The 72,089-nt window shown below is 41.3% G+C and overlaps 1 protein-coding gene and 1 long non-coding RNA gene across 2 annotated transcripts; both read left to right on the plus strand.

The window, feature by feature from the left end:
* The first annotated feature begins 28,047 nt into the window (after nucleotides 1-28,047).
* On the plus strand, nucleotides 28,048-28,936 carry LOC130721019 (uncharacterized). Its single transcript, XR_009013327.1, has 3 exons — nucleotides 28,048-28,253; nucleotides 28,707-28,787; nucleotides 28,889-28,936. It is a non-coding gene; the product is annotated as an uncharacterized LOC130721019 (long non-coding RNA).
* A 17,853-nt stretch (nucleotides 28,937-46,789) lies between these two features.
* On the plus strand, nucleotides 46,790-51,464 carry LOC130719324 (uncharacterized). The gene is made up of 6 exons (XM_057569946.1): nucleotides 46,790-46,881; nucleotides 48,631-49,145; nucleotides 49,990-50,103; nucleotides 50,185-50,267; nucleotides 50,394-50,813; nucleotides 51,324-51,464. The coding sequence occupies exons 1-6, from the start codon at nucleotides 46,790-46,792 to the stop codon at nucleotides 51,462-51,464; spliced, it is 1,365 nt and encodes a 454-aa protein (XP_057425929.1).
* Nucleotides 51,465-72,089: the final 20,625 nt, after the last annotated feature.

Below are 72,089 nucleotides of genomic sequence, written 5' to 3' on the forward strand. Positions count from 1 at the left end.
AAATTCATTGAGTTTACTATTAGCTTTTTAGAAGCAAATCTCTTGTAAACAATTCTTTGATAAACAGTTTGTTTAGTTCCTTTAGGAGATCAAGGTTGATCGGATCCTAGAGAAGACTAAGAGAGTGAATCTTAGTGTGAGCTAAGTCAGTGTAATTGTTAGTCACTTGTAGGTTTCAAGTGCAGTTGTAACTCTTACGTGATTAGTGGATTGCCTTCATTCTAAGAAGGAAGAAATCACCTTAACGGGTGGACTGGAGTAGCTTGAGTGATTTATCAAGTGAACCAGGATAAAATCCTTGTGTGCTTTTCTATCTCTTATCTTTAGCACTTAAGTTCTCGAAAGATTTGTCAAAATCTTTAAGGTGGAAGTTTTATACTGAAAACGTTATTCAAACCCCCCCCTTTCTACCGTTTTTCATACCTTCACTTGCTTGTGTGCTCAGTGCACTAAATTAACATCTCATCCTAGGATTTGTAGATCTATATGTTTCCCATGAATGGACTCTATACTCTTCTCTTTTCAATAGATGCATGAAGTAGGTCGTTGGGTCTTTCTCTTGGAACTAGCTGTGATTACTTTGTTCCCCTATTTTTTGTGAAGTATTCCTTGTTGAGAGCACTTGTTTGGGAGCATTTCTTGCGCTTGAGGGCAAGCGAGTGTTATTTACGCTTGAGGGCGAGTTGTCGTTGAGTATAGTGGTGTGATGACCCTATTTTAGTAGTGTTTTAAGGGTCATTTCATTGTTGGTTTTAAGTCTTTTTGTTGAGTCTTATGTAGTGTTTCATGCATTCTCATGCATATTTATCTTTCTATGAGTCTTTATTTTGTTTTGGTAATTTTGTAGTTTTATAGGGACTTTTCTTGCATTTTAAGTAAGTTTAGGACTTGCATGATTTTCTTATGTTATTTGAGGGTCCTCTTTGCTAACAAAGCTCTTTGAGCTTCTGGATATTTGCCTTGACTTGTTGGTTAGGTTTGCTGATCAGAAACTGAAGGAAAAAGAAGGCCAAGAAGCATGGAATTGAAGGAGGACTTAAAGAGGCTTGAAGAGGAAGTTACAAGAAGCCAGAAAGTCTTTTCCAGCGAGCTTGAGCGCCTAGGCGCTGGGAATTGGCGCCTAGGCGCTAGTTGAATTTTCTAAAGCTCATGGAATTGGCGCCCAGGCGCTGGGAATTGGCGCCTAGGCGCCAATTTCCTTCCAGGGGCATGTTTTTGCCCTGGAATTGGCGCTCTGGCGCTCTGAATTGGCGCCTGAGCGCCCAGACTCGTTTATTTTGTGTATAAATAAGGCTTAGGCCAATTTCTTTGGGGAGTTAGTCATTTTTACTCATTTTGGATCAAGTTTGAGAGCTGAGGAGAACCTTGGGGCTGTAGGAAGACTTCCAACTTGTATTTTTCTCAGGTTATTATTACATTTTCTGTATGAATTCACTAGCCATGAGTGGCTAGTTCTCTTTTTTGCTTTGGGTTAAGAGATTCTATGAAGTTTTAGTTTGTTAAATCCTATCTCTATGCATGAGTTCTTGATTTACCTTGTATTTCAATTCCATTATGCATGTTTAGCTTTGGTGCACCCTTGCTATAGGCTTGATTATAATCAAATGGAAGTTTGTTATGATTTAGGGACATGAATTGGAATAGGTCCTTCTATGCTTGCTTCTAGGAATAGAGTGAGGGTAGGATTTTGTTGACCTGAGTATGTATGCTTAATGGGACAATCATAGGACACACCTCCTGATCGCCACTTATTGCGCCACACAAGGCAGGACAATCATAGGACACACCTCCTGATCGTCGCTTATACTTAAACCCTATATGCCAAGTCAGACAACAACAATGCCCAACCAAGGCCAAAGTAACCACATGTTATTCATAATTACAACATTCGCACAACCACATCAAGCTCTATTGAGCGATGAAACAATAATTCAATGCTATAAAACATAACCACGCCCAATCCACTAGAAAGCGGTAATGACAGAAACCACTAAACGGCTGAAGCCTCTCAGAAAACGAAGACACACGTCTCAATAATTTCACTCGGCCGAAGCCTCCAGAAAACATTTTCCCAAATCAGCACAATAATCATAATCCAATGCAATCAATATAAACATCTTCATCTCAAACGCAGGCAGTGCGATAAAAGCAGGCAAGACTCAAAGACACGCTAAAACTAAGTTACCCTTACCTTCGTGAGTAGATGTTGTGCATGGAAGTCGCGAACCTAAAACACAGGAACACAATCTCATCAACACCAACTCCACAAGAACCAAACAATCTAATAACACTAATCGAAACCGAAAAGAAAGCTTTTAAAGCTTCAGAGTTCCTATTTAGGCACGAATAGACAACATAACTTCGTTTGCTAAAATGTGCATAACTTGAGCTACAGAACTCGGAATGACACGAAACCAAAGCCAAAAGTTCGACAATCGAAAGAGCTACGCAATAGCTCAGGCCATATAGACCATAAAATTATTTTTGGACACGGTACCATAACAACTAAGTTTCGGCCACTTTCAAAATAGGGTTTCCCGAACTTTTTCTTCGATCTAATTTAATTCCTAGGTATTCTTAGGCGATATCTAGGCCAGGGAAACTCTCAGAAAAATTTTAGAATTCGAAATGCGACTAGGGGTATTTTGGTCAAGATTTTTAGCTCAGAAACTCAAAGTCGGAATTTCGAAGAATAAATTGGATGAGGTTGATACCAACGACGTCTATGACAACTAATCCTACTGACGCTAAGCTCTGTAAGGCCCAAGTTTTTCAGTTTATACCAAGTGAATAAATTCTTATTCACCAGTAGGTTTGATGCATGGCGAAGGGAAGCCTGAACAAGAGTTTAGTAAATGAAATAAATATATGAAGGAGAAAGTTCAGGAAAAGTCTGAGGTTCGTATTGAAGTCGATAAAAGTTATAGCACGATCGTTTTACGCTTAAACCTAGGTCAGAAACCCTAGTATATAGCTAATTTTCACTTTTAGGCACGACGGAAGTTAATTCCAAAAATCTTCAGAGAAATGTTAAAACTTCTCTTTTTCCATATATCACAATCGTTTCGAGGCGAAACTCTAGGATCTACGAACGTCCGATTCCAATCATCGGAAGTTTGCCGAAACCGAATCCCTGGTATTTCAAAACCCTAGAATTTCTCGACAATGAAGACTTTTTCTATTCAGAGCTTCAAATGAATATTCCACACACGTACACCCATTTCTCTTGATGATTTCAATCTTTCTTCCGAAGGAAGTTTTCCATTCCGACATTCGATGCAAAAAGCAACTTATCGGGTAAAATAGTTTTATACCGACTATGCTTTAGTTGCCAAAAATACAAGGAGACCTCTTTATAGTTTTGGAACTCTTTTGCCAAAACATATCTATTAATTCATGGAAAATGAAGTCGGAAAAATCAGATTCGCGAAACTTTCATTTTCCCGCGAATTTCCAACCTTTATATATAGCAAAGAAAGGAAGAAAAACACAAATTCTCCTCCATTTTCTCTCCCAAAACCGCGGCCAAGAACAAGGAAGGAGGAAGAAGAGTTTTTCTTCATCGTTTGCTTGATCGTCGATCAATCAGTTGCTACTTCAAGGCTTCGAGGTATAGTCGCTAATCCTTACCTCTGATCGCTTTTTCCATAGCTTTTCTGTAGAGTTTTCTGAGCGGATAGTTTATGGGTTTTTGCAAAACTATCCTGAATCTTTCATTTCTGATTCTAAACCTCTTCCTTATGCGCCCAAGATCACTTCTGCCGGGTTAGATTTTCCGTTATGTCGCCGGAATTCCGCCGGAATCAATTTGAGCCTAAAATACCCATTTTTGGAGTTTTTGGTGTAAACCTTCAACCTTTAGGCTGAAAACTATCGCCTTAGCTTAGTGCTAGTAGGATTAGTTGTCATAAACGTCGTTGGTGACGTCCCTGCAAAATTTTATTTTTGGGATTTCAGTTTTGAAAAATCCTAAGTTAAAAATCATGACCAAAATACCCCTGCGACAGTTTTTGATCCGATAAATTTTTCCGAGTTCAGAATACCCTTAGTTACGGCTTATGAAAGCATAGGAACCAAGTTTGATCGAAGAAAAACCGAGCCCCATAATTGCACAAAGTGGCCGAGCCCTATTAGGGGGGAGGAGGAAAATTTCCTTTTCCGAAAACTTGTCTTTCGCGCTAGTTTATCGTACCTTAGGGTATAGATTACTTCGAGTAACCTTAGTAAGTATCGATAGCTTAGTTTCCGATAGATTCTGATAGTATTCTGTGATTTTATTGTAAAGGTGCTTTTGAGGATTTCCCCGAGGACCAACACTTTGAGAGCGAGGAAGCACTAGTTGATCATTCTGGAAAACTTTCAGGTGAGGGCTTCTCACTGAATCTCTAGTTAATGCTTAGGGTCGATGTTTCGACATTGTTTACTTTTTATGCACTGGAATTGTGTGTGATTGGAAAATGTTTTCTGAGGCTTCGGCTGACAATGTAGATGATTCATCTACTGAATGTTTTTGAGATTGTCTTACATGCTATGTGCTATGTGGGTAATCTAGGATGTGTGGTGCATGCTTTATATGCTAAGTGCTAAGTGTTTATGATGCGATTTATTGATATATGACATGTTGTTGATTGTGATGATTTAAATATGCTCTGTACTGGAATCTGAGATTCTGAATGGTGAGAATAGCAAGCAGGTCATTCCGATTTTATTTTGAGAGTTTTGAGAAAGTTTGATAGGACGAACGAGGTTCGGGCCTTAATTTTGTTTAGTGGATCGAGACATCCTCTGGAAGCGACTTGGGATTGGGAGATCCTGAAAATGTATAAGACTTGCGATAAGACAAAATGGAATCTATTTTATAAAGAAAATTCATAAGACCTTAAATAACCTCAAAATCTTTAAGTAATGATAACAACCTCGAAGGAAGGCATTGGAAGTCAAATCATAGTTTTGGAAAAACGAGGAGTGTCGTCGGATCCAAGTGTTGAGTTTGTTGTTGTGCTGTTGGAGCAGCGTTTGTTGTTGTGCTGTTGGAGCAGCGTTTATTGTTGTGCTGTTGGAGCAGCGTTTGTTATTGTGCTGTTGGAGCAGCGTTTGTTGTGGTGCTGTTGGAGCAGCTATGTGTCGTTATGAAGTGTGTTTTTTGGTCGCAGAATCGACCGTTACCTAAGGGTAAGCTTTTAGAGACTTTAATTTACCTAGAACACGTGGCGACGTGTCGAGTGAGATTCGGAGACGTTGTTTGACTAATCATCCTGCATACATGCAACATTAATGGGGTATTAACACAGGACGTACTCTGGACCTCGTCGGTTTCCAAAATGGTCATAAGACCCGGAATGCCGTGAAAGAGCGTTTATAGACGTCTCTTGTAGCAGACCGAAATGGCAGACCTACGGGTTTACTGCTGATCTGGCTACCTTTGTGTGGTGTAAGAGGCACGCGGGCCGAAATGGTTCCACCGTGGCTGGTGTTAGGGCTGATCCATTTGATGTCCATCCCTTTCCGGAATGCATGTGGTTAACTGGGTTAACCTGCATATCATTTCATGCAACATGCATACTGACTTAGTGATGAGTGTGTTTGATACTTGTTAATTCTATTTGAGGCATGTTAACTGTGATTTATCGTCGTTTATATTCATCATGAGATATGCAACCCTAGGATGTTATCCCTAGCTAAAAGCCTAAGTGGCTATCCTATTATCTGTATCTATTCTTGCTATTATTTACATAATTCTTTGGAGTTGACCCTCGCGTCTTCTGTGTGTGCTTTGGCGAACAAACGCCCTTTGTCAGATGTCTTTGGCGGACTAGTTCACGACGGTTCACCCTTCGGGGGAAACTAGAGTTGGGATGCTGGAACAGGAGCGCATCGCGATAGCGAGCGGAGGACGGAGGATGTACCTAGACTTAGTCGTTCTGGATTCAGATTTGGACGACGATCACGCTAGCATGTAGGATTGAGTGTTAGTGTGAGCTCCTCGAGATGGGATTAGTGTAGGAGTAGAGTCTTAGCTCTGAACATCATTTGTTTCATTCGGGACAGGGTAGTTTCCCACCTATAGCTTTTTGTGTGGTTTCGTTACGGGAATCACAGAGAGTTGGTTGGACTTAGGAAGTCTTGTTTCAGGCCGATGGGCCAGCTTATTCTCATTTTGAGGGATAGTGTTGCGGACACTTAACCTTTTCTTTTGGTTTGTACTTTTGCCTACGGGCGCTACTCTTCTATTACCCGTCACTGGAGGTTCACTCGTGACGAGGTTGCTACTTACAGCGGGGGCTGTTTATATATTGTATATTAGTTTTATTACTTTTCGCACTTGGGTTTTATTTATTTCAGTCTTGTCTTAGTTATAATAAAAAAAAATATATATTCACGTTTTTCCGCATTAAGTTTACTTTTGGTTACTAAAGTGACGCCACCGAAATCGGGGTGTGACATTGTGGTATCAGAGCACGGTCGAGTCTTTCGGGATTTGTTGGGGAATAGGTCTTCTGTGCTAGGTTGTGTGACTCTGCAAAGAGTGAAAATTGATTGTCTGCAAGCGATTTTTCGCTTAAAAATTGATTGAAGTTATTGCTTAATCATATTGTATAGTTATGGAAATGCTATCTTATGATGAGTACTAACTGTTTGTCTAACTTAACAGAACATGGTGAACACTAACCAGTTAGCTGAGATGATGGCCACTATGGCCCAAGCTGTGACGGCGCAAGCAAACGATAATGCCATGAGGCGTGCTGCTGAAGAAGCACGTGAACAACATCAGCGCCAGAGGGAAGTAACTCTATACCAGAATAAAGGCCTCAATGATTTCAGGAGGCAAAACCCACCCAAGTTCTCTGGTGGTACTGACCCAGACAAAGCGGATCTCTGGATCCAGGAGGTTGAAAAGATATTCGGCGTACTACAGACTGTTGAGGGTGCCAAGGTGGGCATGGCGACTTATCTGTTGCTCGGCGATGCTGAGTACTGGTGGAAAGGCAACAAGGGAATCATGGAAGCCAACCATGAAGAGATTAACTGGAACTCTTTCCGGGACGCATTCTTGGAGAAATACTTTCCAACAAGTGCTCGGGATGAGCGGGAGTCACAGTTTCTGATACTCCGTCAGGGAGGTATGTCTGTACCGGAATTTGCTTCGAAGCTGGAATCTTTGGCGAAGCATTTCCAATTCTTCCATGACCATGTGAACGAGCGCTACATGTGCAAGCGTTTCGTTAATGGACTGAGGCCGGATATTGAGGACTCAGTGAGGCCACTGGGAATCATGCGATTCCAGTCGTTGGTGGAGAAGGCCACGGAAGTGGAACTGATGAAGGACCGGAGGCTAAACCGGGTTGGAACTGGAGGGCCGATGAGGTCGGGCTCTCAAAATTTTCAGAGCAGAGAGAAATTTCAGAGCAGGGGGCCATATCAGCGTCCTGCTGGAAAAGGATTTACTTCCGGATCTTACAGACCCATGACGGGTGCTGCTGGAGGTTCCGGAGATCAGACTTTGAAGAAGGAGACGACCTGTTTCAGATGTGGGGAGCCGGGACACTATGCCAATGCTTGTCCCGACACGAGGCCCAAATGCTACAATTGTAACAAAATGGGGCACACTGCCGATCAGTGCAGAGCACCCAAGACGGAGCCAACCGTGAACACTGCTCGTGGAAAGCGTCCTGCGGCTAAAGCAAGAGTTTACACCATGGACGGTGAGAGAGCTGAGGGGTTTGTCAGAGGAGAGCGCAAGAACGATGTTAACTTTCTAACCATTCTTTCTCATTCTAGTATAATATGTTCCATTTTTCTTGTAGAGTGTGCAAACACACCTATCTTACGTATATGGTTTACGCTTTGACCTTATAGTTACTACGCCTATTATGACTTTACTTTACTGTTACTCGTATTTTAGCTATAGAAGTTATACGAGGTTTAGAATGACACGCTAAGCCTAGAAAGTAGTCTTCTACCGATGCGTTTAAAAGGAAGCTAGAAGCTGAAGAATGAATTTCATAGAGATTCATTATGGATAGTATACGTATGATGTCGAGGGTGTGTAGTTCCGTAGCGACATCATTGAAGATTTAACGTCAGGGTATTTGCGACCACTGGATGATAGGAACTCATTGACTGTTCCAGTGGGCTTTTTCTAGATTTTCACCTTCGATGTATTAGGCCTGATCAACTTAATATTGAGGGGGTGATTTTCGGAATCACAGCTGGATATGGACTTTGATAGAAGGATGTGTAAGATGAATTTGAATTGATCGAGGATTAGTCGGATTTGGGAGGAAAGTTCGTGTTAAGTAATTGATTTTCTTTGGGAAGGAGTTGTCGTTGTAAGAGATGAATATTCTTTTAGGAAATGTTGGAGAGCTACAGAGCATCAGAGATCCAAACTTGGAAAAGGTTTAGGTTTTAAGTCTATTAATTCTTGTCATAAGTGTATAGGACTTGAAGTTTGTCATAATTTGATTGGGAGATTAAGAAGTTTATCGACAAGATGGTAATCAAGTTACAAGAAGGAAAGTGTTAGTATTAAGATGAATACTTGAAGTTATCATAGTTGGACAAGCTACTCAGAGTCTAATAGTGAATGGAACTTTGTTATGGATTTCGGTGATGCTTGATAGAGTTAGCAAGTGAATTTTGCTCAGTTGAATAAGAATCCTATGATTAAGATTGACTTGGGGAGTTGGAAATCGTGTGTGAGTAAGGGATGTAGTGGTGATAGCAGTTACGATAGTAGTTAAACCTCAGAAGGTTGGAGGATCGGATTACGAAATGACTAGTTAAGTCCCTTGAGGTATAGTTATGATTTGATCTTCTAGAGGATAAATCTCGATTGATGCGAAGCATTAGGGATTTTAGTAAGTGTAAACTGGTTTGAGTGAGGAAGGTTTTGAGGACAAAGACGACAATAATGGATTGTTGGATATCAAGAGGATGATTAGCTTATGAGGGGTTGATGAATTTATGATTAAGGAGAATGAGTCTTGTCATGCACAAGGTAGTAAGACTCAAGTTGAGCATTCAATCCGGAACATAGAGATGTACCGAGTTCCTAATCAGTATTTTGGACGAACAAGGGCAGAGGAGCAAGTGGTTAAGGTTGTGCGATTGCACGAATGCCAACAAATATTATTTCCAACGGAGAACCGATTCAAGTGGTCGAACCGGACAACAGAGAGTTAGAGGACGATATGTCTTTTGAGACGCCGTCGGTCAGCATTGGGACTAGAAGAGTGAAACAATCGAGGGGAAAGCAGAGTGCTTTAGTGCAAGTTATTTGGAACAAAGACACAGACGGTGCTATATGGGAGTTAGAGGAAAAGACCAAGGGACTGAAGGTATGAAAAACGGTAGAAAGGGGGGGTTTGAATAACGTTTTCAGTATAAAACTTCCACCTTAAAGATTTTGACAAATCTTTCGAGAACTTAAGTGCTAAAGATAAGAGATAGAAAAGCACACAAGGATTTTATCCTGGTTCACTTGATAAATCACTCAAGCTACTCCAGTCCACCCGTTAAGGTGATTTCTTCCTTCTTAGAATGAAGGCAATCCACTAATCAGGTAAGAGTTACAACTGCACTTGAAACCTACAAGTGACTAACAATTACACTGACTTAGCTCACACTAAGATTCACTCTCTTAGTCTTCTCTAGGATCCGATCAACCTTGATCTCCTAAAGGAACTAAACAAACTGTTTATCAAAGAATTGTTTACAAGAGATTTGCTTCTAAAAAGCTAATAGTAAACTCAATGAATTTCAGATGAAAGAAAGCTTAGAATAATTTGAATATGTCTTGCGCGTATGTATTGCTTCTAGCCGCTTCTTTCAGTCTTCAGCCTCAATATATACTCCAAGGATTAGGGTTGAGCGATGCATGGGAAATGCTACCGTTGGAGGGCAGTTCTGGAAAATCCAGCTTCTGCTGTGGCTGAGAACGTTAGGTAGGTCGTCAGGAAAGTACAGTTGCTTTTGTACTTGGATAGCGACGCGACCTTTAAACCTAGTGAAGGTATGAAAAACGGTAGAAAGGGGGGGTTTGAATAACGTTTTCAGTACAAAACTTCCACCTTAAAGATTTTGACAAATCTTTCGAGAACTTAAGTGCTAAAGATAAGAGATAGAGAAGCACACAAGGATTTTATCCTGGTTCACTTGATAAATCACTCAAGCTACTCCAGTCCACCCGTTAAGGTGATTTCTTCCTTCTTAGAATGAAGGCAATCCACTAATCAGGTAAGAGTTACAACTGCACTTGAAACCTACAAGTGACTAACAATTACACTGACTTAGCTCACACTAAGATTCACTCTCTTAGTCTACTCTAGGATCCGATCAACCTTGATCTCCTAAAGGAACTAAACAAACTGTTTATCAAAGAAATGTTTACAAGAGATTTGCTTCTAAAAAGCTAATAGTAAACTCAATGAATTTCAGATGAAAGAAAGCTTAGAATATTTTGAATATGTCTTGCGCGTATGTGTTACTTCTACACCGCTTCTTTCAATCTTCAGCCTCTATATATACTCCAAGGATTAGGGTTGAGCGTTGCATGGGAAATGCTACCGTTGGAGGGCAGTTCTGGAAAATCCAGCTTCTGCTGTGGCTGAGAACGTTAGGTAGGTCGTCAGGAAGGTACACTTGCTTTTGTACTTGGATAGCGACTTGACCTTTTAACCTAGGAGACTTCTGATCAGGGGAATACTTCATATTGGAACTTGTGAAGCCGGTTGATCAGAGTCAGAGGGAAAGCACAGATCCTCTGACCATTGTATCTTCTGATTCTGAACTCAGAGGGAAGAACATGGCCTTCAGAGTTTCTTGCTTCTGGACTTCAGAGTTTCCACTATTCAGCTTCTGGATCTTCAGAGTCTTCTACACCATCAGAACATCTGAACCTTCAGTGTTTCTTGGTTATCAGAACTTCTGGATCTTCAGAGCTTCTAGCGACTGAGTCCACATCAGAGTTTGTATAGCTTCAGAACTTCTGAAGCTTTTCCACTATTCATACTGAACATGGTGAATGCGAAAGCGTTGCTTGGGTTACTCTTTATACACAGTGCTTCTGATTTGTGTGAGATTGAGTTGAGGTCAGAGCCTGTAAATAGCACACTCAGAAAAACACGTTAGAGTACCACAATTGTTCATATCAAAAGGTTAACTTGTAATCATCAAAACATAGAGTTGTACTACTCGATCAAAACTTGATCTTACAATCTCCCCCTTTTTGATGATGACAAAACTAGGATTTTTGATGAACAATTCTTAAACATTAAACTGAATTCACTCAGAGTTTAGAGATATAGAATAAGACTTATCCTGATGTGAATAGTTTATCTTGCTCATTCTGAATTCAAGTCACTGCTTGATTCTGAACTTAGCTCCCCCTGAATCTAATACTTGATGAAAACGTTAGTAAAGTCTAGATTCTGAGCTAAATAATATAAGAGTTCAGAGTGAAAAACTTATGACATAGATGAAAATCGAGTAAACAGAGCGCATAAGTAATCAGAGTCACGGACAAGGTATCAGAGTCTTTGGTATCAGAGTCAACTTATAATCACTTCAGAAGAAGTGAAATGTATTCCTTGTATTTGCCCAGTGACACATCTATGGTCATGAAGGTGGAACTCTTAAAATCTCCAAAAGAGAAATAAATCACACTAACACATCTTACACATCAAAAACTGGGTTTACTCCCCCTTTTTGTCATAAGCAAAAAGCCTGGGGTGTGAAAAACTTAGCTTGAAGTACAAGGTACTCCCCCTTAGAGAAGGTCTAAGTTTAAAGAAAACGAAAACGATGTAAGAATCAGAGTTAGGCGAAATAAATAAAAGAGTTAATGCAAGGGATGAACGTATACCACTGGTCAAGTGAGTAAATAGAAGGGTCAGTTACCAAGAACTTAACCTCGAGAAACTGTAGGAGCATTAACTTGCAGAGAGAAAGTGAAGCCTATAAAAAGCGTTGGAGAGAAAGGTAAGCTTCACACCTCGAACAATTTTCAGTAAAAAAGAATGGCATCATACAACGTAGCACTAGAAGAGCTGAGGAAGAAGGCCTTTGAAGAGGACTTGTTCCTGAACATCAGGCATCCAGAGGGTACAACGACCATCTCGGAGCTAACACGGACACTGCTGGAAGAGGACCTGCGTCCAGAGTTGGAGAGAGACCTGAAGGAATTTCTTGCCTTCGTGGAGGAGGTGCAAGAACTCAGCCGGCTTGAACTCAAGCTGCTGGAAGAGAAAGAGTGTTGGGAAGAGAAGCTCAAGACTTCAGAAGAGATTCTGGAGAGGGATGAGCTAAAGAACAGGCTCAGCAACATCCAGCATGTACTGGAGCGTCTGGAGAAAGATAGGTCAGAGCAGCGCCAGGAGTGCAGAAGAATGAGGAGAGATCCTCCATTCTAGACTTTATAGGGAAGTAATGTATGATGTAAACATAAAAAGATTATGAATAAAACGAGTTTAGCAAACATATGTGACACAAGTATATAGATATGCATATATAATCACAAACGAACAAATTAAAAAGGAAACAGAGTTTAACAAAAGGAAAACAAAGTTAACGAAAAAGAAGAAAAAGAAGAGATCCTAAAACTAAGGTTTGTCAGTGCGTCGCAGAAGTTCCATCATCATGTGCTTCATCTCAATCAGCATGGATTCATGAGTGTCAAGACGTTGTTCCATGATGTCGAGTCTGGATGAGCTTGGCTGAGTAGAACTAGAAGGAACATTCTGAGCAGCTTGAGGATCTGGAATGGAAGCAGAAGCAGCAGGAGTAAACACAACTGGTGCAAGTGCTTGGCATCTAAGAGCTTCAGCCTCAGCTTCAAGTCGCTCTGCCTCAAGTCTGGCTTGTTCAGCTTGAGCTGCTGCCTGACGTGCAGCTTCTTCTGCTTGTTCTTTCTTTCTCTTGGCTTCTTCAATAGCTTCAAGAAGCTTATTTCTCTGTTCTTGTTCATGAAGAGCCACCCTTCGAGCAAACCTTTGCTTTGCAGCCTCAATGCTCTGACTTCCCTCTGCATGCAGGAGCTGCATCATAATTGGAACTTGAGCCACTAGCCAAGTGCTCAGATTGTTCCACTCATCAGCCACACTTTCAGCATTCTCACTGAGGTCAGTCTGACCGTGCACATTGCGGAGCCTCAAGGAGGCTTCATGATAGAAAATATTGATGCACTCAAAGAGAGATGTGGGTTGAAGGTGAGTATAGGGAATTATGGAGAGGTTGGTTTCAGGAGAGGCTGGGTGATTGCTGCTATGAGCTTCAGAGACACCTTGTGGAGAACCAATGTTAATCATGGGAACATTGGGTTCAGAGGTTCCAAGGTGAGGGTCTGAAGTTTCAACCAGAGGATGAGGAGATCTAACCGAGGATTGGTTAGACACTGAATGTTCGGGTTCAGGTTCTGGTTGAATAGGCTCTTGTTGGTCTGGGACATGGTGAGCTTGTTGAACCAAGGGGTCTGCCTCTTGTAAAGGATTAGCCAAGATAGGTTCATCTGGGTCTACTAGACGTTCAGGTCTAGGGCCAGGATATCTCCTAGGGCTTGGACAAGTTAGGTAATATTCTTCCAAGGTAGACACCTTTTCTTTTCTAACCTCCATGAATTTTCGAATGGATTCAGAGTTATTGGAGGGAGAAGAATCAGCAACATTGGTTGGGAAGGATACAGGTGTAAAGGCTGTTGAAGAGTCTGTATCCGTGGTTCTAGCAGCAGGACGTGCTGATGCTCTGGGAGCAGAGTGATCAGACGTTCTGGGTTGTGGTTCTGTTTGGTTTGGCTCGGGTTGTTCATGGATGATTGGTTCAGAAAGTAATGGGTCGTACGGAATGGTGAGGAGAGAGGTTGGTTCTTCTGATCTAGAGGGTTGGTTCTGAAGCAAATTCCAGAGAGGTGCTTCAGTAGGAGAAGGTTGAAAGAAGGAAGATCTTGGGGAATGTGGTGGAGTGGTGGTTTGTGCGGCTGGCTGGGATTCAGGAATAGGAGTGAGGGGATTGGAGGAGTGTTTGAGCATAGCAGAAATAGGGAGTGCATCAAATAAATTCAAATCATCATCAGAAGCAAGTGCAGGCTTACTTGAATGTGCTGATGATCGAGTCACTCTGGCAGGAGGTTCAGTCCTTCTGACCACTTCAGCAGCTGGTTCCACCCGAGTAGGCTTCACCACGATTCTGACCTTCTTCTTCTTCTTCTTTGGAGGACCATCCTCACTATCACTGTCATCACCATCATCAGGCTTTCTCTTCGTCTTCTTGACCAGAGGGACATCAGATTCCTCTGAGGATTCTTCCAGAACCATCTTCCTCTGAGCTTTCTTCTTGGGAGGAGAAGGAAACTCTGGAGCTGGCGGCAGTCTGCTGAAGAATTCATCAAGATCAATTTCGAATCCTTGAGCCCTTAGGTCTTCAACATAGCATCTGATGGCGTCAGGATTGTCTGCTTGAGTCCACAGAGGGTAGTCATTCAGAGGCATCCTTCTGCTTCTGATCTCAGAAGATGTGTCTTCATGAGCAGGAGCAATCTTCTTCTGGACCAAACCCATCTTCTTCAGAGAATTTGCAGTGAAGACATCACTGACAATGGTGCTCAAATCCTCTGTGCAACCAGCATTGATCAGATCTTGAATGAGGCCACTCTCAATCAAGAGATCAGACAACAGTCTCCCAAAGGGGATATACTTGATTGCTGACTTGATGGAGGCTGTAGTCCTAGACTTCCGGATACATTCCTTCAAGTAGGAGAACAGGAAGTAGGGAAGGCAGATCTTCCTCTTGTCTTGGATGAAGAACAACATCGCCTTCTGGTTGAAGTTGATGTAGTCTGGGGAACTGCCCTTCGGTCTCTGGTTTATGCAGTTGAGCAGGATCTTGTGCCAGATCCTGAGTTTGGGGTGAAGGTCCATCACCTTGTAACTCGTCTTGCCCGGTTTGTAAGTGGTGTACAGGGCCTGGTTGGTTTTGTCTTTGGTGCTGGGTTTCAGCTTCGACTCAGTGAATTGGAACCGATACCCATAAGCAGTGTCTGCACCTAGCAGATTCACGAATGACTTCTCCGTGATGATGATCTTTCTGCCAAGAATGTGAGAGACCACCTGAGTATCATCGCAGTCTGCGTGCTTCCAGAATTCCTTTACCAGTTTCTCATACACCGGTCCTCGAAGTCGGTTGAAGTAGTTTCCCCAACCTTGAGCTTGGACTTCAGGACGAAGATCATACCCATTTGCAGCCAGGTTGTCGAGGTCGAATCTCCATTCTGCCAGGACTTGAAGTTCCTCAGGAACAAATACGCAGTGAACGGCACAGCCCCGTTCTGCAATTGGAACAATCTGCTCTTGAGCTTGAACTTGTTCTTGTGCCGGGTTCTCAGAGCCCCTTTGACCCGTTGCTAGACCAACTACCATGTGAGGGAACTGAGGTGCATCTGCATTAGATCTTCTGGTTTGTCTTACCATTTTGAAGAGGTTGAAGGTTTGAGGTAGAAGATGAAGGTTGAAAGATGAAGAGAGATCGAGAGAGAAATCGAGAAAAAGGCGGTTTTGAAAAGCAGAGAGAGCGAGAGTGAAAACCAGAAGTGAAAGAGAACGTGTGTGTATAGTGGGTTTTATCAAATAACCGTTGTTGATTCAAAAAGCACTTTAAGATCAACGGCTGAAAATTAAAGATAGATAGTAACAGTAAAATACACAAATCACACACAGGAGATAAGCATATCTACACGCAATCATAACAGACTGTCACACGGGCACAAGGAACTATGCATCAGAAATTCTGACACACGTGTTGTTGTCTCAGCTTCAGAGTCAGTACCAGTGGGCACACACACTCTGATTGAGTTACCTTCTGGACTAGACATCTTCTGATCAAGAAGTATCATAGTCAGAGGTTCTGATCCATCTTCACTCTGGACAAAAGTCCATGTTTAGATTTTTCAGAATAAAATTAAATCTATCCTCTGCTAAGGGCTTTGTAAAGATATCTGCCCATTGATGGTCAGTATCAACAAACTTCAGAAGAAGTACGCCCTTCTGTACATAATCTCTAATAAAGTGATACTTTACCTCAATGTGCTTTGCCCTTGAATGTAGGATAGGATTCTTACTCAATGAGATTGCAGCAGTGTTATCACAATAGATTGGGATATTGCTCTCAAGGATCTGATAATCCTCCAGCTGATGTTTCATCCAGAGCATCTGAGTGCTGCATATTGCTGCTGAGATATATTCTGCCTCTGCAGTTGATAGTGCAATGGTTGATTGCCTCTTGCTTGCCCATGAGACTAGATTGCTTCCCAGAAATTGACAATTTCCGGAAGTACTTTTTCTCTCTGTTCTATCTCCAGCATAATCAGCATCACAATAACCTGAAAGCTTATACTCTGATGTTTTCTTATACATCAAGTCAAGGTTAGTGGTGCCTTTCAGATACCTTAGGATCCTCTTAACAGCAGTTAAGTGGGTTTCCCTTGGATCTGATTGGTATCGAGCACATAAATGAACACTAAATAGTATGTCTGGCCTAGATGCAGTTAAGTATAGAAGTGAACCTATCATGCCACGATAGAGCTTCTGACATACTTTACCACTTATATCTTCTTTCTCCAGAATGCATGTTGGATGCATTGGAGTCTTGGCCACTGTAGATTCCAGCATATTGAACTTCTTCAGAAGTTCTTTAGTGTACTTGCTCTGATGGATATATGTTCCTTCTGGTGTTTGATCAACTTGTATTCCCAGAAAGTACTTTAATTCTCCCATCATACTCATCTCAAATTCAGCCTGCATCATCTCAGAAAATTCTTTGCATAGAGATTGATTAGCAGAACCAAATATAATATCATCAACATAAATTTGCACAATTAAGATATCATCTTTATAAGTCTTGCAAAAAAGAGTTGTATCTACTTTACCCCTTACAAACTCATTCTCCAGAAGGAATGAGCTAAGTCTCTCATACCATGCTCTGGGAGCTTGCTTCAGACCGTAGAGTGATTTCTTCAATTTGAACACATGGTCTGGTTTCTTTTCATCTTCAAAACCTGGGGGTTGATGAACATAGACTTCCTCTGAGATATAACCATTTAGGAAGGCACTCTTTACGTCCATCTGATGTAGAACTATGTTGTGATTTACTGAGAAAGAGATCAACAGTCTGATTGCTTCCAGTCTTGCTACTGGAGCAAATGTTTCAGTGTAGTCTATTCCTTCCTGCTGGCTGTAGCCTTGAGCAACTAGCCTTGCCTTATTTCTGACTACATCTCCTTTCTCATTCAGCTTGTTTCTGAATACCCATTTCGTTCCAATAACATGGACACTCTCAGGCTTCTTCACTAAGCTCCAAACATCGTTCTTGGAAAATTGATTCAATTCTTCTTCCATGGCCAGAATCCAATCCTTGTCCTGAAGAGCTTCATCTATGGACTTGGGTTCAATTAAGGACACCAATCCTTTCAGACTCAGCAAAGTCTCTTCAGAGGGTCTGAAGGCAGATCTGGTTCTGACTGGTTCGTCTTTGTTGCCTAGAATCAATTCCTTAGGGTGAGCTGCAGTGATTCTGCTCTTCTTCAGAGTTTGTGAGTTAGAGGGACCAGCTTCTTCCTCTGGTTCATCTTCCTCTGGCTCAACTTCCTCTGGAGCTTTGCCTTTGTCAGAAACATTAATGCTTAAATCTGCAAACTTTTCAACTAGCTTTGACTGGTCAGAGTCAAGCTTATCATCAAATCTAACATGAATAGATTCTTCAATAGTCTTAGCATTAGTATTATAAAATCTAAAACCTTTAGATCTATCAGAATAACCAAGTAATAGACACTTAGAAGACTTAGCATCAAATTTATGCAATCTATCCTTAGTATTGAGAACATAACAAACACAGCCAAAAGGATGAAAATAAGAAATGTTGGGTTTTATGTTCTTCCACAATTCATAAGGAGTCTTATTCAGAATTGGTCTCACAGAGATTCTGTTCTGAATGTAACATGCTGTATTTACTGCCTCTGTCCAAAAATGCTTAGCCATGCCAGTTTCTTGGAGCATGGTTCTAGCCATCTCCTGAAGAGTTCTGTTCTTCCTCTCAACAACACCATTTTGTTGAGGAGTTCTGGGACAAGAGAAATCATGTGCAATTCCATAGGAATCAAACAGACTCTCAAACTTGTCATTCTCAAACTCTCCACCATGGTCACTTCTGACACGCACAATCCTACAAGCCTTCTCGTTTTGCACTTGAGCAATGAAGGTAGAGAACACAGCATGAGACTCATCCTTGCGGGTTAGAAACTTTACCCATGTCCAGCGGCTATAGTCATCAACGATAACCATCCCATATCTCTTGCCACCTATAGACTCAGTTTTCACTGGTCCAAAAAGGTCGATATGCAGAAGTTCCAACGGCCTTGAGGTTGAGACAACATTCTTTGCCTTGAAAGGGACTTTTGTGAATTTGCCTTTCTGACATGCTTCACAAAGAGCGTCTGAAGCGAACTTCAGATTGGGTAAGCCCCTGACAAGGTTTAGCTTGCTCAGCTGAGAAATCTTTCTCATACTGGCATGCCCTAACCGTCTATGCCATACCCACTGCTCTTCATTAACAGACAGAAGGCACTTCACATTCTGAACCTCCAACTCAGATAATCTGATCTTATAGATGTTGTTCTTCCTCTTGCTGTTAAATAGAACAGAGCCATTGATCTGACTTACAGCCCGGCAGGACTTTTGATTGAATATAACATCATAACCCTTGTCAGCTAATTGACTTATAGACAATAAGTTATGTGTTAAGCCGTCTACCAATAAAACATTATCAATGCATGGGCTACTATCTACACAAATAGTACCAGTACCAACAATTTTACCCTTTTCATTTCCTCCGAAGCCAACTTCGCCTCCAGGCTTAAGTTTCAGCTCTCGGAACATACGCTTTTCTCCCGTCATGTGACGCGAGCATCCACTGTCCAGATACCATGATTGGTGTTTCAGTGGAGCTATCAAGGATATCAGCAACATAGATAATCTTGTCCTTAGGTACCCACTTTCTGGGTCCTCTTTTGTTAGTTACCCCAGAGGTTCTAATCACCTTGGGTGTCTCAACATAATATTTTAAAGGAATATTTGCATGATATTTAGTCATAGAGAAAGATCCCTTTTTAAGAGGATGTTTAGCAACTTTAGCAGGTACAGGATCAGGCAATATGGTACCAGAGGGAACAAAGCATTCATACAAGGATTTAGCTTTAGACACAGAAGGCTCATTTCTAATTGGTTTAGAATAGCCAATGCCATGCATTCCATTTCTGCTTACGCCATAGATCATTGAAGCCATTAAGCTTCTATCCACGCTTTTAGCTAGGAATCTTTGAAAAGACTTTTCATACTTAGATTCATTTCTACAATCAGAGGCATCACAGGCAACAATTTCTTCTAACTTAGCAATCTGGTTCTTAAGCACAGAGTTAGAATTTACCAAAGCATGATTTTCATTTTTCAAATCAGAAATAATTTTCTCATGTTCAGAAGGAGTCTTGGAGACAGCAGATAAGTTCTTTTTCAACTTTTTATGCTTAGACAATAAGGAGTTATACTTATCCATGATATCAGACAAAGCATGTTTCAGTTCAGAGGTAGAGAAAGAAGCAAATACCTCATTTTCATCGTCTGAGTTAGGATCTCCTTCTGATTCTGAGTCAGAGTCAACAGCTTCCTTTGACTCTCCTCCTTTGTCTTTGACAATGGCCATGAGTCCTTGGACTTCACCATCAGAGTCAACATCCTCTGACTCTGATTCATCGAATGTCATCATCAGACTCTTCTTGGTCTTGAAGTGCTTCTTTGGCTTCTTGTCTTTCTTCAACTTTGGACAATCACTTTTGTAGTGCCCAGATTCTTTGCACTCAAAACATGTGACTTCCTTGATTGAAGACTTCTTCTGGCCTGAGGACTCATACTTTCCTTTTGCCTTTCCAGAGCCTTTGAACTTGCTCTGCCTGTGCTTCCAGATGCGGTTGAGTCTCTTGGAGATCAGAGTCAGCTCATCTTCATCAGAATCTTCTGATGCTTCTTCAGATTCTTCTTCTTCAGCTTGAAGAGCCTTTGACTTCTCAACCTTAGCCTTTTCAGATTTAGATTTCAAGGCTATGGACTTTTTCCTCAGATCTTGCATCTCTGAGCGCTTCAGCTCATGGCATTTCAAAATGCTGATGAGTTCTTCTAAACTCATATTCTCAACGTCTCTCGTGAGCTCTATTGAAGTCACCAAGGGCATCCAACTTTCAGGAAGACACCTGATGACCCTTATGACATGATCTTTTGTTGTGTAGCTCTTGTTGAGAGGTCGTATGCCAGCTACAAGCAATTGAAATCTGGAGAACATTTCTTCAATGGACTCATTTGGCTCCATGATGAAGGATTCATACTTTTGGATCAAAGACAATGCCTTTGATTCTTTGACTTTCTTGTTTCCTTCATGAGACATCTTCAGAGATTCAAAAATGCCTTTAGCAAACTCACGATCTGTAATCTTCTGGTACTCTTCATAGGAAATAGCACTTAGAAGAATTGCTCTTGCTTTGTGATGTTGTGAGTACAGCTTCTTTTGATCTGCAGTCATCTCTGACCTTGGGATCTTCTTGCCATCTGCATCAACTGGACGCTCGTAGCCATCCACAATAATATCCCAGAGATCTGCATCGAAACCCAGAAAGAAACTTTCCAGTCTATCTTTCCAATATTCGAACCTTTGACCGTCGAACATAGGAGGCTTTGCATTGTAACCATCTCTTTGAGTTTCACTGGTGGTGGCAGCCATTGTTTTTCAAACCGGCCCGGATCACTGAACACTGTTAGGTGTGGTAATCAGAACTTGCGCTCTGATACCAATTGAAGGTATGAAAAACGGTAGAAAGGGGGGGTTTGAATAACGTTTTCAGTACAAAACTTCCACCTTAAAGATTTTGACAAATCTTTCGAGAACTTAAGTGCTAAAGATAAGAGATAGAGAAGCACACAAGGATTTAATCCTGGTTCACTTGATAAATCACTCAAGCTACTCCAGTCCACCCGTTAAGGTGATTTCTTCCTTCTTAGAATGAAGGCAATCCACTAATCAGGTAAGAGTTACAACTGCACTTGAAACCTACAAGTGACTAACAATTACACTGACTTAGCTCACACTAAGATTCACTCTCTTAGTCTTCTCTAGGATCCGATCAACCTTGATCTCCTAAAGGAACTAAACAAACTGTTTATCAAAGAAATGTTTACAAGAGATTTGCTTCTAAAAAGCTAATAGTAAACTCAATGAATTTCAGATGAAAGAAAGCTTAGAATATTTTGAATATGTCTTGCGCGTATGTGTTACTTCTACACCGCTTCTTTCAATCTTCAGCCTCTATATATACTCCAAGGATTAGGGTTGAGCGTTGCATGGGAAATGCTACCGTTGGAGGGCAGTTCTGGAAAATCCAGCTTCTGCTGTGGCTAAGAACGTTAGGTAGGTCGTCAGGAAGGTACACTTGCTTTCGTACCTGGATAGCGACTTGACCATTTAACCTAGGAGACTTCTGATCAGGGGAATACTTCATATTGGAACTTGTGAAGCCGGTTGATCAGAGTCAGAGGGAAAGCACAGATCCTCTGACCATTGTATCTTCTGATTCTGAACTCAGAGGGAAGAACATGGCCTTCAGAGTTTCTTGCTTCTGGACTTCAGAGTTTCCACTATTCAGCTTCTGGATCTTCAGAGTCTTCTACACCATCAGAACATCTGAACCTTCAGTGTTTCTTGGTTATCAGAACTTCTGGATCTTCAGAGCTTCTAGCGACTGAGTCCACATCAGAGTTTGTATAGCTTCAGAACTTCTGAAGCTTTTCCACTGTTCATACTGAACATGGTGAATGCGAAAGCGTTGCTTGGGTTACTCTTTATACACAGTGCTTCTGATTTGTGTGAGATTGAGTTGAGGTCAGAGCCTGTAAATAGCACACTCAGAAAAACACGTTAGAGTACCACAATTGTTCATATCAAAAGGTTAACTTGTAATCATCAAAACATAGAGTTGTACTACTCGATCAAAACTTGATCTTACACCTAGGAGACTCTTGATCAGGGGAATACTTCATATTGAAACTTGTGAAGCCGGTTGATCAGAGTCAGAGGGAAAGCACAGATCCTCTGACCATTGTATCTTCTGATTCTGAACTCAGAGGGAAGAACATGGCCTTCAGAGTTTCTTGCTTCTGGACTTCAGAGTTTCCACCATTCAGCTTCTGCAACTTCAGAGTCTTCTACACCATCAGAACATCTGAACCTTCAGTGTTTCTTGGTTATCAGAACTTCTGGATCTTCAGAGCTTCTAGTGACTGAGTCCTCATCAGAGTTTGTATAACTTCAGAACTTTTGAAGCTTTTCCACTGTTCATACTGAACATGGTGAATGCGAAAGCGATGCTTGGGTCACTCTTTATACACAGTGCTTCTGATTTGTGTGAGATTGAGTTGAGGTCAGAGCCTGTAAATAGCACACTCAGAAAAACACGTTAGAGTACCACAATTGTTCATATCAAAAGGTTAACTTGTAATCATCAAAACATAGAGTTGTACTACTAGATCAAAACTTGATCTTACAGGGACAATATTCAGAATTTTTTTTTACTAACCCTTAAGTTTCGAGGACGAAACTTTCTTTTTGGAGGGTAGTAATGTAAGGCCCAAGTTTTTCAGTTTATACCAAGTGAATAAATTCTTATTCACCAGTAGGTTTGATGCATGGCGAAGGGAAGCCTGAACAAGAGTTTAGTAAATGAAATAAATGTATGAAGGTGAAAGTTCAGGAAAAGTCTGAGGTTCGTATTGAAGTCGATAAAAGTTATAGCACGATCGTTTTACGCTTAAACCTAGGTCAGAAACCCTAGTATATAGCTAATTTTCACTTTTAGGCACGACGGAAGTTAATTCCAAAAATCTTCAGAGAAATGTTAGAACTTCTCTTTTTCCATAGATCACAATCGTTTCGAGGCGAAACTCTAGGATCTACGAACGTCCGATTCCAATCATCGGAAGTTTGCCGAAACCGAATCCCTGGTATTTCAAAACCCTAGAATTTCTCGACAATGAAGACTTTTTCTATTCAGAGCTTCAAATGAATATTCCACACGCGTACACCCATTTCTCTTGATGATTTCAATCTTTCTTCCGAAGGAAGTTTTCCATTCCGACATTCGATGCAAAAAGCAACTTATCGGGTAAAATAGTTTTATACCGACTATGCTTTAGTTGCCAAAAATACAAGGAGACCTCTTTATAGTTTTGGAACTCTTTTGCCAAAACATATCTATTAATTCATGGAGAATGAAGTCGAAAAAATCAGATTCGCGAAACTTTCATTTTCCCGCGAATTTCCAACCTTTATATATAGCAAAGAAAGGAAGAAAAACACAAATTCTCCTCCATTTTCTCTCCCAAAACCGCGGCCAAGAACAAGGAAGGAGGAAGAAGAGTTTTTCTTCATCGTTTGCTTGATCGTCGATCAATCAGTTGCTACTTCAAGGCTTCAAGGTATAGTCGCTAATCCTTACCTCTGATCGCTTTTTCCATAGCTTTTCTGTAGAGTTTTCTGAGCGGATAGTTTATGCGTTTTTGCAAAACTATCCTAAATCTTTCATTTCTGATTCTAAACCTCTTCCTTATGCGCCCAAGATCACTTCTGCCGGGTTAGATTTTCCGTTATGTCGCCGGAATTCCGCCGGAATCAATTTGAGCCTAAAATACCCATTTTTGGAGTTTTTGGTGTAAAGCTTCAACCTTTAGGCTGAAAACTATCGCCTTAGCTTAGTGCTAGTAGGATTAGTTGTCATAAACGTCGTTGGTGACGTCCCTGCAAAATTTTATTTTTGGGATTTCAGTTTTGAAAAATCCTAAGTTAAAAATCATGACCAAAATACCCCTGCGACAGTTTTTGATCCGATAAATTTTTCCGAGTTCAGAATACCCTTAGTTACGGCTTATGAAAGCATAGGAACCAAGTTTGATCGAAGAAAATCCGAGCCCCATAATTGCACAAAGTGGCCGAGCCCTATTAGGGGGGAGGAGGAAAATTTCCTTTTCCGAAAACTTGTCTTTCGCGCTAGTTTATCGTACCTTAGGGTATAGATTACTTCGAGTAACCTTAGTAAGTATCGATAGCTTAGTTTCCAATAGATTCTGATAGTATTCTGTGATTTTATTGTAAAGGTGCTTTTGAGGATTTCCCCGAGGACCAACACTTTGAGAGCGAGGAAGCACTAGTTGATCATTCTGGAGAACTTTCAGGTGAGGGCTTCTCACTGAATCTCTAGTTAATGCTTAGGGTCGATGTTTCGACATTGTTTACTGTTTATGCACTGGAATTGTGTGTGATTGGAAAATGTTTTCTGAGGCTTCGGCTGACAATGTAGATGATTCATCTACTGAATGTTTTTGAGATTGTCTTACATGCTATGTGCTATGTGGGTAATCTAGGATGTGTGGTGCATGCTTTATATGCTAAGTGCTAAGTGTTTATGATGCGATTTATTGATATATGACATGTTGTTGATTGTGATGATTTAAATATGCTCTGTACTGGAATCTGAGATTCTGAATGGTGAGAATAGCGGGCAGGTCATGCCGATTTTATTTTGAGAGTTTTGAGAAAGTTTGATAGGACGAACGAGGTTCGGGCCTTAATTTTGTTTAGTGGATCGAGACATCCTCTGGAAGCGACTTGGGATTGGGAGATCCTGAAAATGTACAAGACTTGCGATAAGACAAAATGGAATCTATTTTATAAAGAAAATTCATAAGACCTTAAATAACCTCAAAATCTTTAAGTAATGATAACAACCTCGAAGGAAGGCATTGGAAGTCAAATCATAGTTTTGGAAAAACGAGGAGTGTCGTCGGATCCAAGTGTTGAGTTTGTTGTTGTGCTGTTGGAGCAGCGTTTGTTGTTGTGCTGTTGGAGCAGCGTTTATTGTTGTGCTGTTGGAGCAGCGTTTGTTATTGTGCTGTTGGAGCAGCGTTTGTTGTGGTGCTGTTGGAGCAGCTATGTGTCGTTATGAAGTGTGTCTTTTGGTCGCAGAATCGACCGTTACCTTAGGGTAAGCTTTTAGAGACTTTAATTTACCTAGAACACGTGGCGACGTGTCGAGTGAGATTCGGAGACGTTGTTTGACTAATCATCCTGCATACATGCAACATTAATGGGGTATTAACACAGGACGTACTCTGGACCTCGTCGGTTTCCAAAATGGTCATAAGACCCGGAATGCCGTGAAAGAGCGTTTATAGACGTCTCTTGTAGCAGACCGAAATGGCAGACCTACGAGTTTACTGCTGATCTGGCTACCTTTGTGTGGTGTAAGAGGCACGCGGGCCGAAATGGTTCCACCGTGGCTGGTGTTAGGGCTGATCCGTTTGATGTCCATCCCTTTCCGGAATGCATGTGGTTAACTGGGTTAACCTGCATATCATTTCATGCAACATGCATACTGACTTAGTGATGAGTGTGTTTGATACTTGTTAATTCTATTTGAGGCATGTTAACTGTGATTTATCGTCGTTTATATTCATCATGAGATATGCAACCCTAGGATGTTATCCCTAGCTAAAAGCCTAAGTGGCTATCCTATTATCTGTATCTATTCTTGCTATTATTTACATAATTCTTTGGAGTTGACCCTCGCGTCTTCTGTGTGTGCTTTGGCGAACAAACGCCCTTTGTCAGATGTCTTTGGCGGACTAGTTCACGACGGTTCACCCTTCGGGGGAAACTAGAGTTGGGATGCTGGAACAGGAGCGCATCGCGATAGCGAGCGGAGGACAGAGGATGTACCTAGACTTAGTCGTTCTGGATTCAGATTTGGACGACGATCACGCTAACATGTAATATTGAGTGTTAGTGTGAGCTCCTCGAGATGGGATTAGTGTAGGAGTAGAGTCTTAGCTCTGAACATCATTTGTTTCATTCGGGACAGGGTAGTTTCCCACCTATAGCTTTTTGTGTGGTTTCGTTACGGGAATCACAGAGAGTTGGTTGGACTTAGGAAGTCTTGTTTCAGGCCGATGGGCCAGCTTATTCTCATTTTGAGGGATAGTGTTGCGGACACTTAACCTTTTCTTTTGGTTTGTACTTTTGCCTACGGGCGCTACTCTTCTATTACCCGTCACTGGAGGTTCACTCGTGACGAGGTTGCTACTTACAGCGGGGGCTGTTTATATATTGTATATTAGTTTTATTACTTTTCGCACTTGGGTTTTATTTATTTCAGTCTTGTCTTAGTTATAATCAAAAAAAAAAATATATTCACGTTTTTCCGCATTAAGTTTACTTTTGGTTACTAAAGTGACGCCACCAAAATCGGGGTGTGACAAGCTCAGTCGAGAGTTTTCGATCCAAAAAGCGAAACCTTAGCATAAAAATGAGTATTTGAGCAGTTTTTGAATTCCTACGACGATTCGGCGAGAATCAGCGAATAAAAACCAGATATTCATGCTCTTGGGTTAGTAGAGAAGGGGTTTTGACAGAGAAATCAAGTTATTTGGACAGTTTTACAAAAAGCTCAAAACTTTGAGCACAGAAAGACATAGAGAAAAGCGACAGAATTTACGATCAGAGGTAAGGAATAACATCAGTACCTCGAGGCCTACGCGTAGCAACGAACAGAGCGACGATCAGACAAGAAACGGCGAAAAGCTCTCCTCCCTTTCTCTCCTCCTTGGCCGCGGGTTTGGTGCTTCAATGGTGAAGAATTTTAGATTCTTCACCTATTTATAGGAAGTGGAAAACGCGGGAAAATGAAAATTTCGCGATTCTGATTTTTCTTGCACATTCCTCTGTGAATTATAAGATAGAATCCGGCGACAAAATTCCAGAACTCGCAACAAGTTCCATGGAATTTAAGCAAACGATTCACTAATAGTGTTAATCGATTTAACCCGAAAAGTTACTTTTTGCAGTTGATGTCGGACGAGAAAACGTCCTTCTAAAGAAAAGTCGGAAACATTGAAAGAAATGGGTGTACGTGTGTGGAATCTTCGTTTGAAGCTCCGAATAAAAAAAGTCTTCATCTAAGTTTGTTTCAAGGTTCTTCAGTTATCAGGAACTCGGTTTCGGCAAACTTCCGAGAATTGAAATCGATCGTTCGTACAGGTTTCGTGTCGAAACACTTGTCATGGAAAGGAAAAGAAGAATTATTATATTCCTCTGAATATTTTTGGAATTCCGCTTCTACAGTGCTTTAAGAGCAGATTAGCCCTTTACTGACGTTTTCGCCCTAAGGCGGAAGTGAATAAGACCCGTGCTATAACGTATAGCGACTGTAGAACTATTCTTAGTCATTTCCTGAACTTTCTTCTTCATAATACTAATCCAAACATCAAACACAAGTCAAGTTCCTCTCACGCTTACACAGAATCCTACGCGTGAGTTGGAAATTAATTATTTATTTAATTCTAAAATCTTGGGTGTTACATCTGGAATTTTTATTTAAGTCCACGTTGGACAAGTCTTTCATATGACCTTCTTCCATTCACTACTAGAAAAACTAGTTTTCACATTAGGGTTTTCACATCGGTTAATCAATTACCTGATGTAAAAGATGACGCGGTGGCAATATTGAAATTATGGTGAACTTTTATGATAGTTTTCACATCAGTTAGGAATATATCTGATGTGAAAAGTAACTAGGAAACACTTTTTACAACGATTGTTAGAATAAGCGATGTGAAAGCTAAATGCGGTGGCATTTTTGAAATTTTAATGAAGTACTTTTTACATCGGTTATAATATAAGCGATGTAAAAAACCCATCTTTTCTTTAGTTTTCACATTGGTTATATTATAACCGATGTGAAAAGTCTCAGTTTTTTGAGTTTTCAGATCGGTTTTGTTATAACCGTTGTGAAAGATCACTCTTTTTTTAATTTTTACACTTTTAATGAGATCCCCACTTCGAATCGAATCCTGGTGACCTCAGTTTTTTCACACTTTTATTATTTTGTTTCCTCTATACTTAGAAACCCTAAGTAATATGCGTTCCCCTCCTCTATCCCTGACAGACATCCTTCCACAGCAGCTGCGCACCTCCTTCCTCTTCTCCGGCAGCGCGCGCCTCCTCCCTCTCCTCCAGTCGCGCGCGCCTCCTTCTTCTCCTCCGGTCGCGCGCCGCCTACCTCTCCTCCGGTCGCGTGCCCCTCCTGCACTCTCGCCGAGCCTCTTCACGTCTACAGAAAAAAGGTAAGCATCATTATTTTCGTCTGGTTATATTCTGAGTTATTTTCGTCTGGTTATGTTTGCTGCCCTTGAAGCTTTCCCTCGTTGTTGTTCTCATTTATGTGCTGAGCCCTTTTTCAGTGCCTTGGGTGTGAATGTGATAGTGTGCTTATGCCTTGGGTTCTAGATTAGGTTGTGATTCAAATATTTTGTTGGTAATTTGTATCTATGTTGGCCCTGATTTGTGTCAAATGTTGTTGCTGGCCCTGATTTGTGTCAAATGTCAAATGATATTTGAATCTTGTTGTGTTTGAGTAGCTCCAAAAATGGACTCAACCCAATATCAAGAGAATGGAAACAAAGATGGTAGTGTCAAACGATTAAATCCTTATATTCCCTTCACTCCATTGAATCCCTAAATCGTGAATCCGTAATACTCACTCAGATTCTCCTTCTGGTTTTCTCTCCTGTTCGCAGGTCCCTCCCTCTTTTCACGCAATCCCTAAATCCTTGCTGAAGCTCAAATCGTCGTCGCACTGCTGGAAGCTCTCAACTCAGGTACCACTTTTTCTCGCCCCCAACTCAGATTTAGCCGCATACTCACTCACTCTCCTCCACCGCAAACTCACCCTCACCACCGTCTGTCGTTAAACTTGCAGGAACAACGGTTCACTGCTGAAGCCCACCGCTATCGCTGCCGCCGTCGCACTGCTTGAAGCACTGCCGCAGGTACCTTCTTCATTTGTGTTTATTTTTCCCTGCTGCTGTGAGACTCTACTTTCCTCTCGGTTTTGGTTAAGCTCTTATTTGAACTAGCTTGGGTTTGGATGTTGCTCTATGTTAAATTGGTAGCAGAGACTCCTATGATTTGATGGCTTCAATCTAATAAGGATTTTTGGTTGGTCAGAGTTATTGGGTACTTACATTCTATTATATTGCTTGTCTACTCCTGTTCTCTTTTGTTTGACTAGAACTTACCTTTGTATCCATTTTGTTCTTGGGTACTTTTGATGATTTCACCTTGTTAAGATTAAGTTCCTCGGTGACAATTTGTTCTTCTGGATTAAAGGTCTATAAGGCTTAAAAACTTTCATAAAGAAAACTTATATTTTTTATGTCATGCGCTCGGTTTGGAAACCAGTGGAACATGGGGTAAAGCTTCATCTTTATTTGATATTCTCCTTCAGTGTTGTAGATAAAACGTCACAAACCTTTTTCTTTTCCTTTGATGACAGTGGAATTGGGAGACTATAGTCATTAGAGTATCATTCTTGGTCTTCATTCTTATAACAAAATATATTGTAAGAATGCAACAATTTTTCTGAACCACCGTTCACTACTTTTAGGAGTATCAAAGATTTAGTTATACTAAGTTAACTAATGGACAAAGAAATAGTGCAACTGAAATAAAATTGCAGACCTAAAACTGATCATGGTGTGTTGGAAACCAGTAAAATTAGACTAGGTTAAATGTATGCCCATTTGTGTATTGGTAAGTGAGTAAGAGAGGATGCTGAAATAGTAGAAAATATACATTCCACATCAGGGTTTTTACATCAGGGTTATACTAAGTTTTTTTCTTTTGGCTTTGTGTTGCCTCCTTGTAATGACTCATTCACTCTTTATAAAAAATCACAAACACCCTATACAACACCTACCACAAGCACTCCCTCCAAACCCAAAAGAATATCTCCTCAGGGGTGAAACAAGTAGAAAAGAAAAGGGAAGAAGTAATAATTCAGAAACATGAAGTCTCATATCTAATTAGCACTAATTCTCTTGATCATTTAAACTAATATGCTTGTTAAGGAAACCTGTCAATTCTTTGAGCAAGTTCACAAATCACAATCAAAAGCCCAAAGCCATATTCTAAATGATTTCTGAAGTGCCATTTAAAAAGCACACAGTGCAGAGAGACATGATTTTTCTCTAAGGATAAATTCAGAGGACACATCCTGCATTTAATGCATGTGAGTATCCTTTTTGAAGATGAAGGGACTCCAAAGGGATCAAACAACTGCCATAACTAAGAAATTCAACCATAGTTCTGATGTTAGTTTTTCATAATTTTTCAGTGTCTTTTGGATCCTTGTGACTGATATGGTCATGTAAAGAAAAATCCCAGTTATGGAAATGGAACTGATATATCACAGTCATGAACCTGCGATTCTTTTTATGCTTTTCTCCAAGAGTTTTCATAGACTTTTATGGGTCTTTGTGTTGCCTCCTTGTAATGACTCATTCACTCTTTATTTTTTTTTTTTGGTAGGCACTCATTCACTCTTTATATATTATTCTCTTCTTTTGAAATAAAATTATTACCCTCTTATTAAGCATAGCATGTTCTGATCCTTTCTTTGTTGTTTTAAATGTGTGTTTGTTTGTTGATTACTATATAAATTAGGGATTGGTGTTTTTTGTCCTTTATGTACAGCAAGTTCTCTAGCTGTAATTAATGCTTGGTATCATATGAATGGATGAATGTCTGGTCTTATTATGCTATCTGGTCTTATTATCATTGATAATACATCTCAGAAGAAGGAGTAGTGGAGCTTATGTATTGCAATTCTGTTGGGTGAAAGATGAAGCTTAGCCTATGTTGAGTTTTACTATTAAAGACTTGCTATCTGATATGAGCTGATTCTCTCTTATGAATTGTTGTATACTGTAGATTGTATCCAAACAACTTTCTGAACCAATTTGCTCCCACAAGGATCTGGATAAAGATTTTGGGCCATATTACCATAAATGTGTGAAATTCTATGATGGACTTTCAAAGCTGCTTGTACATCAGGGTCATGTACTAGATCTCTTTGCTTGTGCTCTTGATCAGGTAATGTTTTCAAGTTATATAGTGTTATACTATGAATCATGTCTAATGACAGATCATTTACCTGTTGCTCTCAACTCTGAAAAAAAGGATTCTGTCTTAAAAGAGCTCAGCTTATTCCAAAAGGTGCTCAGCTGATTTATGGTGGAATGGTTCTGTCTTAAAAGTGCTGAGCTGATTTTGAAGGTGCTCAACTGATTTTTAGTGGAATGGTTCTGTCTTAAAAGAGCTGAGCTGATTTTGAAGGTGCTCAGCTGATTTTTAGTGCCTAAACAGTCTGAATTAAAGTTTGGGCAACTTGTTTTTTACATTATAACATGGATTGTTGATCTCTGTATTTATTGCATCTGTTTATAGGGTTCAAAGTTGCTCACCTCCGCTGCTCTCCTAATTTATGCTTATGGTGCTGGTGGCTTTCCTGCTTGGGGCATTAATTTAACTATTTTGTCCTAATTTCATGAGCAGTTGCTGTTTAACTACATTTAAAGAACTAGAATTGCTGAATTGTTCTAGTTCTTTTAGGCTATTATGTTTTCTTTTTTGTTGGGACCTTGGATGTTTAACTCACTTGAGAGAGTGTGTTCTCAAGATCTATTTTTATTTTCATAAATTTTCATTAAAAAAATATGTATATTCAGGTCAAATTCGTGTGAAAAAAAAAAAAACTGGTTGAGCATTCACATCGGTTTTCAGTCTAACCGATGTGAAAAGTATACTTTTCACATCGGTTTTTTGTCTAACCGATGTGAAAAGTATACACATTTCACATCGGTTTTTTGTCTAACCGATATGAAAAGTATATATTTCACATCGGTTGGATGACAGAACCGATGTGAAAAGTGTACATTTCACATCAGTTGGCTGACTGAACCGATGTGAAAAGTGTACATTTCACATCAGTTGGTTGACTTAACCGATGTGAAAGGTATACTTTTCACATCGGTTATAAACCCGATGTGAAAAGGTTGGGAGATACCACATCAACATTGTTTACATCGGATAAAAACCGATGTTAAAACTCAAAAATACCCGATGTGAAAACTAGTTTTTCTAGTAGTGATTTAAAAAAAAAAACCTACATTTTCCGCTGTTAGTTTTTAATTGGTTACTAAAGTGACGCTTCGAAAGTCGGAGTGTTACACAATGCTTCAGATCAACAGTAGTAAGTTAATCTGGTAGTCAGGATTTGTATTTGTCATGGTTGTCTTTCATTTATATGATTTGGTGTTAACTTTTATTCGTGCTCTATTTTCAATGCGGTTTTTGTTGAACTGCTTCTTGGACAAAGTTTTTTATGTGTATGCAGTGGCGGACCTACCACAGGGCTTGGTAGGTCCAATGCCCTGGCTCAAAGTAAAAAAAATACAAATTTCTTTGGACTAGGTAGGTTTTTTGGCCCAAAAAAAAATTAGAGAAAAGGTAAATTTATAAGGAAATGCAAAGTTTAGGGACTTAATCATAAAATTTGCCTAGGCTTCCTAAAATTTCTAGTTCCGCCACTGTGTGTATGCGTTATGGAATTTCATGGATGTGTTTATTTTTCACCTCCCCTATACTGCGATGTGCTTATGCTTAGATCGCATAAGTGAAAACTTGGCGGTGATCAAGTGGTCGTGGGATCGATCCCCACAGACGGCGCCAATTGATCGGGGAGACATATTACATGTAGTTACATGGAGGGAAATATGGGATTTAATTGATACATAGGGTCTGTTAGGCATATTTTTCTGTAACTTTTCTTCTACCTCTTGTATATATAACTTATATAAAAAGGATCAAATCTCTAGCAAGTGCAATTTATCTTTCCGATGTAAAAAAAATCATAGTTAAAATAGCATATATAACTTACTAAATTAAAGACAATAAAGTTGTCCTCGTATGATAGCTCAAGTGATAGGAGCTGATGACATATGAGTTGGGTAGGGGGAGGTATCTCCATTTTCTATAAAAGATCTTCTAGACATTGGAAGTGAATTCGACCACCAAAGTTATAATATCATCGGATCGTGTTTCCACACAAACCCAGGAGCCAACAGTACCCTCGAACGTTACCAACACAGAGGTGGAACTGAGTAAGTTATTTAAACTTTATTGTCTTTTTTTATTACATCGGAAAGATAAATTGTACCTGCTAGAAATCGATGCCTAGACCTCCCCCTACCCAACTCATATGTCATCAGCTCCTATCACTTGAGCTATCATACGAGGACAACTTTATTGTCTTTAATTTAGTAAGTTATATATGCTATTTTAACTATGATTTTTTTTACATCGGAAAGATAAATTGCACTTGCTAGAGATTTGATCCTTTGACCTCCCTATCCCAACGTACATGTCCCCTAAAGATAACTTCAATGGAGGTATCTCCATTTTCTATAAAAGATCTTCTAGACATTGGAAGTGAATTCGACCACCAAAGTTATAATATCATCGGATCGTGTTTCCACACAAACCCAGGAGCCAACAGTACCCTCGAACGTTACCAACACAGAGGTGGAACTGAGTAAGTTATTTAAACTTTATTGTCTTTTTTTATTACATCGGAAAGATAAATTGTACCTGCTAGAAATCGATGCCTAGACCTCCCCCTACCCAACTCATATGTCATCAGCTCCTATCACTTGAGCTATCATACGAGGACAACTTTATTGTCTTTAATTTAGTAAGTTATATATGCTATTTTAACTATGATTTTTTTTACATCGGAAAGATAAATTGCACTTGCTAGAGATTTGATCCTTTGACCTCCCTATCCCAACGTACATGTCCCCTAACTCTTATCATTTAAGCTATCATTCAGGGACTTTTAGCTATGATTCCTACACATTTAACATATATTTTTGAATGATATACTCCTTTTCTATCTCTTTCATCGTTCTATAGGGTTTCTCTAATTATGGACTCTAAAGAAGAGGACTAAATTTGGAGCCTTCATTTTGGTCCGTGATCCACTGTAATTTTTATTTTTAATTTTTTTTTATCTCAAATTCATTAATGAACATTAAGATTTTATTAATTAAAAATTTCAATTTAACCTAATTAATCTAATCAATAGTGACATCTTCCCCTTCTCAATCCCATTCCCCAAATCTTCTTATCTCCATCAATCTCTATCTCCCATATCCAACAAAACCACCCTAACAAACAAAACCCTAAAACAATAGCATCTCAATAACAGTAAAACTCACGTGCCTTTGTGAAAAGCCCAAAGTGCCAATTTGCAATTGGGTATCAAGGTGGATAATTTTTCTCCAAAGTACCAACTTTGAGTCATATTCTCCCTGGTGTACACAATTTTAATTGAATGTGCGGGTTGAACAAGAAGCTGAATTGAACACAGATTGAAGAAGAAACACTGAACTGAGCAAGCAACAAGAAGCTTGTTCGAATTTACCCACAAATTGTTCACCCGGAAATTCTCCAAAATTTTACCCAGATTGAAGAAATGAAGAAGAAACACTAAATCAAGCCCAGAATCTAAGCGGGCATTTCCCTGGTGAAGATGCGCAAGAACGACGATGAGCATAGCCTCTCCACATCCACGACACTTAACCTCCACCGTCGCGACCACGACCCATCGACTCAAACACCTGAATCTCCCTACTCCGTCGCAGCCTCCGCCGTCACATTTCTCCTCCTCCGCTGCCTCGAATTCTGTTCCAAACCCCCAACAAACAAACACGCACATCATGCTTCTCAAAGAAGTAGTTGCTCTTCCTTCTTCCACCTTCAACGCAGACCGTTTGATGGAGGTTTGGGTAGATTTGTCACCCCTCAAAAACCAGATTATGTCTCGATTTGTCTTTTTTTTTTTTTTCTCATAACCTCACCGCATCGACGCACCGTCACCACCATGTGGTCTCGCCATGGAACTCATCTCCTTCAAAATTGTGCGGCTGAGGGACAAATATGGGGCTTGGTTGCTGCGATGGAGATTGAGGCCACACTGGTTGTGGGTTGCAATGCAGAGTAGAGGTAGAAGATGAAGGAGTGGGAGAGAAAAATGGTCGGGGCGGGAGGCAGAAGAATGGGTTCCGGTGATAGCATGTTTGAAATTCTGTTTTAAAGATTTGATTTTTCTCTTGGTATTTTATTTCTTTTATAAGAAAATCTTAGTTGTTAATTGTAAGGAAATTAGTTCATTTGTCAGGGGTTCACGGGTTTGAACCCGATCCTTCACCTAGTAAATCCCTCATTTTCCTTAGCTCACCAAGTGAGATACCTTCCCCCTGTTGGTTTAGAGTTCATCTCGATCTGGTGATAACATCTTTATATTCATCTCGATCTGTTTCATCTTTGTTTTTTCCTTAAGTAAAAATTTTCTGGATTTAGAGATTCATGCGAATGAATGAATTTCTCAGTTTGAGTTGTGGGGGAAGAAGATGAAGGTTGAAGAGGGAGAAAAATGAGATTTTGACTAACTTAAACCGTTTATTACACATTTTCTAATTAAATCAATTTTATATAAAAAAGTGAAGGGTAAAAAACATGGGTAAAAAAATTGGGTGTTGTCTAAGGTGCATTATGCCTTAGGTCATGCATCGGTGAATGATACTCTTACAACCATAGAAATAGGGTGAGGGTGGCTTATAGGGTGCAAGTGCACTCTTTTTTTGGTTACAGGGAGGGGTAAACCCCAGAAAGAGACACTAAGGCGGGGCTCCCATAGAAGGAGAATCTAAGGGCAGAGTATCCCTAGCAAGCAACCTATGACATTCGCCAAAAGGAGAATCGAAGGAGTGCGACCCGAAAGGGAGAAGGAGGCCGGTCTTGGCCAGATAATCTGCTACAGCATTCGCCTCTCTAGGTACATGCTGGATCACAAGAGCCCCATGAGCTTGCTGTAGAGTAATAATCTCCTCAGCAATATGCGCATATTGGTGATTCCTCTCCATCCCAGAGTTCAGTAGGTTCACTACACCTAGGGCATCTGATTCCACCACTACCCGTGGTAAATCAAGGCTAATGATCAGGTCCACGACTTCCTTGATAGCTAACAACTCTGTTAGGAAAACATTAGAGGTACTAAGAGCACCCAAGTTGCGACTAAAACCTCTCACCCAGGCCCCACTAGAGTCTCGAATAATCCCACCACAGCTGGCCATGTAATTCACATCCACCGCTCCATCAACGTTGGCTTTAAGCCAACCAGGTTCCGGGAAGCTCCAGCTGACAGTATTGGTGCGAGCGCTGCCTCTACCAAAAATTCCCAGCTGCTGACCTTGCAAGTCGCTCAAAGACGATCCCAGGGAAGCCTCTGCTGCTTGATGCTCCATGCCCAACGAGCGAATGAAGCCCCATATCTTAGAGTGGCTGTGAGGGACATCGTTAAAAACCAGATCATTCCGCATGTTCCAGATCGCAGACAAGGCAGATACGAAGAACCGGGGCCAGTCGATCCCCTGGAAACCCGTGAAGGTACCAGTAATGTTCCCCTGGACCCAAGATTCCCAATTCATCCTGAAAAAGTCGTCGTCAGTCCCTCCACCAAGAGTTGCCAGCCAAAAGCCATGCACCGTGCTACAATCTCTGAATAAGTGTAACAATTCCTCTGCACTGGTCTGGCATAGCGGGCATAGATCACTGTTGCTAATATGGCGACCGAAACGAACAGCATTCGTAAGGATGCCATTATTGAGCAGCTTCCAAGCAAAAATTCTGACTCGCTGGGGGCCTTGAAGGCGCCACACTGCCTTCCATAGACGCTCGCAGCCTCTCGGAGCTTCGTTGTCCTCAAGGAGCTCGAAAGCAGACTTCGTAGTGAATAACCCTGAGGGGTTCCTAGACCAGTTCACCACATCGCAACCACCAGGGATTCTGGTAGTAATAATCTCGCTAACAAACCTGCAAGGGAGAATATTAGAGAAAAGGTAAGATTTCCACCCTCTGTTCTCCTCGTGAAAGAACGACAGAGGCCGGTCCAACAGGAGGAGAGGAACATTCTGAATGGCCACATCGCAAAGCCGGTGGCCGGAGTCAAGCCAAGCGTCCTTCCAGAAGCTGATGTGGTCTCCATTCCCAACTTTCCAGCGGCAGCCCCTTAACAAGGTGTCCCAAGTGTTCCTGATACCCCTCCAAGCCAGGGACTCGCGGCTCCTCTTCTTAACCATAGGCAACGTACCCGATCCACAACCGTACTTACCCCGCAACACTTGGACCCAAAGCGCTTGAGGCTGATGAATTAAACCCCAACCTAGCTTCATAATAAGGGCCTTATTGAAATCAGAGGTGTAACGAAACCCAAGCCCGCCTTGTGATTTGGGTGAACAAATTACATCCCATCTCACTTGGCTAATCCTCCTAGAACCATTAACCGAGCCCCAAACAAAGGACCGCTGGAGCTGGTCCAATTTCATGCACACTCCCTTTGGAATTAACATGGTCTGCATACAATATGAGGGAAGGGCTGCTACAACCGACTTAGCCAACGTTACTCTCCCCGCCAGACTAAGAGTGGATGCCTTCCAAGATGATAGCCTCTGTTGCGTGCGCTCAAGGATAAAATCATAGGTAGCCCTAGTGGGAATCTTATGCAGAAGAGGGACCCCGAGATACTTCCCCAGGTCGGACGTGAGACTCATACCTGCTGCTTGGCTAAGTCGTCTAGCCTCACCACGGGGAATGTTATTGGAGACGAGAATTCTGGACTTCGCTTTACTCACTAGCTGGCCAGACGCATGGCAGAACTCATCTAGACAATTCATCATGATACTCACTTGAGGCATAGAAGCTTCCCCAAACAGGAGTAGATCATCCGCAAAAAATAAGTGGGTTATGGGAGGGCCATTCTTAGAGAGGACAATAGGTTTCCAATGGCCATTATCGACCTCCCTTTGAATGTGATGAGCCAACCGCTCAATGCAGAGAACAAAGAGGTAAGGGGAGAGCGGATCTCCTTGCCTGATCCCTCTAGTAGGACAAAAAGTCTCAGTCTTCCCACCATTAAACAACACTTGGAAGGAGCTTTGGGAGACACAACTGAGAATCAAATCACAAAAAGCTAGATCCAAGCCCACCTCCAACAGTGTCTCTTTCAGGAAGCGCCAGTTAATTCTATCATAGGCTTTTTCTAAATCTATTTTCATAGCCACCCAACCCTTCTTCCTCTTCAAAAACCTCATGGAATGGAAAACCTCCTGGGCTATCACAACGTTGTCCGAGCTCTGCCTACCTGGAATAAAACTACATTGGGTCGGAGCCACCAATTTACTCAAGGTACCTTTCAGGCGGTTAGCAATTGCCTTTGTCAAGGTCTTGTAAATCACGTTGCAAAGACCTATAGGCCGGTATTGAGATAGGAGGTGAGGCCTATCCAATTTTGGGATCAATACAATAAGAGTATCATTAACATCTTTAACTTTCTCTGGAGAACGAAAGCAACCCTGGATGAACTCAACCACTGATTTTCCAACAGAATTCCATTGGGATTGAAAAAATAAGGGGTTCAAACCGTCGGGACCTGGCGCCTTCAAAGCCCCCATGCTAAAAACCGCTGCCTTGAGCTCCTCCGCTTCAAAAGGACCAACAATACCACAGATTTCTGCTTCAGATAAACGCGGGAACGCACCCCGCACATGGTAAGCACCCCCTCCTCCGTCACACGTGTACAAGCGTTGGAAGAACTCAACCGCCATGGCTCGGAGCTGGTCTTGATCAGTTACAGTGTTTCCTGCCTCATCTGTCAAAGCCTCTATTTTATTTCGCTTCCGCCGAATCATCGTGGCAGTATGAAAGAAGCGCGTATTTTTGTCCCCATGAGTTAGCCAAGCAACCCGAGATTTCTGCTTCCAAAGAAGCTCTTCCTGAAGTGTGGTTTTTTGATACTCCACCCAAAGACGCTTCTGTAACTTGTCCAGGTAAGGAACATACTGCATCGTTAATATGTTATTAATTCCTTCAAGACGTCTCATGAGTCTCCGCTTACGACGCCCTATCTCCCCAAAGACCTGATCATTCCAAGAACCTGCAGCAACTTGAAAAGCCTCCGAAGAGTGGACCCAGGAACCATTTTCTGTCCAAATTTCATTAACTAGCCGGGGAAAATCTTCGTGGGTGAGCCAAGGGGCCAAGAACCGAAAGGGGCGCTGGCCTGTATGATCATGCGCATTTGAACATTTGAGCAGAATAGGTTCATGGTCCGACTTGAACCTGGGGAGATGAAGGATTGAGGCTTCAGGGAAAGAGAGCAACCAACGATCATTTCCCAGAGCCCAATCTAACCTTTCCTTGACCCCTCTGCCTTCCCAGGTGAAAGGAGGTCCCTTGAAACCAAGGTCCGAGAGGGCGCAATCAGCCAAACAATCACGAAACTTATTCATGGAAAGGATATTTGGAGGGCCTCCCCCCACTTTATCGATAGCACCAAGATAAGAATTAAAGTCGCCCATGGCTACCCACGGGTCGTTCATGGTTGCTGCAATGCGTCTGAGCTCAACCCAGAGATGGTCCCTAAGAGTGGGATTGGGACTGCCATATACGAAAGAGACCTGCAAGCTAGGAAGATCTCCATGGGGAGTAATACGAGTGTGTACTACTTGACGGTGGGAGGAGAGCACTTCCACCGAGCCCCAGTGCTTCATCCAGAGGATCCAAATCCCCCCAGAAAAGCCAGAAGCTTCCACAACGAAATAATCATCAAAGCCCGTCGTCTTCATAAGAGAGCGGATCTTATTAGAGTTGACTTTCGGCTCAAAGAGAGCCAAACAAGAGACTTTATGTCTAGATACGATATCTTTCAAGAGGATAGGCACACCATGCGCTGCTGCACCCCTAATATTCCAGCTACATATGTTGTACGACATAAAAAACCTTTGAAAGAAGAGGACCTGAGCTGCTTAGGAGCTCGAATGATGCCTGGGAGATAAACTCCTTTGTCTGACCACTGGGGATCCATTCCTATCATCTGAGGTGAGCTTTGAGGAGGAAGACTCCCGGGGAGTGCCTCCCATACCACTTGTGTTTGGTGAACGAGAATTATTAGGCATAGTACTAGTATTAATATTCCTGGCTTGGCTTTTTGTTCTCTTCAGCGAGGTTGGACCCCTTTTGGGTTCCGTAGCTGCTTTAGGAGGTATAGGAGAGCTGACGTCAACCCTTGACACATGACCCTGTCCCACCGAATCCACCGCGTTACTAATTACGCTTTTCGACGTCGTACTAAATGGAGTGGGCTCCGCCTGACGAGTGGACCCAGGCCTAACAACCCCGGGTTCAACAGACGATGACATGTCTAAGTTAACCACGTGCGGAATCATGGACTCCTCAATTCCAGGTATCATTGGTGAAATCAGTGCACTATCATTTAACGTGGGCCCATTAAAGCCCCTCTTAATGGCTTCATCATTGGATGGAATATTCCCTTCCCCTGCCATAGTTGACTTGCCGGTAGTATTTCCTTGATTCACGTCAATCTCCATATTTTCCAAAACTGCAAACCGCGAGGATGACGCCTTAACTGTTGTCGCCTGAGGGCGGTTCCCGGAGCGCATACCGCCGCCAGCTGCTACTGAGCCAGTAGGGACGGGGCCGGAAGGTTTTCTCACCACCATGCGGGAATTCCTTTTAGCAATCATCCACGGGCCAAAATGACCATCTCTGTCCTCCTTCGCAGGAACACTACCCTCTTTCCGGAGATCCTTAACCGGCACTGCCGCCTCGCCTGCAATGGTTGGACAAGACTCCCTCTTGTGACCAAATTTCCCACACTCGAAGCAGATCAAATTGAGCCCCTCATATTCGATCTTAAATTCTTCATCTTCAAAAACGAATTTAGACACCAACGTCTTCCTGAGGTCAACTTCGACACAGATACGAGCAAATCTGGCCTTTTCCAAGGTTGCTCCGGGTTGTCCTTTCCCAGCCATGGCCTTCCAAGTGTAATCATCCACCTTGACAAATCTGCCCACATTTCTCCCGATCTCATGCAAAACCTCCGGGTCATAGCATTCCACGGGAAAACCCGGCACTCTGAACCAAACTGCTACCCTTGTTAGCTCACCTTTGGAGGGGATGAACATGGGACGCCATTGTTGGATGACCAAGTAGTGTCCCATGATAACCCAAGGGCCACCAGATAGGGCATGGGAATAGTCAATCCTATTTGCAAATCTGACCACAAAGAAGTCAAAATCCAGGTCAAACACCTCTATGTCTCCTGATGGATTCCACAGTTTGAAAAGACGATCTTTCAACAGGTTCAGACCGATTCTTTTGCCTAATAGTTTCACAATAATGGCATTTTGCCATGGTTTGCGGAGTTCCTTACGCTTCTCTTTGGAAAGCTTAATCACTGGGCAAAGGGGGTTCCCCTGAGGTTCCGGTTGTTCCTCAGATAGCTCATCACCCCCATCCTGACTACTAACATCAGAGTCTGACATGAACCCCTCCATTGGGACCTCGTCATCCTCAGAGGTTTCCCCACCATTGATTCCAAGGCACACGTCCTTGTACGAGATTATTCTCCTCGCCGAATTCATTCCAGATGCTGTAGTTGGATCACCATGGTGGGGGTTAAGCTCTGCTGTCTTCACTGTGCCAGAAGTCCCACCTCCAGCACCCTCCGGAGGTTTACCTGGGTCGTTCATCACGCACACACTCACGCACAAGGGAGAGGCTTCGCTAGAGAGAGAAAAACCCTAGCAGAGCAATCTGAGAGCAAGAATATCCCATAATAGAGGGTTTAGTGGCTTGCTGATAAAAAAAATTAAAAAATGAAGATTACAAAAATACCCCAATTCATTCTACCTTTTCTCTACCTCTTCCTCTACTTTCTCCTTCAATGTCAGGTCACAAACACCGGCATCGGCGGCGAAGAGGTCCACCAGAGATCTAGGTTTTTGCGAACTCGAGCAAGGGAAATGGAAAGGAACTGAGTAAATCAACACAGATCCATAGGCGATGATGTTGTTGACCTTAAATTCTATCAGATCCCGATCTGGATCTGGTGGTGGCGTTGTTGGTCCTTGAGGTTCTGGATCCTCGCATCTTGTGGTGGTTAAGTGAAAGCCTTGAGCAAAACCTTGCTTGGCCTTGGATCTGGTGGTGGTGTGGTTTAGATCAGGTGTAGAGACTCATTTCGGTCGTAACCAACGTCGTCGTTGTTGCGACCAACCACAACCGCAAGCACTATGGACGCCACCGTAAAGATCGATTCTCACTATAGATCTGATTACCCACCGACTCACGAACCGAAACCCCTATTTCGCCTCAAGTCACCAACCTATACTAGAATTCTACCTTTCTTGATGTCGATTGTTCTGGGTTCTATGTCTAGAACCATATTTTTGTTTGATTTCAGCATATCTGGTGTTTAGGAAAATGTAATTAATGGATGATTTTGTGGTGGTAAAGGCGTATGGTCATGTCATGGGTTTTTGTTACCTAGGATTATGGTGGGTCTTGGACGACGGGGTTCCAGCCGGCAGAGGCGACATATGGGGGTGGTTGTGGAGGTTGAGTGTGTGTTACTGTGTAGGCTTGCGAAGAAGGGAGATCGAGAAGGGAGGAGAGAGGTGAAGAGATGAGGGCATTACTGTCAAGTGAAAAAAATAAAATAAATTACAAATATATGTTACCAATAAGACATCTTTAAAGCATATTCCATTTATGTGTATTAGTGCATCATGCACTGGTGCATGATCTAAGGCATAATGCACCCTAGACAACACCCAAAAATAGAATATTCTATTTAGATACCATACTTGTAACATATTAAATAGGTAATTTTATATTTATAATTTATTTTAGGGTTAATGGTTAAATTAGTCCTTGTCTTTGTAGCGAGTTTTGAATTTAGTCCATCAACGAAAATGCTTAGTGATATCTCCCTGTATTTACACGCGTTTTGGTATTAGTCCTCGCCGGAGGGCGGAGCTCCTGCGAGGTTGCCAAGTGGCAGCGGGACGCTTACGTAGTATAATTCATATAATTTTTATTAAATTTTAAATCACGGTGTAATTATTAATTTTAAGTTAATTTAATATTATAATTAAAAAATTAAAACTACAAAAATGACGTTGGTCACTAAATTAAATCACCTATTAACTAAATTAAACTCACCATCATCCAGAAAAATTATTGTGGCAAACTTATTCAACATCATTAGTATGCCAGAAACGTAAAATTCAAGATTAAATTCCTCCCCAAACCCAGAAACAAAAATGGAATTAGAGGAACTCATATATTAAAGAAGAAATGATCAACAAGTTGAGCATTAATACGTTATCAATAGTCAATACAATGTACACCAGATGCAGATTAAAAAGGAGCAAATAATGGAAACAAAATGGAAAATAAAAAAGTTACAAAATTGTTTAAATTTACACTTGTTACTCTTCTTCTACACAACAACATAAACATCTGCCATAAACACCAAGGTTTTGTCTTCTGCAAGCCCTTCTTTTCCCAAAAAGTAACCCAGAAAAGCAATTCCCCCCCACCCTAGATCCAACCTTTTCACCCAACCTACTCCCCACAACCCCACCCAAGACACCTTCTTTTCATAAAAACAACAACCCAGCAACAAGAAACCCATAAAATTATCCTTCTTCTCTTCTTTCACCGCTCACCAGACCCATTCTTCCCCAAAACAGAATCACCCAGAGATTGAAAGAGAGGGACGAGATCTAGGGACAGTGAAAGAGAGGCACCAGATTCATTCTTCGGCCAGTGGGTTTCTAGGTTGTTGGGGCTTCACGAGAGTGCTGCAAGGTCTTGATCGGTGATTGAAGGCTTCGTGGGAGTCATGCAAGGTCTGGTTCGATAGGGCGGTGATGGGAGAAGGAATATTGGGTAAGCAAGGTCTGGATCAGTGATGGGAGAAGGAATATTGGGTGAAAGTTTGGGGATTTTGTAGGGTTTAAGTTTGATGTTCTGGGTTTTAGTGGTTGTGGGGGTTTGATGTTGGAAATCTGATTTCTAGAGGTGGATGGTGATGAAGATAGAAGATGAAGAGGATGAAGGTAGATGAAGAGAGTTTAATTTAGTTATTTGGTTATTAGGTGATTTAATTTAGTGACTAAGGTTGTTTTTGTAATTTTAATTTTTTAATTATAATATTAAATTAACTTAAATTAATAATTACACTGTGGCACGACGCTCATTCACAACGCGTTTCCAGCCTTATCAGAGGCTGCCCGTGAGGTGCTGACCCACGATGTGGGGCTGGAAGAAGTCAGGCAGGCCCTCATGAACATGAAATCCTTCACTGCACCTGGGCCAGATGGATTTCACCCGTTTTTTTACAAGAAATACTGGGAGAAGGTCAGTGACTCACTGTTGAAAGTGGTCAGAGCTGCTTTTGTGACCGGGAGAGTGGACACGAAGCTTATGGAGACCTTAATAGTTTTGATTCCAAAAGTGGACCATCCGACGACAGTGAAGGAATTTAGGCCAATCAGCCTTTGTAATGTGACCTATAAGTTGATTACCAAAATGCTAGTTCAACGCATCAGGCCCTTCCTCAATAGCTTGATTGGACCCATGCAGAACAGCTTCCTTCCAGGAAGAGGAACGATGGATAATGCGTTAGTTGCCCAGGAGGTTATCCATCATATGCACATATCTTCGGCGCGTCATGGCTGCTTGGCGTTCAAGATAGACCTGGAAAAAGCTTATGATAGCTTATCCTGGAAGTTTCTTGAAGAGACCCTTCACCTTTTTGGGTTCCCAGGTACCTTAATTGATCTTATTATGTGCTGTGTTACTTCCTCAGAGATTTCGCTTCTGTGGAATGGAGCTCGCCTGCCTAGCTTCAGGCCAGGTAGAGGGTTACGGCAAGGTGATCCGATCTCACCTTATTTATTTGTACTTTGTATGGAACGTCTATCTGTTCATATACAACATCTGGTAGACAGTGGATCCTGGAAGCCAATCAAGGTGTCGTCAGAAGGACCGCCTATTTCTCATTTGTTCTTTGCCGATGACGTGCTCCTTTTCTGTCAAGCGACGACGACTCAAGTCAACTTGGTGGCCTCAGCGTTGAAGGCCTTTTGTGATAGCTCTGGGCTCAAGGTCAATATGCAGAAATCTAAAGCTATAACGTCCAAAGGTGTGCGACCGGAGGTGAGAGATGAAATCTCGAGTATTGCCCCCATCCCCTTTGTTAGGGATTTGGGTAAATACTTGGGCTTTCCCCTCAGAGGTGGTAGTATGGGAGGTTCCACGTTCAATTTTCTCCTGGAGAATATCCAGAAGAAATTGGCATCCTGGAAGACTACTATGTTAAACATGGCTGGGAAAATTTGTTTGGCAAAATCGGTCATGGCGGCAATTCCCACTTATGTTATGCAGGTGTATTGGCTCCCAAGAAAGCTTTTGTCCAGGTTGAATCAAACTATGCGGAGCTTCATTTGGTCGAAGGGGAGAAACCAACGTGGCTGGCACAGAGTTAGCTGGAATGTGGTAACCCAGGATAAGGATCACGGTGGTTTGGGTCTAAGGGATATGGTTCCAGCTAATACAGCCCTGCTGGGGAAAAACATTTGGAGCCTGATCCACCGGCCTGGGAAATTGTGGGTTCAAGTAATGAAGAGCAAGTATCTAGCCGGAGGCGCTGGATCTTCTATCCTCAATGCCCCATACCGTCAAAACGCTTCACCAATGTGGAAGGGCATGCTTAGGGCGAGAGACCAACTGGGGGATGGTTTCAGGTTTCGACTTGGAAATGGCCAAACATCACTTTGGTATCATGACTGGAGCGGGTGGGGGGTGCTCGCAAATCACCTACCGTTTGTCAACATTGCAGATACGGAACTACGGATGAAAGACGTGATTGAGCACGGGCAGTGGAACTTGCAGAAGCTCTATACGATGGTGCCCCCGCAGATGCGGGATCTATGGTTGAGAGTCAAACCAACTATTCTTCAGAACCAAGTGTATGTGTGGACTTGGGAACCTAGCTCTACAGGGTGTTATTCAGCGCGAGAGGCCTATGGATGGCTGAATGATAGAGCCCACCAGAACCAGGGAACGCAACAATGGGGTTGGGTGTGGAAGTTAAAAGTCCCAGAGAAGATTCGTATATTTGTTTGGAGCTTGCTGCATGATGCCATCCAGACCAATGCCAATCGCTTCCGGTGCCACCTCGCCCAGTCGCCGTCGTGTTCGCGTTGCTCGGCGGCGGAGGAAACAACGTTACATTGCCTGAGAGACTGCCCCCATTCCAGAGAGCTTTGGCTGCGGATGGGTGCGACTCACTGGAGATACTTCTCGAGCACTAATTTGGAAGACTGGGTGTCTTCGTTAGCCAGAGGTCCTGATGCTACGGCCTTCCTAGCAGGAATTTGGAGCGTGTGGAAATGGAGGAACAACATGTGCTTGGTAGAAAGTCCCTGGACAGTTGACGAGGCTTGGAGGAGGCTATGTCATGACCATGATGAGATAAAACAGGTGCTTCATGATTGGGTTCTGGGGGATACTACTGGTTTACTTAGCTTGAGATGGTCTCCCCCTAACCCGAATTGGCTCAAGCTTAATGTAGATGGGAGCTACTTGGAGGAGGTGAATTGCATGGGGACTGGGGGTCTGCTTCGTGACCATTCAGGCCTCTGGATCCGAGGTTTCACGTGGGCTCAGGAAGGTGGAAGCGCAGTGTTGGCTGAGTTACATGCGCTTCGCCTCGGGTTGGAGATGGCCTGGAGCTTAGGCTACAGGAAAATTGTTTGCGAGTGATTGTACCAACGCTTTGCAGCTCATTGGGGACCCCAGTAACTTCCAACTGATTCCGTCAGCCATGGAGGTAGCTTTTTGGAGAGACCGTGACTGGGAGGTGGAGATCAGGAAGATCCCTCGTGAGTGTAATAGTGCTGCGGATTGCATGGCCCGGTTTGCGTCCAAGAGCTCGAGTCAGGGTCTCAAAATCTGGGACAAACCATTCCATGATCTTGAGACCTTAATCCTTAGGGATTTGTTGGAGTGCCAGCTAGTGGTGCCTTAGTTTTCTTGTAATCTTCCGAAGAAGCAAAAAAAAAATAATTACACTGTGGAATTAAAATTTAATTAAAAATTACATGAATTATGCCACGTAAGCGTCAAGCTGCCACTTGGCAACCTCGCCAGAGCTCCGCCCTCCGGCGAGGACTAATACCAAAACGCGTGCAAAGACAGGGACTAATTTGACTATTAACCATTTATTTTAATTAATACTTCATTTTGACTTTAATGCCCTCATTCCTTCGCTTCTCTCTTTCCTTTTCTTCATCTTGTTGTTGATGTTGCTGAGCAACCCCCAGCCGCTGACTCCAACCAGATCTCCACTGCACCGTCACCACAACCAACTTTGTCCACTACCATGACCATCGTCGTCGCCGGTCACTCTGTAAGGTTGCAAATAACAACCATTTCAAATTAACACATATCAACCTAGTATTTCTCTAACAGAGATCAACCATCATGTTGAAATTAATTTGGGCTTCTTGTTCTTATGAAGATTTGTGAATTTTTTTTTGTTTGGATTCACGTTTTTTTCCATGCCCATCATCACCAACCTGCCAAATCACAACAACATACCAGGAAACACAAAGATCTTCAACAACCCAGAAAATCGACAGAGAAAAAGTTACGAACAGAACGCACAAATAGGTCAAGAAGGAGATAAACTGACAACGGGGCTGGATGAAGCTTACGCGGAGCTCATGACCTCATCTCTTCTTTCAGCCAGCGTTTCAACTTCACCAACGAACCCAGTTCCACTATCGAAGTACCATCCGACAAATACCGCTTAACATGATGGAACCTAGAACACGACAAGGACTGGATATCATTTCGTGTCAGATCTGGAAATAAGCCAGCCAACCACGATGGCTCCGTGGTGATAGCGGAACAAATCGAGGCCTTTATGTCAAGCAGGGACGATTCCGACGATATGGGAGGAGGGTGGAGAGAGAAGGGAGAAGGGAAGCAGATCTGGGATGAGAGAGAAGGATAGGGAAGATTTTAACGACATGTGCAAGCATTGGTGAGACCACTGGTCGGAGCCAGCGAGGGCGGGGACGATTCCAACGACTTGAAGGAGAGGAGGATGATGGTCGCCGGTGACAGAATAGTGGAGTGGGGAAGAAGATCTAGGTTTAGAGGAAGTATTCTTTTAATGAATGGGTTTTTTTTTTTTCTCAACAGGTAACATTACATATTCTAACAAGTCAAATATGTTCTTGTATGGTGCATGACCTAGAGTACACTTGCACCCGATAAGTCACCCCAAAATTGGTCCCCAAAAAATAGGAGACCACACTAGGCGGACCCTTTTTCACTCATATTTCCATCTCTTTTCCACTCATAAGAGTTGATAGTGAGACTTTTTCCATATATTTTTTAAGCATATCTATATATATACTTGAAATTATTACAATCTTACCGTATACTAACTTTTTTTTTTAAAAATTAAGGAGAAAATAAGCTCATATATAATCACACAATATGATTGTTATGTGCTTGTGAATCAAATATTTATTTTTCATAGATTAAACATTTAACATGACAAACTTTCAGTATATTTTTTAAGACAAAGAATGTATTGACAGAGGAGTACAACGAATACTTCAACTCAATAAAAAAGTTTTTGTGTGTATATAGTTATAATACATTTGGGGCATGTGATGATGTAAAGTTTGCAAGGATTGCAGGTTCCTTAAAACAAGAACTATACACATATACACTTCAAAATATGTGGGACGAAGCAAAATCCATTTATGATAAATTTCCAGATATGGTACGTATTCCCTTGACTTCAAGCGGAGATACAGCTCTTCATGTTGCGGTGACCGCAAACAACACTGATTTTGTCAAAAAGTTTGTTAATTTTGAACACGTGACCCCAAAGGACCTGGAAATACCAAACGCAGAGGGTAACACAGCATTTTGCATTGCTACAGTTCAAGGAAGTGCTAAATTTTTACAAATTATGACTAAAAAAAATGAAAAATTGCCACTAATCCCTAGGCACGATGAGATGCTTCCAGTTCACTTTGCTACTTTATCTTGCTACCACAAAATTGTGCAAGATTTATCCTCTGAGGATCGCCTTCAGAAAATGGATTTCAAGGATATTGAACGACTTTTTTTCATGGCCATTAAAAGCAACATGTATGGTAAGTCTGTTTTTTTCCCCTCATTGTCCAATTTTCGTTAAAATATATATATATATATATATATATATGATATCAGTAAATTTTGTCATCATATTTGTTATTTGCATCCTCTCAATCCAATCACCCTTAATCTCTCTCAATTCATAATCTGAATTGTTAATTTTAAATCCAACGGTCCACAAAACTTTGAAATTTAAATAATTTGCTCGGATCACGAGGTAGAATTTAAGCTATGAATTTTTATCCATTGAGAGGATTCAAATTCATATTTATGTATTTTCCGATAAGTAAATATGTGTTTACAAACTATAAAAAATGGGTTTAGAAAAAAAATTACTTCAAAGATTTTTCAAGTAAGTAAAAATGTGTTAAACATTATTTTAAATCACAACCTTTAATTTTCTATTTTAGATATTATTAAATTCAAAATTAATTGTGAGCTAACAAAATAGAGGGGTGTGATTGAATGATGGTGTAAAACTTATTTACACCGTCGGTGCATAGAAATTAATCTCTCAAATTAAAGTGCATTTTAGTAATTTTATTCCTAAAAATGATTTAACTTCCAACCCATATGTCCCCAGCTACTATTACTTGAGCTATCTATCGAGAAAAAAAAATGATTTAACTTATTCAACTTAAACAATATATACTTTTAAAATTTACTTTTACCCTTAATTCCTGAACACAATTCATTTTAAAAAACATTAATTATATCAAACTTTATTTTATCAACAGTGAAACAAATTGACAATAAAACCATGAGTTCCTCAGTTTCGCCTTGAGTTTAAAATGCTTTTTATATACATAGTTCAATCTTAGTCACAATATTTGCATATGACAGAGGTAGCAACAAAATTAGTTGAGAAATATCCAAGATCTTTAAGCATTGCAAGAGATGATGAAGAGAATCTTACAGCTTTGCATATGCTGGCACGAAAGCCTTCTGAAAAATCTTGTTAGTTCTTCAAACTTCTATTTCGGTATATATATAAACATTGCTTCTCTAAACTTACATATTCATTACACTTGTTGGTAGACATGCAAGTGAACAACCAGAACGGAAAAGCTTTTTGGTACATGAACGGAAAAGCTTTTTGGTACCAAAACGATATGCACAAAGTAAGGACAGCCGTTTGATTTTTTAAACCAATTCGATCATGTATATTTATTAATTCCATACTTTTTCTCCAAGCATGGCTTATCAGCATTCTTACATTTCATCTAACTATCCTTCATGATGTGTAGCAATATTGCTCCAACAAGAAAGAAGGTTCACCATGGAAATTACTTAAAATTATCTGGGCACAAGTTAGAGAATTGGAATACAAGAAGAGATTGAAGTTGATAACTGAACCTTCAATAGTACTGTTTGATGCAGTAAAATCAACAAATGTTGAAGTTGTGAAATGGCTTCTTTACATGAATCGTGAACTATTGACAATAAAGGACCCTAAAAGTGGTCAGAACCTACTGCACTGGGTTGTTTCACATGGACAACGTGATCTGTTGTGCTTTATACTTAAGATGAGGACCGTGAAACTGATACTACGAGCAGTGGACAATGACCGTAACAATGTTCTACACTTTGCTGCATGTCAACTAAGCGAAGCATCATCAAGTTTGAGAACTCGCTCTAAATTAAGGGGAGACTGGCGGTGGTTAATGGTAAACTTCCTTATTTTTATTAAACTACTATTATTTTTCTTTGGGGATGTACCTATTTATAGTTTTTGAAAGTAAAACTTTATTAATGATCAAAAGCAAAGAAATATATAAGCCATACGAAACAAACAAGGCAAAAAACCCGAACAATCCACTAAGCACCCCCCGAACACAAAGTGCCCTCAAATGAACCTAGGATGATCTCGCGTAACATGAGATATTAAAATCTTAATCATCAATGCCTCCAAGCCCCTAGGGCGCAACCTCAATTCTTTACCCACTAACTAAATTATATTCACCCTAGTAGTAACCTCATCCTCGCTTGGAAATAGCTCTAGGAAACATTTTGGACGACCACACCGTGATTTACCATCTCTCAACATGGAAATAGACGTCCTCTCCAAATTTTGCGAACCCTCACCCTCATCTATTTCTTCTTGCGTCAAAGACAAGTCTCCCCAAAGTCGACAAAGACTATCCTGCGCCTGGTGTCTGACATTGATCCTCTTCTAGTTCCTCCATGACATTGGAGGCACATCTTTCAAACAACCCGCAAAACCAAATCGCTCCTCCCTTGTGATACAAGGAGGAAGATTCACCAGACTCGTCTTTGTCATATGCGACCCTATTGAGATCTGGCTCGACGAAGTTTGAATAGCTCCATCTTGAATCCAGTGATAGTCATGAGGATGTTGAAAAGAAGCTTGCTCCCTAAATCATTGATAAGGGTTTGGGCTATGACCATGGGATTTCCAAAGCCATAAGCTACTCCATAGTAACCATAATGATAAACATACCCATCATTAAGAGGCCAATATAATTGGCGGACTGCAAAATCCCAATCGTGTTGAAGCATACATCCCACTGTCTAGTTAACGTTCATTGAATGCTGCACAACTTGTGTCATGCCTAATCCACACCCCTATGAGCACACCTCAATATGCTGAGCTGGAGTGCTAACCAACGCAATGTTAGCATTTGTAACACCCCGATTTCGGTGGCGTCACTTTAGTAACCAAAAGTAAACTTAATGCGGAAAAACGTGAAATATTTTTTTTTTCGATAATAACTAAGACAAGACTGAATTAAATAAAACCCAAAAGCGAAAAACAATAGAACTAATATACAATATATAAACAACCCCCGCTGTAAGTAACAACCTCGTCACGAGTAACCTCCAGTGACGGAAAGAAAAGTGCAACGCCCGTAGGCAATATATACAAACCAAATGAAAAGGGTGAAGTGCCCGCAACACCATCCCTCAAAACTGAAAATCAGCTGACCCAATGGCCTGAAAATAAGACCTCCTAAGTCCAATCAACTCTCTGTGATTCCCGTAAGGAAACCACACAAAAAGCTATAGGCGGATCTACCCTGTCCCCTAAGTAACAAATGAAGCAAGACTGTCAGAGCTAAAACTCTACTCCTACACTAATCCTAACTCGAGGAGCTCATACCAACACTCAAAACTATGTGCTAGCAAGATCGTCGTCTGAATCAGAATCCAGAACGACCAAGTCTACCAGCCCTATCCGTCCTCCCCTCGCAACCGCAGTGCGCTCCGATGCTGTACTCACGGGCTTAGGGCCCGAACCCTGATCATCAATGATCGCAACAGAGGGTGCACTAGACCCTGCCGAAGGCACTCCCACTGGAATCTCCTTTGAGGGATCCTCCTCCTCTGAAGATGACGGTGGCGGCGGTGCTCCTCCGAATCCTGGTCCGCAGTGAACGCCCGGTGGCAAGTTGAAGCTGATAGAGCATCGCCTCAACACTCCTGACCTCAAGAGTCCTCCACTGTCCATGTGGTCCTCCATGATGCGCCCCGAATATGTCGCTCGGTGGCTCGCGGGGTCAACCACCCACGACCCGGGGTCGTCCTGATCTATCATCTCGTACCTAATCCCCCCCGAAGGGTGGACCATGGTGAACCAGTCCGCAATATTCATCTGACAAAAGGCGTTGTCCGCCAAAGCACACACAGAAGACGCGAGGGTCAACTCTAAAGAACTATGTAGATAATAAACCCAATAGGTACAAATAATAGATAGCCACTTAGGCTTATAGCTAAAGATGTCATTCCTAGGGTTGCATGTTCCACAATAACATAAACACAATAATTGCAGATAGCATGTTCCAAATAGGTTTAACAATTACCAATCACACTCAACAACTAAATTAGTATGCATGTTGCATGATATGTATGCAGGTTAACCCAGTCAACCACATGCATTCCGGAAAGGGATGGACATCAAACGGATCAGCCCTAACACCAGCCACGGTGGAGCCATTTCGGCCCGCGTGCCTCTTACTCCAGCAGGGGTAGTCAGATCAGCAGTAAACCCGTAGGTCTGCCATTTCGGTCTGCTACAAGAGACGTCTACAAACGCTCTTTCACGGCATTCCGGGTCTTATGACCATTTTGGAAACCGACGAGGTCCAGAGTACGTCCTGTGTTAATACCTCATTAATGTTGCATGTATGCAAAATGATTAGTCAAACAACGTCTCCGTCCTCACTCGACACGTCGCCACGTGTTCTAGGGAAGTTAAAGTCTCTAAAAGCTTACCCTAAGGTAAAGTCGATTCTGCGACCAAAAGACACACTTCATAACGACACATAGCTGCTCCAACAGCACCACAACAAACGCTGCTCCAACAGCACAATAACAAACGCTGCTCCAACAGCACAACAATAAACGCTGCTCCAACAGCACAACAACAAACGCTGCTCCAACAGCACAACAACAAACTCAACACTTGGATCCGACGACACTCCTCGTTTTTCCAAAACTATGATTTGACTTCCAATGCCTTCCTTCGAGGTTGTTATCATTACTTAAAGATTTTGAGGTTATTTAAGGTCTTATGAATTTTCTTTATAAAATAGATTCCATTTTGTCTTATCGCAAGTCTTGTACATTTTCAGGATCTCCCAATCCCAAGTCGCTTCCAGAGGATGTCTCGATCCACTAAACAAAATTAAGGCCCGAACCTCGTTCGTCCTATCAAACTTTCTCAAAACTCTCAAAATAAAATCGGCATCACCTGCCCGCTATTCTCACCATTCAGAATCTCAGATTCCAGTACAGAGCATATTTAAATCATCACAATCAACAACATGTCATATATCAATAAATCGCATCATAAACACTTAGCACTTAGCATATAAAGCATGCACAAGTTCTGAACCTTGTCCGACCATACCCCCGCCTTCCCTCCCCTCCTTCTCAAGCTCCCAGATCCCTTGGCTCCCACCTCTCTCCTCCTCGTCTCTCTCACTACCCACTACCTTTGTATCCTCATCCCCTTTAAGATGACATCTCTTAGGTATCCTTTTGTCATAGAAAAAAAAGGCCTCCCTCCCTCTCCAAAAAAAATCGAGAAGCTCTGATCCTCTACCATAACATACATACTGCTATGATCCAAAATAGGGTCTGTAGTGTGTTTCAAAATTCTAGCATAGTCAAGACACCTCTTCTGCTTCGTGATCTCATTAGCAGAAACAAATTTCCCAACGAATTTCCCACCGCAACAAAGAACCTAGTATTCCAAGCTCCTAACGGGACTGATAACACCCTTAGCCACACCAGGAAAGACTTGGCTGTAATGTGCTAAAAAAACTCGATACACTTTCTAAAAAATCGTATCGAAAGCGCTCTTTTCCTCAATCAAGAAGAAGATATTCTCGTCCTTTGGTTCAAACTCTAAAATAACCTCCATAGCACCTACAACCTTAATATTGAAATCAGAATGACCCTGCAAGATGCATGCCTCACGCACGCACGCTACATCCCGAATATAAAAAAAACCACACAGTTTATCTCTTTATCCACTTCTTTTGTTTTGGCTCAACAATGTACTTAGCAAGAGGCTTGTGATGATCCTTCCGTTCATGCGTATCCTGATCATGCTGCTTCGTACACACATCTTCACGTCCATCTTCAAGGCTTCGTGGCTCCTAGAAACATTATTGACACGCAGATTCCGCTCATCTCCTTCCTCCTTTCGATCATCATTCAGTGACTCTTCTCACCCGTTTGTCGCTGCTATTCTTGTTGTTTGCGAACGTCGTTACCTTGACTCGCCTCAAACTCCTGATTCTCACTTTTTCTCCTGCTCTTTCGTTCTCTTCATGATTCATTATAGATGCTTCTTCCTCGTGCGTGGCCTGCCTGTGGATTGCAAAGATCCAAATGTGAGTTAAACAGCCCTCGCAATCTCCCCTGTTACTGGAACCCTGAAGGCCTCTGTTTCTGGAAAAGGGAACCATGCCGACCATCTCGTCTTCCACGTCTAGGTTGTGTGTGTCCACGCTCGAGACCTTCAACGAATGCATCTTTGTAGCTTCGCAGCCCTTGAAAGTGTGATCAACTACGCTGCCATTGATGATCACTGCTTCTGTTACTGCTCTGTGCTCGAGTCCCTATGATAGCTTCTCTGTGCGACCTCCTTCACAGACGGCGGCAGCAGTTGCCTGGCCCCTAAACTAGTGGTTCTGGTCTCGGTACCAAACACTAGCAGCTCTTCTCTCTCCCTTCTCTCTCATACGGTTTTTAACTATTAATATTTGGAGATGTACCTATTATTAATAGTCATACGATCCCTTTGAAGTCACATGAGCTTCTAATCTCAGCATCTGAATAGCAAACCATATTTAGGTCTGAACTCTTCTTACGGGTAGGAAACAACATGCCAAAATCAATTGTTCCTTTCACATACCTAAGCACCCTCTTGACAACATGCAAATGAGATTGCCTAGGATCCATGTGTCTACTCACCAACCTAACACTAAATGAAAGGTCAGGTCTATTATATATATATATATATATATATATATATATATATATATATATATATATATATATATATATATATATATATATCAGAGAGCCAACCATTATTCTAAACATGGTAGAATCAACCCGCTGCTCAGATTCTACTTTGTCAAAGTCAAATATCAGTCCAGTGTCAACATGTGTTGATTCTGAATTTCATAAATATTTAGAGGAGCCTAAACCAAAAGACATTAATTGTTTTGGAAAAACCAAATATATATATATATATATATATATAAATAGGGGTAAAAACCCAAAGTCTAATATGTGAGAGTTTGTGAACAATGTAAAATGCTGAATGCAATCTGATTCTCATTCAATAGAAATCTCAGTATTTATACAATGACTCAACTACTAACTCACTCTAACTAACTTGAAAGACTAACTCAATAACAGAGCTGTGCCCAATTACACTTATATTACAAATAACCCAAACCCACATACAACTAACACCCTCCTTTAAACTGAACTTACTTCAAGTAAGACAGTTTAGCTTCAACTGATCACAGCTACACATGTCTAACTTCCTTCCAAGTTTTACAAAAGAATCAACCTTCAAAGGTTTAGTCATGATATCAGAAACATGCTCATATGTACTGCAATGCTCAAGTTCTATCTTGCCATCCTGAACCAAATCACTTAAGAAGTGGTACCTCACATCTATGTGTTTACTTCTTCCATGTAGAACTGGATTCTTGGACAGCTTAATTGCAAAGCTATTGTCACAGAAGATCTTAGAAAAATGGCTCTGAGATAAGCCAAGATTGTCCAAAATTCTTCTAAGCTAGATACACTGACAAGTACACATGGCAGCTACAATAAACTCTGCTTTAATGGTAGAGAGACTTACCACTGCTTGCTTCTTGGAAGACCAATCAATTGAACCAGTTCCCAGAAGAAAGACATAGCCTGAGGTACTTCTGCGATCATCAAAATCCCCTGCATAACCACTGTCAATGAAAGCCACAAGATCTTCTTTTCCCTTCCTGCTATACAAAATTCCCAGATCAATAGTTCCATTCAAGTATCTGAAAATCCTCTTAACTGCCAACAGATGCAACTCAGTAGGTTTTTCCATGTATTTGCTAACCAGACATACAACATACATGAGATCTAGCATGGTAGCAGTAAGGTACATCAAACTCCCAACCATTTGCTTATATTGAGTAGCATCCACTCTCAACCACCTCCTCCTTTAGTCAACTTGCTGCCTGGTACCACTAGATTTCCAACTGCATTGTCGTTCTGCATTCCAAACCTCTCAAGTATTCCTCTAGCATACTTCCCTTGACTTATGAAAATGCCCTCATAATTTGTATCACCTATACACCAAGAAAATATCTCATCTTGCCAAGGTCACTCATATCAAATTCACCTTTCATTGACCTCTTGAATGCCTCAACCATTGACATAATGCTGGCTGTAAAAATAATATCATCAACATAGAGGCTCACAATCAAAATCATACCCTCCTCATCATGCTTAACAAACAAAGTATGTTCCGAAGGACACTTTATGAACCTTTCTTTGAGGAAGTAAGACTCAATTTTACTGTACCAAGCTCTTGGAGCTTGCCTCAAACCATACAATGCCTTTTTCAATTTATACACCTTAAACTCTTCCCCTTTCTTCTGAAAGCCAGTGGTTGATCAACATACACTGTTTCCCCCAACTCTCCATGTAAAAATGCACTTTTAACATCAAGTTGAAAGACACTCCATCCTCTTATTGTAGCAAGAGCCAAGATGGCCCTAATAGTGTACCACCTAGCTACTGGTGCAAATACTTCAGTGAAGTTAATACCATGTTGTTGAGCATATCCTTTTGCTACCTGTCGAGCCTTATATTTCTCTACTTCCTCTTTCTCATTGTACTTGGTATTAAAAATCCATTTAACTCCAATAATCTTTGCTTTATCTAGTAAAACAACTAAATCCCAAGTATTGTTCTTCTCAATTGATTCCATCTCTTTTTCCATTTCCTTCCTCTATTTCTCATCACTAACAAGCTCCTGAAATGAGGAAGGATCAGTCAAGGATGCCAGAACATTGAGGCTAAATTCTCATCATCTAACTCATCTCCACTAAGAAACTCTCTCATCCAAGTAGGCTGAGCTACATTTCTTCTTTCTCTTCCTGATGAAGTTCCAGGCCTTTCGGTTGTTGTGCTAGAAGACTCAACACTTCCTGTATTTACCACAGTTGGATCTGAAGCAGCTTGACTTATAGTTTGTAATTCTGCCTAAGGTGATTGCCCTCCAGTGTCACCATTGATACCATATCAACAATATCAATTGTTGTATCCTTTCTTGAGTGCCAATCCCACTTATCCTTCTCATCAAACACCACATCCCTGCTTACAATAATCTTCTTTGTAACTGGATCTGAAAGTCTGTATGCTTTTGATTCTTCACTTACTCCAAGCAAAACACATTTGATGCTCCTATTGTCAAGCTTCTTCCTGTTGTTCTCAGGAACATGTGCATGAGCAGTACATCCAAATACCCTGAAGAAATGGACTGAAGGCTTCACATCACTCCATGCTTCCTCAGGTGTTACATCTTTAACTGCCACAGTAGGACTTCTGTTTTGAACATAGACCGCCCAATTCACTGCTTCAGGCCAATACTCTTTTGGAATTTCCTTCTCAGAGAGCATACTTCTGACCATATTCATTATGGTTCTATTCTTTCTTTCAGCCACCCCATTTTGTTGAGGGGTGTAGGATGTTGTCAGCTGCCTCTTGATCCCATGCAAGTTGCAGAAATGATCAAATTCCTTGGATGTAAATTCCCCACCTCTATCAGTTCTCAAGCATCCAATAGCTTCCCCTGATTCCATTTAAGTAACTGCTTTAAACTTCTTAAACTCTTTCAGAGCAGAAGACTTTTCAGCTAAGAAATACACCCAGGTTTTTCTACAAACATCATCAATGAATGTGATGAAATATCTCTTCTTACTGTTTGATTCTGGCTGTATGGGACCACATATGTCAGCATGGATCAATTGTAGCCTTCTTTGTGCTCTCCAATTGCTCTTTTGTGGGAAAGGATCTCTATGCTGCTTCCCTTTAAGACAATCACAGCAAATGCTCCCAATTCCACTAAGTGTGGGCAAGCCTCTTACCATTGATTTCTGAGAGAGAGTTTTCAGACCACTTAAGCCAAGATGCCCATATCTTCTATGCCACAGAACTAAATCATCATCAATAGACACCTTGTAACAGCTAGGGGTAATGACATTAGCCAAGACAGCAAACATTCTATTGGATGACATTTTAGATTGCATAATGAGTCCTTTTACAGGGTGATATACTCTACACCAACCCTCTTGAAATACCACACTCAATCCTTTCTCCTGTAACTGGCCTACACTTAACAGATTGTTCTTCAACTCAGGAATGTAATAGACTTCAGTTATTACTTGGTTCAATCCAAAAATTTGCAATCTAATATCTCATTTTCCTTTCACAGTCATCTTGGAATCATCACCCAATTTAACAGTTGTGGAAAAATCTTCATCTATCTCATTAAATCAATCTCTAACACCACACATATGATTACTAAAGCCTGAATCAAGGAACCATACCTTTCTTTCTGAGATTTCCCCTTTGACTTCTGTGTGTGCCATGAGTAAAAGCTCTTTTTCATCATCTTCCATTTCAGCATAGTTTGCACTCTCCTCCCATTTGGGACATTCATACTGGAAGTGACCCAATTTGTGGCACTTGTAGCATTAGACAGTTTCTTTGTTGAAATTGCTTCTTCCCCGACCTATGACACCTCTTCCAGATCTTCCTCGACCTCTACCAGTAAATTTTCCAGATTTTTGACACCTTGAATGCTTGTTCTTCCTCCTTGTAGCCACACATTCTCTGCTCATGAACAAGTAAACTACTTTGCAACTGGTCAATTGTAAGAGTACCCACATCATTTGACTCCTCAATTGAACAAATCACGTAGTTGAATTTCTCAGTCATGGACCTCAAGATCTTCTCCACAATCGAGGTCTCTGTGATTGCCTCTCCCTGTATCTTCATCTTTTTGGCAATTAGAAGGGTTCTTGAGAAATAATCATTCACAGTCTCTCCTTCTTTCATTCCCAGTACTTCAAATTCACGCCTTAGAGCTTGCAATTGAGCCCTCTTCACCTTGGTTGATCCTTGACACTTCTGCTTCATGGAATCCCAAATGTCTTTTGCAGAATCTTTACAGAGAATGGTCTCCATAATATTCCTCTCGATTGATTGAAACATATCATTCTTAGCCTTGAGATCCTTCAATTTTGCTTCCTCATTTGCCTTTGTCTGCTCCGGAGTTGGATTATGAGCAAGTGCAGGAATCCCTAATTCAATCAATCCCCAATACTCCTTTGATCGCAGCAGATTCTCCATGAGCATAGCCCAGTGATCATAAAATCCATCGAATTTGGGAACCGATGGTTGCAGAAAGGTTGAATCCTTCGATTGATTTGCCATGCTTGTCTCCTCTTCGGTCTTCTTGACCAAGCTTCTTGATCGGTCTTTCTCTTCTCCGCCAAGATCCCAGTCGTTCTTCTCTACTCAGCGGTGATCAAGCTTCTTGATCGTTCTTCTTTCTCTTCTTTGTACTTTCCTTTGTTCAATCACTCCCTTCCAGTGGAACTGCGGTTCTATGGTTCAGGCCCCTTGCAGAGCTCTAATACCAAATGTGAGAGTTTGTGAACAATGTAAAATGCTGAATACAATCTGATTCTCATTCAATAGAAATCTTAGTATTTATACAATGACTCAACTACTAACTCACTCTAACTAACTTGAAAGACTAACTCAATAACAGAGTTGGGCCCAATTACACTTATATTACAAACGGCCCAAACCCACATACAACTAACATAATACAACTAAGGGAAGAAACGAAAAAAACAAAGGAAAAATAGAGCAATAAATAATAGCAGTAAACAAAAGAAACAAGAACTATAAACAAAAAGGAAGTCTAGACAGGAAAGAAGAAACGACACTACAGCTTCATCCACAAAGGCCAGAGAGCGATTCCATGCTTGTGCTGACCATGCTCGAGCTTCAAGAGAATAACCATGTCTCCAAAAATTCTTCTATGCTTAGGGTATGCTGTTGCATCAGACCTTTGGAGGACAGAGACCTATTGCTGTGTTGAAGCTCCTTCACTCTTTTCTCAAAAAGAGCTGTCAGAAAACACCTAGAAAAACAAGGATACCTGCAAGGTTTTTCGGCTGGATTCACACCTGGCAACCATTTTCTTATTAGATATACACAGGTCAAGCACCAAATGCACCAGACAAAACGAGTTCTGCTGATTGTAGAAAACATCACTGCCCAAATCAGCAACAGCAGAGTAGACCAGTTGCAGCAACATCACGGTTTTAAATTTGACCAATTCGATGACAGCAACACAAAAAGCTCAACAGCAGGAAAATTAGACAGAACTGTCCAAGCAAACCGACTTAACTTCACTACTGCCACAATCTTCTTATGCAAGCTTATCAGCACCCACATTGGATTCCCCTGGTTCTGTTAGCTCCTAACTTGGTCTCATGCAGAAGAACAATAATAGGATTAGACCTGCTCAGAGCTTCCTTAACGGCTCTTCTCTTCTCAACGCCCCCGAGAAGCTATCACAAGGATTAAACACGGCTCTTCTCTTAGCAGAATGTCATTTATTGTTAAACGAGGAATGATTGGTTGAATAGGCCGTTCGTTCAGATTGTGGAGAAAACTCTTCAAGCCTTTTAGTAGTGCTCTTTTCTTTTCTTTTTTCTTTTTTGTTGTTTCGGAAAATACAGGCTCTTTTCTTATAGTTGTTATTCATTGAGAAGTTTAGTATGTATAATTTGAGTTTATTGGCTGTTTAATTGAAATTTGAAATTTTGAATATTGAAATTGTGTATATATATGTATATTTTATTAATTATATTGTTACCACCATTAACATATATGAAATATTTGTTGATATTTAAAGCGTGTGGAGAAGAGAGTTCCTCTTGAGCTAAGGACAATGAGAAACAAGGAAGGGAAGACAGCAAGAGATATATTTTATGGTTCTCTTATAAACTTGTCTAAGGAAGCTAAGGATGCAGCCGAAAAAATAGCAAGCTCTGGCATGGTTGTGGGAGCACTTATTGCTACAATTACCTTTGCTGCAGCTCTCACTATTCCGGGTGGTCAGGACAATATTACCAATCCTATTTTTGGTGTCTTCATCCTGGCCAATGCAATTGGATTATGCTCTTCTTCTCTATCCATCTCTTATTTCTTGTCAGTTTTCGCAGCACCAAGATTTTCAAGGTGGCTTTTCAACATCTTCTATCTATATGCATTTTTGATTGATATGGGGCAATTGATGTTGTTTATCTCCAATGCCGTCATGCTCATAGACTTTATTCTTGCTTCGTTCTTGATACTTAATCACACACACTTCAAGTGGGTTTCATATGGAGTGGCCTTTTGTGGGCTTCTCGCACTATCACGTACAGTTCGACCCTAATTTGAATTTATGATGTGATTGTGAAATAATCAAGGTTATCCTTAAATTTCTGACTATTATAATAGATAAGTTTAATTATTATGCAATCGCAGTGTAAAAGAATTTTATACAGTTATTTAATTAAAATCTATGAATTTATTATGTCATAGTTAAATTTGACTTTAAAGTGATTTAAAATGAAAAATAAAAAGATAATAAATGCACGTGAAATCTCTTTACAATGTCAATTCATACGAACTAAATCCGGTATGCATATGTAATGCTTCTATCGTTTAATTGAAAAGTATTGTTTGGTTTACTTTGAGATTTTTATTTGAAGTATGCTCTAGTGTACTTTAGGCTTCTGCATTTGCGTTTTCTATGGTTTTTCTAAAAAAATATATATATGCAATTAAGGAGTGGAAAAACTCTCAGTATGGCACACAATAGGCACATAAATTCTCCTCCTGGTTCGAATGTTGTGAGCCATGGAACTTCAACTGGAAATGAAGCAAGTGTTGGGGTCAATAATGACCCAATTTCGAATCCTGGCTCTAGTGTGCCAGAGCAAGTGGGGTTGCTTTTACTGTGGCAGAAATGTCATCGTCGTTACCAATAACGGCACCAAGTGTCCCAGTGGTTTCAGGGATAAGTTCTTACAGCACAATTTCCCCAACGCCCTCACCTCTAGTCACTGGAGTTATTCGACCACATCATGTGTCAAATGTGGTGGCTAGTTTTTCTCAACCAATGAGAGAAATGTCATTTGGCATGCCCACTTCGCTAATGCAGGGCCTTCAAACCAATTTTTCGACATTCTCTGAGAATGTCCCACAGTTTGGCTCTCCTAGCCACGTGAGTCGATTTAGCCCGCCAAGGTTCCCAGCGCCCAGCCAGACGTAGATTTTGACTGGCATAAACACGGGTTCCTTGCAGGCCATTAGGCAGCAAGTCGATGATAGCAATCATGAAATGGTTCACATGCTGACTGGACACATGGGTGAGGTGTTTAACCCAGTGCACCAACAACTTAACCACACTATGAGTCACATTGCTGATGCTCTAGACCCTCCGTTCAAGAATGTTCCCCCTCAAGGGGGCAACGTGGGTCACAAGCCTTGTCCTATAGAAGTCCCAGCCCCTTATGTGGCACCGCCACTTCACAATGTGGTGCCTGAACCAGTTAATTTCGACCAAGGTTTTGGTCGAAATATGGGAAATCTGCAGTTGGTCAATAGAAATGAAAATGCTGACAGTTGGTCATACTTGGGCTCAATTAGAGAGAGTGCTCCATGAACATTTATTCAGGGGAGAATGCAAGGTTAGTTTGAAAGAATTAGTAAGTGTGAAGCGAGAAGTTGCTCAGTCGATAGATGACTATCTGAATAGGTTCAGACAGTTGAAGTCGAGATGTTTCAGCCAAGTTCCTGAACATGAGTTAGTAGTCATGGCAGCTGGAGGCTTAGAGTATCCAGTTAGAAAGAAAGTTGATACTCAACATGTCAGGGACATGGCCCAATTGGCCGGTAGGGTGAGAGAGATTGAGCGACTTAAGGCAGAAAAAGTTAAGTACAAAAAGCTGCCTAAAAAAGGAAAAAAGAGCCTACGTCGAAAATGGTCCGTGTAGTCGAAAAGTGCGAGTCACTTATGATAGTGATGATAGTGAGGGGAGCGAAGTCCACTTGGCTGAGTTAGAGCCAAGACCTCCTTATGAGTGCAAAGCCTTGAAGCCTTAAGAAAGTAAGGCCAATGAGGAACCACACAAAACTTAGACTATAGCCACTAAGACTTACACTTTTGATATAAGCAAATGTGATGCAATTTATGATATTTTAGTATCTGATGGTCTTATTGTTGTTCCTAAAGACCAAAAATTTCCATCTCCTAAACAAAGGAGGGGAAAAAGATTTTGTCAGTATCATAACTTTTTTAGTCATTAGACCTCTCAATGTGTTCGTTTTTGGGACTTAGTGCAAGTCGCTCTTGATCAAGGCTAATTGAAGTACATAGACAAGAACAAGCCAACCATGAAAATCGACTCAGATCCTTTGCAAGTGGGAAACCCTATTTTCCTCGAGCCTGTCTACATTTGCATGGTAGACCTGGTCGGGGAATTTAACTCAAAGCTGATTATCGACTCAACCAAGGCTAAGGTGAAAATAACTGAAGGCGTTGATGAGAAGCTGAGTGCTAATCCAACCAACATTGGCACAGAACAGTTGAACATCGACCTAGCCCATGTTTGCATGGTGGAGTTGACCGAGGCTGTTGATAGCAACATGGTTGATCCAGTTGCTGAAGGAGAAGATCGAGATTTGGAAGGGGTTTACCCAAAACCTGGGGAAACTCTTGTCGAGTTCTTGTCCAAAAGTCAAGAATGTGACAAAGAGGTCATGTTGTGCCCTAGATGCAGTGTTGTTTTTGACAAAGTTGTTGCCAAGCTGTATCGAGATTCTGAAATGAAGAAGAATTTCCAGCAGAGGGTCACTGTGTTAAGAAGGTTGGTGTACCTAAAGAAAAATGCTTTCCAAGGACCAAAATCTGAAACTATGCAAGCTCCTCAGGGCCATTGGGCCAGAAAGGACAAAACATATGTCCCTAATGCTGGAGCACCTAAAGACAAGTAGGTTAGGCCGAAGTATCGAAAACCTTTGCCAAAGCAGAAATGACAAGTGGTCGAGATTGGTCGAGGTTCATATTTTCTGAACAATTCCCAAGTGTCGAGAAACTACTCCTATGGTTCAAGAAACTATTTTGGGAAAACTCAAATGACCAGGACCCAATGGAGGCGTTTCCTAAGGAAGAAGAAAGTTGTTGCTGAGGCTGCAAAGGCTAATCAGCATTGGAAAGATCTCCTAGGCCCAAGTATGAAGGTTGTTGAGTCGAGAGATTCAAAACCAATGGAGATTGAAGTTAAGGAGTTTGGCAATGAAGGCGGACAGAAAGGGAAAGAGGTATGGGAAGATGATGAAGAGATGCTTGCTGAAGATTTTGACTTAGAGGATGATCTCGACATAATCTGTGTGGTTTCTATTTTGCCTATTGAATTCGACCAAGTTTCTGAGGTAACTGATGACGAGAAGAACTATTGTGTCGAAGAAGAGGCTGATGATAACTCAAGATGTCATTATGTGATGACAAAGGGTGGCATCGAAGAAGAGCGAGCAATCTTTCCAAAGCCTACTGACCTGATGAAGAAGCATCTCAAGCCGTTATTCTTATGGGCCAGGGTCGAAGCAAAAGGCATTAACAAGGTGTTGGTGCATAGTGGAGCTGCTGTCAATTCATGATGAAGAAGTTGGGAAAAACTGAGGCAGATCTGACCCCACACAATATGATGCAATCTGACTATGAAGGTAAGACTAATGGTTCACTTGGTGCTATTATGCTTGAGATTACTGTAGGAACTGTGAAGCGCCACACACTCTTCATAATGGTGCCGTCAAAGGCCAACTACAACTTACTCTTGGGTCGAGAATGGATTCATGGAGTGGGAGCAGTGCCTTCAACTTTGCACCAAAGGATCTCAATCTGGAGAGAAGATGGAATTATAGAGAATGTGGAAGCTGATCAGAGTTACTTCATGGCCGAAACTGAACATGTCGATAAGAAGAACTTTGAGAAGAAGTTGGCGACAATTGGCCCTTATGACTCTGGGGCCAATGAGTTTCTCGACGAGAATGTCAATTACACGGTAAAGCTCGACCCATATTTTGGTTTCACTTTAAAACCAATACTTCGAAGTTGTTGATGCCACAAAGGAGTGGCAAGATGTTGATCATGATAATTGAATCGAGCCTAGCTTGAATTACGGCCTACGCAGCCGAAAACCGAATATAAACGGCCTTAGAGGCAAAAAACATGGCGAGAAATGAGACATTTGCCAAAGGGAGTAATAAAAATGAAATGGCCAGTGTCCCTACCTTGCCCGTAAAAAACAATGAAGATAAGGAGACAGTGGCCAACTTAGACAACGAGTGCAGTGTAGATGTCGAATTTGAGCTGAAGGATTTGAGCGAAGATGCTACTGGATCAGAAGAGCCAAGATTGGATTGTATCTACGATGATGACCCTTTAGGATTTGAGAAACCAGTGGCAGAATTTGTGGACAAAATGGAGGCTCAAGACCCTTTGGAGGAAGTGGATTTGGGTGATGGCTCCAAGAAAAGGCCAACTTACATAAGTTCGCTCATCGACCCAAAACTCAAACAAGAAATGATAAATCTGCTACAAGAGTACAAAGACTGTTTTTCTTGGGATTACGACGAAATTCCTGGTTTAAGTCAAGATTTGGTGAAATTAAAGCTGCCAATTCAACAGGACAAAAGCATGTTAAGCAAACTCCAATGAGATTTGCTCTTGATGTGGTGTTCAAGATTAGAGAAGAAATTGAAAGGCTTCTTCGTTGCAAGTTCATCAGAACGACCTGGTATGTTGAATGGTTATCTAATATTGTCCCTGTGATTAAAAAGAATGGCAAAATGAGAGTCTGCATTGATTTTAGAGACTTGAATGTTGCCACTCCAAAGGATGAATACCCCGTGCCCATTGCTGAAATACTAGTTGATTCAGCAACTGGCCATGAGTATTTAAGCCTGTTAGATGGTTGTTTTTAATATAACCAAATTTTTATTGCAGAGGATGATGTGTCGAAAATTGCTTTTCGATGTCCTGGTGCCTTGGGGACATATGAATGGGTGGTGATGCCTTTTGGTTTGAAAAATGTTGGACCAACTTACCAGAGGGTAATGAACACCATTTTCCATGACTTCATTGCAACTTTTATGCAAGTCTATATCGACGATATTGGCGTAAAATCTCCGTCAAGATTAGATCATTTAGACCATCTTCGACAATCCTTTGATAGGATTAGAAAGTATGGTCTAAAGATGTATCCAATCAAGTGTGCTTTCGGCGTGGTTGCAAGTGATTTCCTGGGATTTGAAGTGCACAAGAAGGGGATCGAAATCAACAAGAACAAGGCAAAAGCTATTTTCGACACCAAGCCACCAACCAGCAAACAGCAGTTGCAGTCTCTCCTGGGCAAGATAAACTTCTTAAGAAGATTCATATGCAATCTAAGCGGCAAGATTAAGGTATTTTCTCCCCTTTTGCGTCTAGAAAATGAAGAAGAGTTTGTTTGGTAGGATGAGCATCAACAGGCTTTCAACGATCTCAAGAAATATTTGGCGAATCCGCCAGTAATGAGCCCACCTATGAAAGGCAGGCCAATGAAGTTGTATATTTCTACATCCGATGAGACAATTGGGAGCATGCTAGCTCAAGAGGATGAAAGTGGCAACGAAAAAGCCATATTTTACCTGAGTCGAATTTTGAACAATGCAGAAACGAGATATAGTGCCTTCGAAAAACTGTTCTTATGCTTGTACTTTTCTTGTTTAAAGCCAGTTGATGTAATGGTTTTTTCAATTTTCGATATATTAAAGCATATGTTGTCGAAACCAATTCTGCATAGTCGCGTAGGTAAATGGGCATTGGCCATAACAAAATATTCATTATTTTATATCCCTTTAAAGGCTATAAAGGGGCAAGTGATTGCAGATTTCTTGGTAGAGCACACTATGCCAAAAGAGATTATAACATTTGTAGGGTTGCAACCTTGGAAGTTGTATTTTGATGGATCCTGTTGGTACATGTTGCCTTGCATTTTGTCAAAACAACTGATTGTCGAAGCAGATGCCGTGGCATCTAACCTCGTGAAGCTAGGGCATCAGTCCTTAGCTAGAGTTTCTGTTGGGGGTCCTCTGAAGATTTACAGAAGATATGTTTTTGAGTTACTTGAGGAGCAAGTAGCTTTTCCACAAGGGTCTTAATTATGGGTTGTTATTTGTTGAAACAATCTTTGTTAAAAGATTGGTTTCTATCTTTACTTGTGCAATAAGTAAACCGAATCTATCAGGATTGCGTTTTGATTTGTTGTTGCTGCAATCTGTTACTTCAGCCCATGCTAACCCTAGAGCCCATGCTACCGCTGCTGAAGTCTATAAAAGGATGAAGACCTAAAACATGAAGACGACCGAAGCAAAAAGAGAGAGATCGAGTGTTTTAGGATTTGTTATTGTGCTTTGTCCTTTGTTAGTTATGAATCCTCTTTGCTCACTGATTCTATAAAGCAAAGAAGGGTTCTGTGTTGTTTGATTGCGTTCAAACTCTGATTGTTCATTGTGTTCACCAATCACTATGGCAGTGATTGAGAGAAAGTGAGAGGGGCTCTCATACTTAGGTTGAGATTCTAAGTAGAAATACACTGGGTAGATTAGGAAGTGAACTATGAATTGAGTTGTTCATGAGTGTCTGTAATTCCTGAATCTTGAGATAGTGGATTTCCTTTCTTTGGGTGCAAACCCTCCAGACGTAGGTGAAAGTTTTTCACTGAACTGGGTTAACAATTACTGTGTGTTATTGTTTCTGTTGTTAAGTTCTGTTTTACTGTTAAGCAATTGTCAAACCTCTTGTCCCAGCATCGTGCAGGACAATCGTATCAGAGGGAACCTGAATTACAATTGGCATCAGAGCAGGCACCCTGTTCTGGTTGGGTGAGCTCCAGGGAGTCTGATTCAAGTTCTCATGGATAACAAGGAGGGAGGATCAGTCAATAGGCCACCCATTCTGGATGGTACTAACTATAACTACTGGAAGGTTCGCATGAAAGCCTTTCTCAAGTCAATTGACAACAAGACTTGGAAAGCTATTGTCAAGGGTTGGAAGCACCCTACGAAGTCCCAGATTGAAGGCACCTCTACCACTGTTGTGGAGAAACCTGAAGAGGAATGGACCAGTGTTGAAGATGAAGCTGCTCTTGGAAATTCAAAGGCTCTAAATGCTATCTTTAATGGAGTTGACAAGAATATGTTTAGGCTGATCAATACGTGTACTGTGGCAAAGGATGCTTGGGAAATCTTGAAAACTGCACATGAAGGAACTACTCGAGTGAGGATGTCAAGGCTTCAGATGCTTACTACTCAATTTGAAAATTTGATGATGACTGAAGAGGAAACTATTTCAGAATTCCACATGCGTGTCTGTGACTTGTCTAATGCTTCATTTGCTTTGGGAGAACCTATGTCAGATGAGAAGCTTGTAAGGAAGATCTTGAGATCTCTTCCTCAGAAGTTTGCTATGAAAGTCATTGCAATTGAGGAGGCTCAAGACATTGAGAACATGAAGGTTGATGAACTTATTGGCTCTTTGCAAACATTTGAGTTGAAACTGAGTGGTGGAAAATCTGAGAAGAAGAATAAGAGTATTGCTTTTGTGTCTAACACTGATGAAGGTGATGATGAAGACTGTGAGGGTGAAAACCTTTCTGAGGCTCTGGCTATGCTAGCAAAAAAATTCAACAGAGCTTTGAGGAAGATTGACAAAAGAACCAGACCTAATGTCCAGGACATGAAGTTCGATAACAAACCCAAGTTTTCAAATTCACAGAGGAAGACCAAGGAAGAAGAAAGACCTGTTCAGAACAAAGGAGTGCAATGTCATGAATGTGAAGGATATGGTCACATCAGGTCTGAATGTGCCACTTATCTAAAGAAGCAAAAGAAAGGTATGATGGTAACTTGGTCAGATGAAGACACTGAAGATGAGGAGGAGATATCTGCAAACAAAGTCAATGCTTTCTCTGGAACTATCTGTGAGTCTGAGATAAGTGATGAGGACATCTCTGATGAGGAATTGGCTGAAACTTACAAGCTGCTACACAACAAGTGGGAAGAAGCATGCAAACTTGTAAGAGAAAAGCAAAGTGAGATAGAACAACTTGTTTCTCAGAATGAAAGGTTGAAAGAGCTCAGCACTAAGCTGAAGGAAGATATGGAGGAATGGCAAAGTAAGTTTAATAATGCTGATGTTATGGAAAAGGCTAACCTAATATTGATTAATGCAGGACTTCAAGAGGAAGTGACAACTCTGAGAAGAAAACTTGAAGCCACTCATAAATCTGTTAGAATGTTAAACAATGGTTCTGATATGCTTGATGAAATTCTGAAAGAAACGAGCAAGCAAGGAGGGAGTTTGAAGGGAATTGGATTTGACTATAGAACAACAAACAAAGAAAATCAAAAGGTTCAAAGAAATTTGTGTCTGCTGCAAAACAAACTGAATTCAAGAAGCCCAGAAATTATCAGTTGCCAGATCCATTGCCTCGACATGTACCTCAGCATGTGAAACCCCGGCTTAAGCTTGACAAAACTGTACCTTGGAAGTGTCACTACTGTGGTAAGAATGGTCATATAAAGCCCTACTGTTACAGGTTATATGGTTATCCTCAGATGCACGATAAAAAGCCTATTCAGATGAGGAAGCAATGGAAGCCCAAGGGTGAAGTCAGATGTCAGGTAGCATGCACGTCCTTCAGAGCATCATCAAAGAAAGATTGGTATTTTGATAGTGGCTGCTCAAAGCACATGACAGGAAACAAGAGCTTCTTGCAAGACATCAGAAGTCACTCCACCAACTATGTTACTTTTGGAGATGGAGCTAAAGGAAAGATCAAGGGAGTAGGAAAGCTTGTTAGCACAGAATCTCCTAACTTGAACAATGTGTTACTTGTAAATGGTTTAACTGCCAACCTAATCAGCATAAGTCAACTGTGTGATCAAGGGTATGATGTGAAGTTCAATAAGATAGAATGTGTTGTGACCACTGATGATGAGAGAGTTGTGATGAGAGGAGTCAGATCAAAAGACAACTGTTATATGTGGACATCAGAAGAAAAAGCTCATGTTTCTAGATGTTTGTTAACTAAAGAAGATGAGGTGAATGTATGGCATCAAAGACTAGGACATCTCAACTACAGGAGCATGCAAAAGATTATTGCTGATGAAGCAATAAGGGGATTGTCCAATTTGAGATTGGGAGAAGGAAAACTATGTGGAGAATGTCAGATTGGTAAGCAAACCAAGGTGCCACACAAGATGCTCCAGCATCAGACCACGACAAAGGTTCTGGAATTGCTTCACATGGATCTCATGGGTCCCATGCAGGTTGAAAGCTTGGGAGGAAAAAGGTATGTGTTTGTCTGTGTAGATGGTTTTTCAAGGTATACATGGGTTGAATTTATGAGATAAAAATCAGAGACTTTTGAAATATTCAAGAATCTATGTTTGAGACTTCAGAATGAGAAGGACTGTGTGATTGTAAGAATCAGAAGTGATCATGGAAGGGAGTTTGAGAATTCAAAATTCTTGGAGTTATGTGGAACAGAAGGTATTAGCCATGAATTTTCTGCCCCTATCACTCCCCAGCATAATGGAATTGTTGAAAGAAAAAATAGAACTCTCCAGGAATCAGCTAGAGTAATGTTACATGCTAAGAAGATTCCACACCAGTTCTGGGCTGAAGCTATGAGTACTGCATGTTACATACATAACAGAGTCACCATCAGGGCAGGGACATCCTCTACACAGTAAGAGCTATGGAAAGGTAGAAAGCCGTCTGTAAAATACTTTCACATATTTGGAAGTAAATGTTATATCCTTGCAGATCGTGATCCTAAGAGGAAGCTTGATCCTAGAAGTGATGAAGGAATTTTCATGGGGTATTCTATGAACAGCAAAGCTTATTGAGTTTTTAACTCTCGCACAAGGACCATGATGGAATCTGTGAATGTGACTGTGGACGATGAACCAAGCAAGAAGGAAGAAGCAAATTTGAATGAAGATAATGATGGTGCAGATGGTCCAGCCGATGCTCCAACAACTGCCCCCGACAATGAATCAAAGACAAGTGCTGATGAAAAAGAAGACAAAGATATCCCATCAAATAAAGCTCCATCAATTAGGGTTCAGAAGAATCATCCTAGAGAAAACATCATTGGTAATCTTCAAGAAGGAGTGACTACCAGATCTAGAAGTCTTATTGCTCATGGTTGTTTCATCTCTAAGATAGAACCCAAGAATGTCAATGAAGCTCTCACTGATGAATACTGGATAAATGCTATGCA

This window comes from Lotus japonicus, chromosome 5, assembly GCF_012489685.1.
Source record: "Lotus japonicus ecotype B-129 chromosome 5, LjGifu_v1.2".
Lineage (NCBI taxonomy): Eukaryota > Viridiplantae > Streptophyta > Magnoliopsida > Fabales > Fabaceae > Lotus > Lotus japonicus.

What these genes read in the sequence shown, in the direction of transcription:
- LOC130719324 (XM_057569946.1), top strand. Translation starts at nt 46,790, where the DNA reads ATGGAGGTAGCTTTTTGGAGAGACCGTGACTGGGAGGTGGAGATCAGG. An exon ending in CATTAAAAGCAACATGTATG is followed by an intron (nt 49,146 to 49,989) that starts GTAAGTCTGTTT and finishes TGCATATGACAG; the next exon opens with AGGTAGCAACAAAATTAGTT. An exon ending in ACCAAAACGATATGCACAAA is followed by an intron (nt 50,268 to 50,393) that starts GTAAGGACAGCC and finishes CATGATGTGTAG; the next exon opens with CAATATTGCTCCAACAAGAA.